Source organism: Microcaecilia unicolor, chromosome 4 (assembly GCF_901765095.1).
Source record: "Microcaecilia unicolor chromosome 4, aMicUni1.1, whole genome shotgun sequence".
NCBI classification, from domain to species: Eukaryota; Metazoa; Chordata; class Amphibia; order Gymnophiona; family Siphonopidae; genus Microcaecilia; species Microcaecilia unicolor.
In genome coordinates, this window is record NC_044034.1 from 242,929,993 (window position 1) to 243,002,081 (window position 72,089).

General features: G+C 42.6%; 1 long non-coding RNA gene across 1 annotated transcript; it reads right to left on the minus strand.

Annotated features, from left to right (window-relative positions):
- Nucleotides 1-28,380: 28,380 nt before the first annotated feature.
- Nucleotides 28,381-46,643, minus strand: LOC115468412. Its single transcript, XR_003941862.1, has 3 exons — nt 46,629-46,643; nt 44,871-44,873; nt 28,381-28,465 (listed from the first exon to the last, which is right to left on the minus strand). It is a non-coding gene; the product is annotated as an uncharacterized LOC115468412 (long non-coding RNA).
- Nucleotides 46,644-72,089: the final 25,446 nt, after the last annotated feature.

The following is a 72,089-nucleotide window of genomic DNA, read 5'->3' on the forward strand; positions in this document are numbered from 1 at the left end:
TAATTTCAGATTTGGCATGCGCCCATAACGCCTGGATGAATTATTTATTTCCTCTCACGCATGCCATTTCTGGTGGTAATCGGCACTTGGTGTGCGCTGACCAGTCACCGCGCGTGTAGCGCGTGAGCCCTTGCTGCTAGATCAATGGGTGGCATTAAGGGCTCAAGCCGGTTTTTGGTGCGTGCTGGTTTTAGTTTTACTGCAGGCCCTTTTCCTGTCCCATTAAAAAAAAAAAAGACCTGTTTTGCAGACGCGATAAAAACTGGCCTGGCACATGCCCAATACATGCGCCTACACTACCGCAGGCCACTTTTTACCGCAGCTTAGTAAAAGGGCCTCTGTGTATGTTCTTAGTACATAAGTAATGCCATACTGGGAAAAGACCAAGGGTCCATCGAGCCCAGCATCCTGTCCACGACAGCGGCCAATCCAGGCCAAGGGCACCTGGCAAGCTTCCCAAACGTACAAACATTCTATACATGTTATTCCTGGAATTGTGCATTTTTCCCAAGTCCATTTAGTAGCGGTTTATGGACTTGTCCTTTAGGAAACCGTCCAACCCCTTTTTAAACTCTGCTAAGCTAACCGCCTTCACCACTTTCTCCGGCAACGAATTCCAGAGTTTAATTATACGTTGGGTGAAGAAACATTTTCTCCGATTTGTTTTAAAATTACTACACTGTAGTTTCATCGCATGCCCCCTAGTCCTAGTATTTTTGGAAAGCGTGAACAGACGCATCACATCCACCTGTTCCACTCCACTCATTATTTTATATACCTCTATCATGTCTCCTCTCAGCCGTCTCTTCTCCAAGCTGAATAGCCCTAGCCTCCTTAATCTTTCTTCATAGGGAAGTCGTCCCATCCCCGCTATCATTTTAGTCGCCCTTCTCTGCACCTTTTCCAATTCCACTATATCTTTCTTGAGATGCGGCGACCAGAATTGAACACAATACTCAAGGTGCGGTCGCACCATGGAGCGATACAACGGCATTATAACATCCTCACACCTGTTTTCCATACCTTTCCTAATAATACCCAACATTCTATTCGCTTTCCTAGCCGCAGCAGCACACTGAGCAGAAGGTTTCAGTGTATTATCGACGACGACACCCAGATCCCTTTCTTGGTCCGTAACTCCTAACGTGGAACCTTGCATGACGTAGCTATAATTCGGGTTCTTTTTTCCCACATGCATCACCTTGCACTTGCTCACATTAAACATCATCTGCCATTTAGCCGCCCAGTCTCCCAGTCTCGTAAGGTCCTCCTGTAATTTTTCACAATCCTGTCGCGATTTAACAACTTTGAATAACTTTGTGTCATCAGCAAATTTAATTACCTCGCTAGTTACTCCCATCTTTAAATCATTTATAAATATATTAAAAAGCAGCGGTCCTAGCACAGACCCCTGAGGAACCCCACTAACTACCCTTCTCCATTGTGAATACTGCCCATTTAACCCCACTCTCCGTTTCCTATCCTTCAACCAGTTTTTAATCCACAATAGGACATTTTCTCCTATCCCACGACCCTCCAATTTCCTCTGTAGCCTTTCATGAGGTACCTTGTCAAACACCTTTTGGAAATCCAGATACACAATATCAACCGGTTCCCCTTTGTCCACATGTTTGTTTACTCCTTCAAAGAACTGAAGTAAATTGGTCAGGCAAGATTTCCCCACACAAAAGCCGTGCTGACTCGGTCTCAGTAATCCGTGTCCTCGGATGTGCTCTGTAATTTTGTTTTTAATAATAGCCTCTACCATTTTCCCCGGCACTGACGTCAGACTCACCGGTCTATAATTTCCCGGATCTCCCCTGGAGCCTTTTTTAAAAATCGGTGTTACATTGGCCACCCTCCAATCTTCCGGTACCACGCTCGATTTTAAGGATAAGTTGATTCCATATAGAATTGCTCCTACATGGCCTGGTTACTAAAGTGTTTTACATTTTTGCACATACTAAGATTGAACTGCATGATTTAATGCAAAGCCTGTGTCAGATAATTTCTTTCCTGTGCATTAATCCTCGGCTTCTATATATGGCACCCAGATTTACGTGCCCAAGATGTGCATGCCATTTGAGTAACGGGTTCTTAACTATCAATAATTGGGTGCTATCAATTAAAATTTGCACACGTGTCTGGCTGAGTGCTATTCCATAAGACATGGCGCCTAATTCTACTAGCATATAAAGCAAAAAAGGGCATGACCATTGGCATATCAGATCCCAGAAAGCACAAGGCAAGCGGTTTACAAGATCCAGAACAGCAGAAAAGAAAAGCAGGCCCTCATGGTGAAATAAAACAAAATTTATTCAGTGCAGATACATAAATTCAGCATGCAATTTTCCTCTAACCACCCAACATGGCAATGTTTTGCCCTCTCAAGAGCTGCGATAGGGGCTTAACATGAAACCATCAGGAACAGTCCAATGTTTTCCCTGTCTGGGTAGTGCAGTGCAGCACAAAGAATAGGGCTCACAAACAGTGAGCTGTCTTGTCCAAGCAGCTGCAGCCTGACACACAGACTGCTACAAATGTCGGGCGGTTACAGGAAAATTGTAAAGTTGTATGCTGATTTTATGTATCTGCATTGGTGTATCAGGACATTCCGAAAAGTTGTGTGCATGGTTATAGAATATGGTCTGTCACAAAATGCCTAGCCACCTGCCTGGGGTTACCCCGTGGCCACTTAGAGGGTCTATCCCCAGCACAGCTCAGGTCCGCCTGCACCTACTGCTTGTGCTCTACACTAGCACCCTCCTCCCACCGACTGGGTCACAACCACCTCTGGGCAAGTCTCCCGCTCTCAAATTATCCCCACTGATTTCTAGATTACTGGGGCCACACTCCGTGTTCCCAGAAAGCACTCATAGACACAACACACAAAACATCAGTACAGACAAACAGGGCAAACAGGGCAAACAAACAATTATGTTTATTCTCTTAAAAATAGTGAACAGTGGAACAAAATAGTGCAAATAGGAAAACAATAATAGGTAACTGAAATATGGATCAATTATAACACTAACTAAACATTTAAATACTAACTAAACAGTACCTGGGATGATCAGAACATATAAATCACCAAGCCTCAGCAAAGAGATCTGTGTCTCTTTCTTCCTGGCTAAGACTGAAGCGACAGTCACCACTACTGGGTAATTTTCAAAAGTCCAGGCCAATTAGAGCCCAGAACAGTCTAGTTTCAAATAAACACTGGTTCCATCACTACAGACACTTCCTATTATTTGTGTGCCAAATAAAGAAAGACAAGTCAGTCCTCTGCAACAGTTTTAAGCATAAACATGCACCATCTGCTGGCCAAACAGGAGAAATGCACTTCAGAACATAATGCAGGAAAATATCCAATATAGTTTACATGCTTAAAACACATTGTTTCTTCACACGGTCTCAATGCACCTAACTTGGACGCCCAGCATTTATACCAGATTTTAGCAGGCATAAGTCTGGCGGCTAAAGTTGGGAAATGGTGCATGCCCTTTACAGAGTTATGCTTAGCTGCAATTATTTTCAGTAACCAATTTTGAGCACCCTTTACTGAATCTGGTCCTAAATTTACTTGCAGTTATCACCCACACTAACTACATGTGACAGTATGTTGTAAGTATCATGCGCTAAATGTTAACTGAGTAGTGGAATTTAGTAAACAGAATCCTAAATTTACTGGAGAAAAACAAACAAAAGAGATCTTATTTTTGAAATGATTAGTCTAAACTCTAACATTAAGAACGGTATTCTGAGTTTCAGGTAGAAAGTTAAATTTAGACTTTTACCCTCTAATTCTATAAAGGGCGCTTTGAGATGTGTATGTCCAAATTGCATGTGCATCTTAATTGAATAATTAGCCAATTAGTGCCAATAATTGACTTTAACAAGCTTTTTGGCACTAATTGAAATCAATTAAAATGTATGCACATAAACTTTGGCACATGATCTGCACCTAATTTTTATGCACATCCTGAAAGGGGGTGTAAAAATGGGAGGGTAATGGGTGGTTCAGGGCAGCTCATGGGTGTACCTTTTGGTTATGCAATTACAGAATAAGGGGACTCTGTACCTACATTTAGGTACCACGTTTTTGTTGGTGCAAATAGATGTGCCTAAATTTAAGCACGACCCCTGGGACTTAAGCACTATTCTATAAACCATGCCTAACTTTGGGCGTGGCTTATAGAATAGCACTCAGCGGGGTTTTTCAGCACCATTTATAGAATCTACCCCTTCCTCTATAGCTTTACATATACTTATGCTCATATGCTGTATGTTGCTCACCCCTATATCTGATTGGCACAGATCGCTTGGTCTAACTTTGAGCATAGGTCATAGTGGAGATCTAGAGGGAAGGACTGTAACCCTTTTTCTGTGACTCCATCCACTGATGATGTGAACCCATTTGGGATCTTCACCTATAGGCTGGGAACCACTGCTCTCTCTCTCTCTCTCTCTCTCTCTCTCTACATATATCTATATCTATTCAGGGTCGGTTTTAGATATGGTGGGGCCCAGTGCAGAAATTAAGGAAGAGGCACCTGATTCCCCTCTCTTCCCCCTTCCTCTCCCCCCAATTTCCCCACCTGTATTGCTACTATGCAGTCCAGGCATTTCTTACCCTTCTCCCAACCATGGTCTGTCTCCCTCCCTTCCCCTCACCTTGAGGTCTTATTTAAAAATGTATTTCCCTTTGAAGAAGGGCCCTGGCACAGCAACCATCCTCACAAGCTTTGGGGCAGCCGGAGACAGCTGCCCCGCCATCCAACGCGCCCCCGCCATCCAACGCTGGCCCTGTATCAATCTATCTATCTATATTGACAGAAAGAGAAAGAGAGAGAGAAATTTAGAACAATTTTCACATTGCCTGCATACTTGCAAAGTATACAGCTACTTTTACCACACATATTTCTTGGTTTATTTTCAAAACACAAACTACACTGGAAATTTCTTTTAGAAAATTCGTTTTTAATCTGTGATTTGTGTGGGTGGCCAAGAGGGATAATATAGGAAACACAAGAAGGAAATTTTGTTGCAACATAACAATGCTAGGCCTCACACAGCACGAAACACCACAGAGGCAATTGTGAAGATGAGTCACAGTCTTATCCCATCCGCCATACAGCCTGACTATGTAGAAAAGTAAATACATGTAATAAAGAGCCAGTTTCAAGCAATCATTTCCTTTTTTATTCATTACACAATTTTCTTTTAGATAAAAGTTATGGAAATAGAAGCATAACTTTTGTTAACCCTTGAATCTTTCTCTCTCTCTCTCTTTGTATATATATATATATATATATATATATATATCTTCTCAAGGGACATTCCCTCCTCTGTGGGATGTGTTTACTTTACTGCTTTTTTCCAGTCAGGCAGTGGTTGAAACCTCTGACATTTACATCATGAGAGGACAGTAACTTAAATCTTGATAACACTAGACATAAACTAACTAGGCCCAAAGGTTGAGCTCTAAGCAAACATCCTCAGAACCAACACAAAATCTACCATACATATACACCACACACAACCCAGAGGTTCTTTTAGCTTATGTAAAAATAGACAGAACCACTGCAACCATCCCAGTAGGAGATGCTGTAGCAAAACAGTATAATCAGCCATGCTACACTAAGGTGCTGTTTTACTAAGTGCAGTAAGTTTTTGCATTTCCCATGTTACATCAGCACAAATGATCATGCAGAAAGTGCAAAGACTGTGAAGTAACTGTTGGGGGGAGGGGGGGGTGGTATATCCAGCATTTCCTCTGCAGTTACCACACAGAAAAGTTCCTTACTGCATATTATAAGCATTAGTAGTTTGTGATGTGTGAATTAGTGTATACTATCATGCCAGCACAGTAAATTACTGCACTCATGGAGCAACAATTAGCACATGCCAGTTCATGCTTAATGCACTTTAGTAAAGGATCCTGTGAAGAAGTCTATAGGATGCAGCCACTTACCCTTTAGGACCAGGGTTGCCAGGTGGAAAATATTTTTCCAGCCTAAAGGAGCCCAAAATCCAGCCCAAAACCCGCCCAAACTCAAACCCCGCCCCTGACACCCCCGCCCCCGCGTCATCACCCCGCCCCCGCCGTCATCAACCCCGCCCCCGCCGTCATTGGCCCCGCCTTCCCCGTCACTAACCCCGCCTTCCCCGTCACTAACCCCGCCTCCCACGTCACTAACCCCGCCTCCCACGTCACTAACCCCGCCCAAAAACGTCACTAACCCCGCCCAAAAACGTCACTAACCCCGCCCACCGCGGCCGAAAAAGCCACCTAAAAAAACCGCCCGAAGCACAAAAACCAGCCCAAAAAACCGCAACCCGCCGCGGGCAAAAATTTCCCGCGGCGGGTCGCGGAAAACCGCCCAATTGGGCGGTAAAACCGCCCACCTGGCAACACTGTTTAGGACACTCCCTCACAGTCAGAATCACCTTAAAATTCATAGTCCCACCCATGGAGGAAGTGACAGGAGGGGGTGGAGCCAGGAGGGTATATTCCAGGAAGTATAAATGCTCAGGGAACAGCTAGGTTAAGGAGGCCCAGAGGGAAGTAACACAGGGCCACTGCATATGCCTCCACCATGTGTCTGTGAACTGCAACCACAATGGCCAGGTAGGCCATGTTTAACTTGAAGAACTGCATTCTTGACTCAGCTGGAGGCAGGTAGGTGAATACTGTTGATTAGAGGCCATGGTGCATTCTGTGATCTGCAAGAGCAGCACCACAGTAGGACTTTGCTGCACAGGTCTAGTTTAGCATATTTTCTCCCTTGCCTGTGCTGCTAAAAGGATGCCTCATTTTTAATAAAGTATGTTTTCTGATCCCCTGAACTTGCTGTGTGCCTCTGCTTTGTCTGGGCTCTGGGTACGCCCTCGCTCAAGTTAACACATATTGTGGCAGTGGTGGGATAGGAGCTTGCCCTGCTAGAAGAAGTTGGAATTCTTAGCCTCCTGGGCTCTGGGCCTGGTAGGACTACCACACACAAAAACAAGATAAAGGGGAAAGCCCTGCCCAAGATAGGGACTAGAAGAGGTATAGCAAGTGCCGAACAGGCAGGCTTTATTTTCTGGTTTGTTCATCTCGCATCATACTTGCCAAGGCTGCACAGAAAACATGAAAAGACTGCACCAGACCCTGGTTGAGGGGTAGCAACAACAACAGCAGCAACAGGCTGCTGCTGAAGACTACTGTGCAGAGGCAACGCAAGCAACAACAGGCTAGTGTGGGTGTAGGGAGGGGGCTGGAAAAATATGGATGGTATGTGGGTGCAGGTTGTGAGGGCTGGAAAAAGATGGATGGTGTGTGTGTGTATGCAGGGAGAGGGGCTGAAAAAAAGGTGAATGGCATATGGGTGCAGGGAAGGAGGCTGATAAAAAGGTTGATGGCGCGTGGGTACAGGGACAGGGTTGGAAAAAAGGTGGATGGAATATGGGTGCACACTTTAATAAAAGGCCTCTTAGTGCACCTGAATATAACTCACCTTAAGCTAATACTGAAAAAGTGTGTGCTAAATCTAAATAAAAAATAAAATAAAATATTCATGCATCTATAGTTATAGCTGTAGCTATCTATAGACATACACAGATAGAGATATATATATAAAAAGTCAAAAACACAAAGGGCTAGATTCTATATTCAGCGCCAAAACATGGGCAATGAAAAAGAGCTATTCTATAAGCCACGCTTAAAGTTAGACAAGGTTTATAGAATAATACTTAAGCCAAGGAATCAAGCCTAACTTTAGGCCTGGCAAGTTGCACCAAACTGAAACGTGGTGCAAATGTATGCACCTAAATTAGGCATGTATTTCCCCTTATTCTATAACAATGCACATAAATGCTAGGAACACCCCCATTCTACCCATGTCCCTCACATTTCTGCACCCCCTTTTTTGATCATGCGTAAAATCCAATTAAATTTAATTTGTTCCAATAACTGCTTGTCAAAAGGCCAATTATTGTCACTAATTGGCTTGTTATTCAACTAAATTGTGCACGTATTATTCTTAGAAGCTAATTCCATTTCTTTTCTTCTAATAACGATAAAGGTTGATTCTCTTCTCTTTCTCTCTCCTAACACACACACATACATAACACCTTTCCCTTTTATTTGCGAGCACTGGAGCAATATGAAGACATTCAGCTTCTCAGTGTTCTCCTTGTGCTCTATTTCACAGCTGACATGGACCAAGGGAAGGAAGTAACAAATGGGAAGGTCTGACTAGAAGGAGGATGAACCGGAAAATTCATACAGAAGTCAGGAGCTTCCTTCTTTGTCATTCTCTTGGGGATGTTTCACTGTAGCTCAAGCAACCACAGAATATTTGGATGCTAGCATATACTCCTACTGTCCATCAAGAAACTGTTAATAATATCCAAGGCAATCAACTGGACATGCTTTCTGCTTGACCAAGCAGAAAACTGAGTGGTGATCTTTAGATTCAATAACTTACTACTCCTCATAAAAAAAACATAATAATAATGATTTTCCCTCAGTCCCTGAAAATTTCCCCATACTAGAGTATCAAGAAAAACCTATTATCAAAAAAAATAAATATTTGAACAGACTTTTAAATACTTGAAAGATTAATGAACAAACAAATCCCTTTGAAATATGAGGAAACTATAAATCTAGAGAACATGAAATTTTAGATGCAAGGACGTAAACATAAAAGCTATTTCGAGAAATAGTTTTTCAAAGAAATAGTGGTGAGTGCCAGGCATGTGATGGAATTAAAAGAAAATGTAGGATAAAGACAGGAGATCCCTCTATATCAATGATTTTTAAGCTTTTTCTTCTCGTGGCACGCTTAAGGTGCAAAAATTGTCAGGGCACATCATCAGTTTTTTTAAGGATTTCATTTAAGAAACGAGTATTAAGATTGTGTTTAAAGTTCAATAGTTAAATTTTGTCAACATTGTATTATTTTTATAGCCACAAATGCATTCAAAAACAATAATTTAAAGCAAATATCTCCACCCACCCATCACCCTCATCCTTAAAAATAAATCAGTGGGAAATCTGTGTATGGTATTTTTTCTAGTCCCTCTGTACACACACACCATCCATTTTTCCATCCCCCTCTCTGCACCCAAATAACATCCATATTTTTGTAGCCCTCCTCTCTGCACCCACATTCTATCCACCTTTTTATCCATCTCCTCTTTCTGAACCCACACTCCATCCTTTTTTCCATCCCCTCTCCCTGCACCCACACCCCATCAACCTTTCCAGCTCCCTACCTGCACCCACATTCCTGCCCTCCTCCCTGCACCCACACACCATCCATATTTTTTATCCCTCATCCTTGTATCCACACTCCCTCCCCCTCCATGCACCCATATTACCTTTCTTTAAGCCCCATCTCTGTGTCCACACTCCCTCCACATTTTTTACAGCCTCCCTCCCTGCACCCACATGACATCCACCTTTTTCCCAGCCCCTCTCCCTTCATACACACACACCATCCATCTTTTCCAGACCTCCCTCCCTGCACCCACATACCATCTATATTTTTTCCAGCCTCCCTCCCTACAACCACACACACCCAAGCCCCCTCCCTGTACTCACACTCCAGTCCCTCTCACTGCACCCACACTTAGGGGGTCAAAAGTGTGGGCGCAGTGTGAAGGACCCCCTATCAGTCCTCATCTGAGACTCATAACATCAAACACTTACCGCTTTGGAGACAAACTGAACTGCCACTGTGCAAGTCCTGAGTCCTCCCTTCAGTAATTCAGTGCTACACTCGCTCAGCCTGGGTTGATGCAGCAAGGATCACAATGACACATGCACGGTCCAGCTGCATGTGGAAGTCACCATATGTATGCACCAGTAGATCAGGTGAGCTCTGACACTGCTGGCCCATGCGTTTGTCAGTGTGAGCCTTGCGGCATCATCCCAGGCAGAGAACAGGTGCGGCTGCACTGAATTATTGGAGAGAAGAGGAGGGAGTGCTTGGACATCTTGGAGGACCCTGGGTATGTAGGTGGTCACTGCAAGGCTTGAATACTCCCATGGGAGGTGGAATAAGAAGCGCTGCTGAACCCAGGCCAAATTTGAGAGTAGCGTGACGAGCACCGTTTCTGTACTATGGAGAGGGCGGAAGCCTGACTGCAATTCATGGAAGATGTGGAGTACCTGAAAAAGTTCCACATCTTCCATGAATTGCAGTCAGGCTTCCGCCCTCTCCATAGTACAGAAACGGTGCTCGTCACGCTACTCTCAAACTTTATGCGGGAGATAGCTGTTGGGAAAAGCATTCTATTGCTGCAGTTTGACATGTCAAGTGCCTTTGACATGGTGAACCACACTATTCTACTGCATCTCCTTGATTATTTCGGGACCAGTGGTAATGTACTGAATTGGTTGAAGGGCTTCCTGACCACCAGAACCTACCGAGTCATCTCTGGAGGCAGTTTATCACCTTCTTGGCCAGCTGTCTGTGGCATACCGCAGGGTTCGCCACTTTCTCCTACACTGTTTAACTTGATGCTCATTCCTCTAGCTGCAGCCCTTTCTAAACTTGGTCTCCAACCGTTCATTTATGCGGATGACATCACCATCTACATTCCTTTCAAAAAAGACTTAGCTGAAATAGCTGCCAACATCAGTATTGGGTTACAGACTGTACGTGCCTGGGCGAATTCCTTTAAATTGAAGCTCAACACAGAGAAAACTCATTGCCTTCTACTCACATCACCTTACAACAAGTACTATCCTACCACCTTAACTGCACCTGGGCTTGACCTGCCAATCTCTGCGTCTCTGAAAATTCTAGGAGTAATACTTGACAGAAATCTAACTCTAGTTGATCACACTAATGCAGCCGTGAAAAAAGCATTCTTCTCTCTTTGGAAACTGAAGCGTATAAAACCTTTCTTCCCTAGAGAAGTGTTTTGCAATTTAGTGAGGTCTCTTGTTTTGAGTCATCTTATTACTGCAATGGTATCTATGCAGGGCGCATGGCACTGCTTCTTAAAAAATTATAGACTGCCCAAAATACCGCTGCAAGATTGATCTACGGTAAATTGAAGTTCGTCAGCTCCAGGCCACTACAAGAAAAACTGCACTGGCTACCTGTCAAGGAACATATAACATTCAAAATTTGTGCCCTGGTGCACAAAATCCTTCACGGCGAAGCTCCAGCTTATATGGATAATCTTATCATCTTGCCACCAAGGAACTTGAGCAAAAATTCCCGATCCTATTTATGTCTCCACTACCCCTCGTGCAATGGCCTCAAGTATAAAACCAGCCACGCATCTACCTTTCCCTACATCAGTGCACGTTTGTGGAATGGTTTGCCCAACTCAGTAAAAGCTACCTCTGAACAACAGGCTTTCAGAATCTCCCTGAAGACCGCTTTATTCAGGACAGCTTACCCTGCAGCTCAGCACTGCCTTAATGTTTTCTGACCCATTATGTTGTGCGACCATACTGCATTCCTTACCTCCTCTCTCACTTCTCTCCCTCTGTCTCTCCCCACCAACTACCTCGCCCTTACTGTGTCTGTTTATTACTAGATTGATGTGTCCTTTTATACTGCTGTTAGCCTTTTTGAACTAATGTAAGCCACATCGAGCCTGCCCATGGGTGGAAAGTGTGGGATATAAATGCCTAAATAAATAAATAAATTGTCACCGAGAACTAGCTGCAACTTCTTGAGGGTGAAAAATAGCTCCAGAACCATGAAAGGGCAGGCCAGAGGAGATCCCCATGGGATCCCTTCTCAACTGCGGCACACTTGGGGAGCTGCTGTGGCACACTGGTTGAAAAACGCTGTTCTATAGAGAAACAGGATGGAATCAAAGAAAAACTTGAAATGACTTTCACAGATCAAAAAATGGCACAGATGGATATAAACGGCACAGAACAGCAGATGTAACCCTTAACAAAGGTATAAATGGGTGTGGCCTTCACAAAACAGCAGATGCAACTCTAGGTACCTTACTTCACAGACTAAATAGACCATGCTGATCTTTATCTGCCATCCTATATTAAATCTCTGCATTACAAATTATTGATGCTTCTCTTTTATCTGCTGAACAGTTCAAGATATCTTGAACAGTTGTGAAATTATCCACAGAGCCCTGGTACTTTGGGTCACAGCATGCTATATGAGGTCTGAAAAATAATAGATTTTTGCATTAAACAAGATATCTTGATCTTTTTAATTAATTTTAGATCATGCAGCTAACTGAAACTTAATTATCTGCCAAGTAACCGTTTCTCCATGACCTCAAAATAACATTCCGTGTTTTCAAGAACAGCAGTCTGATTGAAAAACTGACAAATTTCTCAAAACTTCTGTTATTAACAAAGTGATGCTAGTATGTTATAAGCATTACTAAGTTATAAACATGCCATTTCATGCACCATGATCTCATGCTTGACCAATTTGACTGCATTTCAGCCCTGATTTGAGTGCCTAAATTTGGGCATGCTCCTGAGATACATGATTCAATTAATCGGCTAACGAGCTGTTAATCATCAATAATTGGTTGTTAACAACTATTTATTGAAGTTAATTGGCACCCATTAGAATTTGCAAATGCATCTGTCTGTGTGCTGTTCTATGAGCCAGTTCACCTACCTCTCATAGTGTGTACCTTAAAAGGGGGTGTGATCATGGGTGTGTCAGGGGTGTTCCAAAAAGTTGCACGTGTAGTTATAGAATACAGGCGTAAGTCTGGCACTTAACATTTGGGCAAGGAATCATCACTAAATGCAATTCTATAAAGGGCATACACCCTTTATAGAATCATGGACAGAAATATCGTGGTCAGATCACTACAAACTAAACTTAGCCCTACACTGGCGGAAAAAAGGTCCACAATGAACACAAGAACACACACCCTACAGCACAAGAGGTCAAGTAGATGCAAAAACATTCTGGCAACTGATGTATAACAACGAATGAACAGCACAAACGTACTCCATAGACTACCTCACAGATTGGGATAAAAGATGCAATAGAATACTAGATGAAATAGCACCCTTACAAACAAGAACCTCACATAAGCACAACTCGATACCATGGTTCAACGAGGAACTGAAAAAACTTAAAACACAATTCAGGAAACTCGAACGAGCGTGGAGAAAAAAAGACGACCATACACACAACGCCTGGAAATAAATACAAAGAAAATACAAATACTCAATAAGACAGACCAAAAGACTATACTATAAAACAAAAATAGGGACTGATTACAAAGACACGAAAAAACTATATCAACTCGTGTACAAACTACTGGATATCAACTTGGTCACTACAACAAACACAGACATCCCATCTGCAGACGAACTGGCCAAGTACTTTAACGAAAAAATCATAAACCTTCGCAACACACTACCTCAAAACAACACTGATTGGACCCAACCTCTAGTGTATACCCGGCTGATCAAATCTGGTCAAACTTTGCCCTCCTGACCGTCGAAACAGTAACTCAGGCGATCAACAAGTTCTCCAACACCTACTGTAAACTATATACCTGTCCTAACTACCTAATGAAATCCGCCCCTGATCGATTCATAGCAGACCTTATATCCCACCTAAACTACATGCTCCAACAAGGCCGCTTCCCCAAGGAATATAGTAATATCTTACTCACCCCGCTACCAAAAGATCCCAAGAAAAAAACAAATGAAATTACAAACTATCGCCCAGTAGCGTCTATCCCGTTGGTAGTAAAACTGATGGGAAGCATGATAACTAAACAACTTACAGATTACATTCCACCCCCTTCACAGTACTAATCACTCTCATAGCCAAATTCAAACTAGAAATTGCAACAGGCAAAAACATCCTCCTCCTACAATAGTCTACTTTAATCACATCATTGGAGGGGATTGTCTGTCTGTGCCCTCCCCCAAACCTCTTGCCCTGAGCCACTCCTTCCCATCCCTCCCCACTCCTCTGCATCTGTCTCCCAGTACAAGTGAGTCTGGTTCTGTTTAAGTGGATAGTGTTAAATATCATAGTGCTGTCTACTTAAACAAAAACTGCACTGCAAAATGTCTCAAGAACCATTTTATTTATTTATTTAGATTTTGCTCACACCTTTTTCAGTAGTAGCTCAAGGTGAGTTACATTCAGGTACTCTGGATATTTCTCTGTCCCAGGAGGGCTCACAATCTAAGTTTGTACCTGAGGCAATGGAGGGTTAAGTGACCTGCCCAAGATCACAATGAGCAGCAGTGGGATTTGAACCGGCCACCTCTGGATTGCAAGTCTGGTGCTCTAACCATCTTCTACTGACAGACCAATGTGTGCTGTTTGATGTCTTATTCATCATGGACACTCCTGAATGAAAGGGAAAGGAAGTGATTTGGGATTTCATTCTTGCCCTTTTTTTCAGTTGTAGTGCAAGGCAAATTACATTCAGGTAGTGTAGGTACAGAATGGATATCTGTTCGTCTTACTGCAGGCTTATTATGGCATGAAGATGGAATAAAAATATAAGGATATTCAGCTGTAAGCAGTGTTTTGCTGGCATTTTGCCCAGATATTCTATGCTGGCCATGTCCAGGCACTGGCATTGAATATCCAGGTTTATGCACCTGACTGTCCTTTATCTGGTTATGTGCGATGATATTCAGCAGTCAAAACCACCTAAGTGAAACCAGAAAAGGGGTCCTTTTACTAAGGAATGCGGTAATGTCGCTGCACTAACTGGTTAGCCCAAGAACACCCACTCTCCATGCCAGACATGATCTCCCCCCCACAAAAAAACCTGTAAAATATATATTTTTTAGTGCATGGTTACCATGTACTGATTTGACAGTTAGTGCAGGTATGTCATTTTAAGCTGCTTTAGGCATGCGTTAGGGCCTAAAGCAGCTTAGCAAAAGGGCCCTTCTGTTATGACATTGCAAACTCTTTCTTAAATACCTCCAACCAAAAAAAAAAAAAGTAAGCCATTAAACTCCTGTTTTGTAAGTGTGCTTTATTACTCATAGGAATCCCAATTAACATGACGGAGAAAGGGACAATCTGTCCAGATGAGGGAGTTCCACTTGACACAGTATGGCTGCTCTCTAGGCAGAGTAAATCTCCTAAATGACTATTAAGCAGCAAATGGACCATTTTAAAATGTCAGTTATACCAGCTGAATAAAATCAAATTAATTAAGTTAAAATTAACATACTTTATGGATTGAACAAAAGACACATTTTATTGCCTGGACTCTGCCTCATTTTATAGAAGCCACCTGTAAATCATCTGGTTCAGACAATAATTCACATGATGCAAAAAATAAAATGAGAAAATATAATACATGAATGAATTGCAGCATATTCAAACTAATGCTTTTCACAGCATAGACTTTAGAAACGGAGCTAATCATGCATATATACAGTGTGATTCTTTAGACGTCAATGGAAGGGAAGGCATGTTAGGGACATATTTGGGGGTGTTAATTTTTATTATATGTGGATTAAGTATGTTCTAAGGGCCATACACATTCAAGCCACAATAATTAAGGGGTCCTTTTACTAAAGGGCTGCTGCGTGGCAATGGGCTTGCCGCACAGTAAATTGGAGCTAACGCCTGCCTAACATGAACGCCAGCAGTAGTTCCGCCTCCAGAGTGCACCATTTCCAGCGGGCCTGAATATTTTTTTCTTATTTTTACCGTCAGGTTAGCACAGGACTCCTTACCACCTCCTTAATGCGGGGTCTACTTACCACACAACAATTCCTTTTTTGGGATTTTTACCTATTGCGGTAAAAGGGGCCTCAGCACATGGCAAATCCATGTGTCAATGCTACTGCAGGGCCTCTTTTTATCACAGCTTAGTGAAAGGACCCCTAAATGTTGGAATTTACAATTGCTATAATACCTATGAAGATGTATTTTACAAGCTCATGCTTTGTGAGGTGATTCTTGTGGGAGAATTGCTTGTGATTGGTGTTCGCTGATTTTATTTTATTTTTGTTACATTTGTACCCCACGTTTTCCCACTCATGCAGGCTCAATGCGGCGGGCAATGGAGGGTTAAGTGACTTGCCCAGAATCACAAGGAGCTGCCTGTGCCAGGAATCAAACTCAGTTCCTCAGTTCCCCAGGACCAAAGTCCACCACTCTAACCACTAGGCCACTCCATTTTACATTATTAAGGCTTTTATATACCTTAAATATCACCCAAAAAGGAAAACAAAGAGGTCTACAATAAAACATTCATATACTCAATCATATACAATCTACATTTCAACATTGTTAGTAGCATCCAAACCCCTCTCTAGTCCTGACTGCTTCTCTCCCATCGTATCTCTGCAGGCTTCCATACATCACTGTCCTCTCACTTGGAGCAAGTAGGTCTTTACAGGCTTTTACCCTAAAATTAGGTAAAACAATGATGACCTTAAGATAAAAGAAGACTGAAACTACTGGTTAGACATGTCGTAAAACATTCAAATAGCACCACAATGTGGGATTCATAGATCACAAATAAATCAGAAACAAAATAAGCCATAATAAATGAGCAATTCAATGGCTTATGAGGAAGCAGACAAGTCTTGGAGATAAATATCTACAGGGGACCATAATTTTCTATTGCTAAAAATTGTTCCATATTTCTCAGCAATAGCCAACTCATATTTTTTGACACTGTATCACAAGTGAACATTTTAGTAATCTTGCAGATTTCCAATTAGAAAGAATTAATTTTTGCATAATTGTGATAGCGTCAAAAAGTCTTTTGTGAGTTTCTAGTGGATAAACCTGTGGAGACGAGACTTGAAAATTACAATAAAGGATAAGATATCACATTCCAGATGAATTATGTTTTGAAGTACGCTCCAGACATCTTTCCAAAAGCTTGAAACTAAAGAGCATTCATATATCGTATGAAGAAGTATACTGATTTTGTCTTGCAATTCCTACACTTATTAACCTGTGCCAGGCCTGCTATAAAGAGTTTATTTAGAGCCCAAAAGAGTCTTGTGACATAAAAAATATACCGACTGCAAGGTCGATCCAGACGCTAATGGTCTCATAGATAATCTCCAAAAGTTAAACCATTTCTTCTCTGGACGTTTATGACCGGGATTTGCCTCCCAAATTCTATGGAGTCCTGAAGCACTCTGTACTGATGAGGTGAGCAGTGATTTGTTAATAGCAGAGGCTGTATAACCAGAAGCTATTAAAGATGCCGCAGTGTGAAAAATGGTTGGAGAATCATTAGTTAACTGGGAAAGCAAATGTTTGTTTGACAAGCAATGTTTTAGTTGAAGCCATTTATAAGCAGTCCTATCTAATAATCGATAACGGTCTTGTAGCACAGAAAAAGGCAAAATGGAGTGATCATTTAGTAAAATGTCTTTCACAGTCCAAATTCCTTTATCTATCCATTCCTTCCAAAAGACAGGCATCTTGTTGGTTCTAATATGAGGATTATACCACAAAGAAGAATAGATAGTAGTACTAGCAGGATGTTCAAGCAAACGGTCAAACTCTACCAAATATTTCATTGTTGTCACAAGAATTGGGTACAATTTGCTAGCAGGGAAAGAGGAGGCAGTTAGTAAGGATTTAGGATAAAAAGCATGTGTAAAAAAGCTTGTTCAAGATCCATCAAAAGAGGCTTATAGGAATTTTCAGGCACAAACCAAATGCATGCTTGTTGCAATATAAAGGCCTTATGATAGGAAATAAAGGGCCCCCGTTTACAAAGCGGCGGGAAGCCCATTGCAGGCTTACCGCTTGCTATAAAGGAAGTACCAATGGACTACCACAAGAGCCCAGTGGAAGTTTCCATCCCCAACGCACTGTCATATCAGGCGCTACAAAAATATTTTTATTATTGTAGCGTCGGTGTGTACCCGGCAGAAATTGGGCAGTGCTGCGCTTTGGGGTTGGCGCAGAGTTAGCAGAGGAGCCCTCACCACCACCTCAATGGGTGGCAGTAAGGGCTCCCCCTGAAATGGTCATGTGGCAAGTGCTTCACTTGCTGCATGGCCATTTTCTGAAGAATAGAAAGACCTACCTTTTACCTACAGCAGTAAAAGGGGGCTGCAGTAAAAGGGGGCATCAACACTAGCACAGGCCCCCGTTTGCCGCAGCTGGGTAAAAGGGGCCCAAAGTCAGGAAACAAAACACCTCCGCTTGCACTATTATTTTTTTGAGTTTTTTTAAGAGAAATTCTAGGTTGTTTATGTTTCCAGAGAAAAGAAGAAAGAACTTTATCCAGTTGTGAATAAAAGGAAGGAAAAAATACAGGGATCATACACATAACAAAATTAACTTTAGGAGTAACCATCATTTTAATAGCTTCAAGTTTCTCCCACCAAGAAAGTTGGAGAAGATGCCATGTGTGCAGAAGGGATTTAACAAAATGAAGCACTAAATCACTATTATGCGTAATAGTATCCTCCAAGGATGTAAATAAATCAATGCCCAAAATACCTTATTTTAGAATTGGAACAAACTACGTCAAAGGATTTAGATATATCTGAGTGAGCATACTGATTTAAGGGAAGAATTTCAGTTTTTTGTTGGTTAATTTTATAGCCTGAAAAAAAGTTGAGAAAGTATCAGTTTCTATTGATAACCTCAGTCAAATGAAAAAGAGCAGGAATAGAGGTATCCGGATTGGATAGATGCAGAAGAACATCATTGGTGTAGGCCATGATTTCAATATCTATGTTGCTATGAGTAATATCTGGGATATGTGGGTGAAGTCAGCAGCATGGAGAGGCTCTAATGCTAAATTAAACAGATAAGAGGAAAGGAGGAAGTTTTGTCTGGTTTCTCCCTTCAGAAGTATGTAATCTGACAGGATATTTCTAATCAAGATCCTAGCTGTTGGGTTGGCATAAAGCACTCTAGCCCTTTGAATAAAAGAACACATGTCTGTAAACCAGCTCAGTACCGAAAACAGTCTCACTCCACCCTGTTGAAAGCCTTCTCCGCATCAAGGGACAGGGCAATGACAGGATGGAGTCAGGATTTAGCAACATAGGAAAGGGGAAAAATATTTGAGTACTGTCTGTGATGAGACGATTGGGCATAAATCCTACTTGATTGGGATGAATAACATTCCCTATTATTTTTTTTAATCTAATCGCCAGAATCTTTGCATATATTTTATAATCCACATTAAGGGGAGATATAGGATGGTAATTTTGCACCAGAAGAGTGTCTTTATTTGGTTTTGGAATAACTGTTATGATAGCTTCAGAAAAACGATTACAATTAATATTATCTGGTGTTAAGTAGTTGAAAAGATTAATTAAAAAATGAATAAGCTCTGTTTTAAAGAGCTTACAGTGGTGGAAATAAGTATTTGATCCCTTGCTGATTTTGTAAGTTTGCCCACTGACAAAGACATGAGCAGCCCATAATTGAAGGGTAGGTTATTGGTAACAGTGAGAGATAGCACATCACAAATTAAATCCGGAAAATCACATTGTGGAAAGTATATGAATTTATTTGCATTCTGCAGAGGGAAATAAGTATTTGATCCCCCACCAACCAGTAAGAGATCTGGCCCCTACAGACCAGGTAGATGCTCCAAATCAACTCGTTACCTGCATGACAGACAGCTGTCGGCAATGGTCACCTGTATGAAAGACACCTGTCCACAGACTCAGTGAATCAGTCAGACTCTAACCTCTACAAAATGGCCAAGAGCAAGGAGCTGTCTAAGGATGTCAGGGACAAGATCATACACCTGCACAAGGCTGGAATGGGCTACAAAACCATCAGTAAGACGCTGGGCGAGAAGGAGACAACTGTTGGTGCCATAGTAAGAAAATGGAAGAAGTACAAAATGACTGTCAATCGACAAAGATCTGGGGCTCCACGCAAAATCTCACCTCGTGGGGTATCCTTGATCATGAGGAAGGTTAGAAATCAGCCTACAACTACAAGGGGGGAACTTGTCAATGATCTCAAGGCAGCTGGGACCACTGTCACCACGAAAACCATTGGTAACACATTACGACATAACGGATTGCAATCCTGCAGTGCCCGCAAGGTCCCCCTGCTCCGGAAGGCACATGTGACGGCCCGTCTGAAGTTTGCCAGTGAACACCTGGATGATGCCGAGAGTGATTGGGAGAAGGTGCTGTGGTCAAATGAGACAAAAATTGAGCTCTTTGGCATGAACTCAACTCGCCGTGTTTGGAGGAAGAGAAATGCTGCCTATGACCCAAATGTTATGTTTTGGGGGTGTTTCTCTGCTAAGGGCACAGGACTACTTCACCGCATCAATGGGAGAATGGATGGGGCCATGTACCGTACAATTCTGAGTGACAACCTCCTTCCCTCCGCCAGGGCCTTAAAAATGGGTCGTGGCTGGGTCTTCCAGCACGACAATGACCCAAAACATACAGCCAAGGCAACAAAGGAGTGGCTCAGGAAGAAGCACATTAGGGTCATGGAGTGGCCTAGCCAGTCACCAGACCTTAATCCCATTGAAAACTTATGGAGGGAGCTGAAGCTGCGAGTTGCCAAGCGACAGCCCAGAACTCTTAATGATTTAGAGATGATCTGCAAAGAGGAGTGGACCAAAATTCCTCCTGACATGTGTGCAAACCTCATCATCAACTACAGAAGACGTCTGACCGCTGTGCTTGCCAACAAGGGTTTTGCCACCAAGTATTAGGTCTTGTTTGCCAGAGGGATTAAATACTTATTTCCCTCTGCAGAATGCAAATAAATTCATATACTTTCCACAATGTGATTTTCCGGATTTAATTTGTGATGTGCTATCTCTCACTGTTACCAATAACCTACCCTTCAATTATGGGCTGCTCATGTCTTTGTCAGTGGGCAAACTTACAAAATCAGCAAGGGATCAAATACTTATTTCCACCACTGTATAAAATTCTATTGGTATGCCATTGGGCCCAGGAGTTTTACCAGACTAGGTCTCCTTAATAGCATCAGGAATCTCTTTTTCTACAATATCCCTCTTGAGAATGTTTTGATCAGATATCGACCATTTAGGGCCCTGAACGAGGATGCAAATTTATCAATGTTGCTATTAACATTAATAGTTTCTGACTGATACAATTGAGTATAAAAGGTATGAAATCAGTGTGCAACATCCTTCAAAGAAGAAGAGTTTTTATTATTTGACATTTTAATAACTGGGATTTGAACCTTTGCTCTCCTCTGTTTCAAATAATTGGCCAGAATTCTACTGCTTTTGTTACTTTCAGAATAATGCCTGGAATTGCATTCAAAAGTTTCCTGGCCTGCTTTAACACTAAGGAGTTTGTTCAGTTCCAACTTAGATTGATACAGTTTACGAAGTGAAAGGTAATTAGATGTACTTAGATAATCACTCTCACTATCTTTTATTTGCTTCTCCAGATGAAAAATTTGAGCATTAGTTTCTATAGATTTATGAGCATTCAAAGATATTAATTCTCCTCTGAGAGTGGCTTTATAAGCCTCCCAAGTCATCATCAGATTACTGTCTGTAGAAGTATTTAATTTAAAAAAATCTAAGGTAAAATGTTGGATAGGAGAGCTAACTTTCCGTCATGTAGAAGAGAACAAGGAAGGTGCCACAAAGGGGATTTCACAGGAGGAGTAGCCTTCCAACTTAAAGTAATGGAAACGGAGTGTGATCCGAAATAACTATAGGGGATATGATCGTATGATGCACAGCATCCAGTAATGATGGAGAAATTAAGAAATAGTCTAGAAAAACTATTATGAGAAGAAAAGAAAGTGTATTCTCTACTGTAATCTCCAAGGATCTATTAATGGAATTGAGAAATAGGAGATTGCGACGTTGTGGATGATTTGGCTGGTATCAGTTTAGTTTCAGAATGTCTGTCTAAATACAAATCTAGGGGCCCTTTTACCAAGCCGCATAGGTGCCTACATGTGCCCAAACTGCGCCAAACTGGACTTACCGCCCGGTTACCGCGTGGCCCTTGCGGTAATTTCAATTTTGGCGCGCATCTGCTACGTGCGTCTGAAAAATATATTTTTATTTTCTGGTGCAAAGCAGCAATGCGCGTCAAGTGGCATTTGATGCATGTAGATCATTACCGGCCGGTTACCGTGTGAGATCTTACCACTAGGTCAATGGCTTGCGGTAAGGTCTCAGACCCAAAATGGACGCTCAGCAATTTTCATTTTGCCGCATGTCCATTTTCGTTAAAAAAAGGCATTTTTTTGTAGGTACACTAAAAAATAATTCTTTGCGTGCCCAAAACACGCGTCTACACTACTGCAGGCCATTTTTCAGCGCACCTTAGTAAAAGGACCCCCTAGTGGCAAATTAAAAGTTTGTAGTTTCTGACAAAGTGATAGGAAAAATTTAGAAGTATCTGCTGTAGGAGCATATATGTTAAACCAACAACATTGGCTCATTATAAAGGCCTTTTTTGCAGGTGTACTGAAAAATGGACGTGGGTGCGTCCAATACACGTGTCTGCTCCAGTACAGGCCATTTTTCAGTTCACCTTAGTAAAATGACCCCTTTGTATAGAAACTTTCGAAACTAACCACCTATCACAAGGATATGCCTCCTGGTCTAATATTTGTGTTTGCAAATCTTTGTTAAATAAAACAGAGACTCCATTATTTCTGCTGTCTGATTGAGAGTCCTATGAAGCAGCAATCCAATTACAGCCTTTAAGAAAAGTTTTGGTACAAGGCAAATGTGTTTCTTGCAGTAAATTATTGAAGGCTTTAGTTTCTTTAATAAATAAGAGGGTTTTTTAAAAAATGTTTAATGGGGTGGCGAAATAACTTGTGTACCTCCATGTAACTCACATTGAACACAGATTTGGAAAGGCAAATAATTAATCTAAAAATGTAACTATCTAGATGTATTTACACATACTAATACACACAGTTCTAAGATAGTTCAAAATTAAGACTGCCCCCAAAGTTTTCCTCCTGGAACTGGTTAACTTGGCAGCTCCAAGACAGGCTACGGAGTGGGCAACACAGGAGCCTTCTACAGGCTAGAGGCAACTAATGTGATTGTCTGGACAAGAAAGCATAACAGAGTGGGGAGTCCTAACCCTGTCCTGGAGGCACAGCTAGCCTCTGAATGTCCTAAAAAGGCAATATGGTATGTACTAGAAGCTCTGCCACAGTCCAAGGTACTGCAGTGCCTCCAAGGTACTCTAAGGCTGAAGCGTCAGAAGCCATACCAAGCCAAGACAGCCAAGGTACACATTTAAACTTACCCCCTCATTCTATAACTTGGCATCTACATTTAAATATCAGGTGCACACATAAATTATAGAATATTAACCCACAACCTGTCTGTTACAATTATATGCATAAGTACTAGTATTCTATAACTTTATCAGGAACTCGCTTAATGCAAAAATGCAAAGGGGTGTTCACAGAGGAGCCCATGGGTGGATCATGGGTAAGTCTAACATTTATACACCTAACTTACAGAATACTGTAAGTTATGCGCTAAAATGTGATATTTACACATGACCATTTTTGTCTGCTATTGCCACGGCGTAAGTAGACACACCTTTAAATGGAGGTGTATAGATGTTGACCTATGCTAGTATTCTACAGTGTAATCTGGATGCCCAGATGCTGCCATTGAATTAATGCTCAGGTGCCAAATTTGTGCTGCTTAGTTATAGAATTGCTCCCTTAAAGCTTTGATATGCAGTGTGGCAAGTACCGGGTGCTCTGCATGAGACATGGACACCTGAGTGAATGGGTAATGTTAGGTTCTTGCACTAGCCTTGCCTTGACCTTTCCTTTCATGTGCCTACAGTTTTCTTGAGGCCTTCTGCATCTCAAATATTGTGGTAACCTGCATTTACCTTGTGATAGGTGGCCAACCATATTTTAGTCTGAAGTTAGCACTAACTTTGTCTGCAAACTCCCAAAAAGAGTTCCCTAATGCTTACTGATCTCACAGATTATTTAGTCCACCTCACCAAGGGCAAAATTTAGAAGTGTGAAGCCAGAACATTTTTATTTTGTATCACATTGTGTTGGATTTCTTGGGCATTTTTTTATACAGGAGCAATGTTGTTAAGAAGGTCCACTCTTTCGGAAAGAGCACACTCTCTTTCTGAAATATTGCACACTCTTTGCAAATACTGCATACTCTGTAAGCAGAGTGCACTCTCTTTCAAAAGAATGCATTCTTTTTCGAAAGAGCGCCTACTTGTGATGGCAAGTGAAAAAATGCAAAGTTCTGTATATTTCTGCTCCTTTTCATCTGACAACAACATGAAACATTTCTCATGTTGTTTAAAATGAATGCATATCCCTAGCAAAGTTTGTTTTCTTATTCAGAACATTTTTTAGAAGCCTCTGTGAGGATATTTCTATAAGGGAGCACATGCTTGAAGCAGTAACGTGTGCAGTCATTTTGGGGTATTTAAGTCATTTGCACACAGATATGGCCACATAGGCCTGTAATTGCTCTCTTATAGAATAATGACTAATGGAAAAGTACATTGCTGGTGAATGTGCATAGGGATGAAGTTTGGACAGAGCACACAAGTATGTACATAGATTATGACATACTATACAAGTGGAGTTAAGACATACTATACAAGTGGAGTTAAGATGGTGGTGGGATGCTGAAGTTGTGCTAAGAATGCTCTCTTTTACCTCTGTGAACTTTTCCCTTATGGTTCCGGAAAGAAGAGATAAGGCTTGGATGACTTCTGTGGTGAACCCAGTGCCGGTGAGCTCCCAGCTCCATGTTACCAGCTATACGTGGAGGGGCATAATCGAACGCGAACGCCTATCTCCATGGGCGTCTATGTCCGAAAACGGGTACGTAAAGAGGAGGGACAGACCGTATTTTCGAAAAAAAATGGACGTCTTTTTTTTGTTTCGAAAATACGTTTGTACGGACCAAATGCTATGGATTTGTTTGTTTCTGAGCTGGGTGGTTTTTTTTTTTTTTAGCAATAATGGAAACTAAAACCAGACAGCTCAAAAATGTCCCAATCTGAGCCATTTGGTCGTGGGAGGGGCCAGGATTCGTAGTACACTGGCCCCCCTGACATGCCAGGACACCAACTGGACACCCTAGAGGTCAGTGCGGTGGACTTCAGAAACAGCTCCCACATGCATAGCTCCCTTACCACGGGTGCTGAGCCCCCAACCCCCTCCCACAAAACCCACTACCCACAAATGTACAACACTACCATAGCTCTTAGGGGTGAAGGAGGTACCTACATGTGGGTACAGTGGGTTTTGGAGGCCTCCCATTTACCAGCACAAGTGTTACAGGTAGGGGGGATGGGCCTGGGTCCGCCTGCCTGAAGTGCACTGCGGTACCCACTAAAAGTGCTCCAGGGACCTGCATACTCGCAGGCCTCTAGGACTTGTTGCTGCTGTAGAACCTTGGCACACCAGTTGACACCTGAAGACTAATGTCTCCGAAAATGTCCTTTATTGGAATAAGCATGTTTACTCACAGTTAACTACAGATCAGAGGTTGTGCCCCACCGATAAAGAGTCTCCCTGGTACTGAGATTAGCAGTAGGTCAGAGCTGGCAGAATGCTGTACAATGCCTCTTTCAGCAACATTCAAGGGAAGAACTAAGTTCTGTAACGTGGCTAACACATGAAAGGGATCTAAAACTGGCTTACAAAAATGGCCACTACCTCATGGACTACCGGAAACAAAACAGGGCACACTCTGACCCAGTAAGCAGAGGGAAAAGCACCATGGGAGTAGAGCCTACCAACTACCAACATCGTGAGCATTTGCCACAAGCTAGTGGAATCATGGAGCCCAATACCCTACACCCACCACAATGCATTGCTGATGTGACTCTGCAGTGCGCATAACAGAAAAGGTGTCAAACTCACCCGAGAGCCACATCAGAACCAGGAAAAGGCTGTCAGAGGATAGAACACATTCTGCTGTCATGGAGGTGGGTTCGGCTTTTGAGGCTGGCATACAGTTTGTAAAGTGGGTTTTTTTTGGTGGGAGGGGGTTACTGACCACTGGAGGAGTATAGGAAGGTGATCCCCGATTCCCTCCGGTGGTCATCTGGTCAGTTGGGGCACTTTTTTGGGACTTGGACCTGAAAAAAAAGGGTCCAAATAAAGCGGACCAAATTCTCATCAAAAACGCCCTTCTTGTTTCAATTATCAGCTAAAGACGCCCATCTCTCCTCGGCCGATAACCACGCCCCAGTCCCACCTTCACCACGCCTCTGACAAGTCCCCGTCCACTTTGTTCATTCCTGCGATGGAGTGCAGTTGAAGACAACCAAAATCGGCTTTCGATTATACCGATTTGTTCGCCCACGGGAGAAAGACGCCCATCTCCTGATTTGGGTCGAAATATGGGCGTCTTTCTCTTTCGAAAATAAGCTGGATAGTGTCTTTCTGGCATGAGTGTCTTTCTGCAGCCACATCCATGGGTGGAGAACCACAGCCTCATGGAGGTGAGGTATCCCTTTCCCCATCCTAAGCCAAGTATCCCAGAAGCAGTCTTTCTTTCGGTGTCTTTTGGAGCAGACACAGTGAGAAATGCTTCAGTGGAGGAAATAACAGCTACAATCCCAATGGCTCTGTGTGAAGCTGTTCACCAAGCAGAACTGGAGATGGGGAATGTTCAACAGCGACTGGCATGAGAAAACAGATCCTTGGCTTTGACTGAAGGATATGTAATGGGGAGAGACACTGAAGCTAAGTAATTTGACCTCTACGCCTACTTTTGAAATTTTGTTATATTCTATATGGGTGATGCTAGTTAAACTAGGCTCTGCTATTATGAAATGTTCTTCTCACATTGACTCCCAGGTTCAGAATATTGGTGTATTGTCTCAGACGCATTATAATCTTGGCAAAAAACATCAGAGTAAGATCTCTTCTGTTGAGAAAAAGGTCCTAGAGCATTAATTAAAGATAAAAAGGCTATTCAGAGGAAAATTGAGCAAATGGAAAATCCTGCAAGACGTCTTAATTTGTGTGTACTGAATTTTCATAAGGTGGGCTTATCTTCGATGTTGTCTCCTTTTATTAAAGTTTACTTTTAACCTGTCCAAAATGGTCTAATACAAGGAAGATCTGATAATCTGAATATCTCTGATATACTGGAAACATTTGTCGAAGAGATTCACGGATGGGCTACCTTGTTAGTGTTGTCTTTGCGCAAGATTTAAATATGCTAATGCAATTATAGTTTAGGAAATTTGGCACACAGAATTTGGATATATCCAGATGTTGCTCGGCCAACACAAGAAAGACAAATTGTTTTTATCTTTGCACCAAGAAACTTTGGAGCTTGGAGCAAGTTTTTTTTTCCTTTGTTACCCTTGTAACTGTTTAATTATCAGGGTGCTTAATATCTATTCCTTTTTCCAGATCAGTTGTCCTGCTTTTTAAATAGCATGAAAGTGCCTGATTTACCAGCTCCCACATAAAGTCTAGCTTAAAGATGAAGTAATGGCCAGAAACTTATCTCACTAATTATCTCATTTACTTTTTATGTTAACTCCACTTAGTGTAACCAACCCCCCCTAATGCTCATGGTCTAAAGTGGGAAGAAAGGAGTCATTTTTTTTCATGGACTTCCTCTTTCACACAACACTTCTGTAGCAAGTGGCTACTTGAGTTTGTGGCTTAATTTCTAAAATAAAAAAAATATTTAAAAAAAGATTATAAAATACTATAATTTATGCACATACTTGACAAATAGTGGTGCAAAGCATTTACAATGTACCTGCCACTTACACCTACTCATCTTTATAAATTAGGCTCAACATAAGGGCCTTAAAAGGCACTTTAACTTAGTGCTTATAAATGTATAAGCAGCATCTACAACATAAATGTTTATGAAATTGCTATTTACATGTGAAGTGCTGCTATTTATAAATATAAGTGCCAAAACATTGAACATAACATTTTGGGATGTTAGGGTATATAAAATGGCTCTGATATTTATGGCACTGTAACAGATTTTATGTATAAGTGTTGATTTCAGATGCATGGATCTTTGTGGATGTTGGATTGTTGCTTCCTAATTGTCCCAAGGCCTTTGCAGAGTCTCTTGGCTGGTTCTTCCTAATTCTCTGGCATATAAGAGGAACAACTTTTCTGCTTTCCCCTTTTCAAGAAGAATTTGAAGGTATTTTCCCCCCCTATTTTAAAAAAAAATATTTACCTCAAAAAGACTCATTGAAAAGGAAATGATGCATTAAATCTTACTTATCAGGTCAAAAAGAAATTAAGTTTTTTTTACTAAGCTGAGGTAGGCACCCTGTCAAAAGAAACTGGTCAAAAGAAACCAGACAAAAAAGTTCCAAACAAAAAAAGTTCCCGACATAAAAGTCCCTGACAAAATAGACTCCTGACAAAAGGGCCTGATGAAATAGATTTACTGAGAAAGTCCACGGCTTGTCACTTGAAAGTCTTGGCACCTGCCTAGGCTTGACTTCACTATCCACACTTGGTATCTAGTGAGAATCATAAATCTGCTTGACAAGATAATCCAGTTTGATTAAGGAGGTTTCCCTGCCCTGTTTTGTGTAGAGTCTATTATGTCTTGGGGTTTTCTTTGGGAGTTTTTTTTTGTCATGGTCTGTTTTGGTTTTAGTCTGTTTTGTTGGTTTTTTTTGTCATGGTCTATTATGTCGGGGTGCCGCCGTGGTAGCATTCTTAGCTTGCGGTAGAAATCAGCTGGTGGTAAATGCCGAGATGTCTATAGGAATATAATGGGTGTCTTGGCGTTTACTGCCAGCTGATTTCTACCGTGAGCTAGAAACTCTACCGCGGCTTAGTAAAAGCCCCCTAAGAAAATAAAGATGTCTTGCTATTAGCCCACACTGGGGGAGAATCAAAAGGGGGAAAAACAGAGGAAGCTGGATTAAAGAAAGAGATTAATTGAAAAAAAACAAACAGAAAAGCAGTCATGCTAATACTAATTACAAAAGAACAGCTTTAAACCTAAAAGCAAAACCATGGAATGTCCTCAAGTAGACCCTTATTCTCCAGAAAGAAATGAAGTTGGGAAAGTTAATAAAAAACATAGGAATGATTCTAAAAAACTAAAACATTTATATTGGCATCGCAAATTAAATTTAGCTCCAATGTCAAATTCTGCCAGCATGACAAAAGCTTTTTTCTTCCAGATTGGGTTGATTTGGAAACATCAGAAAATATTGATATTTTCACACCAAGACATTCACAAGGAAACTGATGAAAAAACAAATGAAGAACAGCTTCCTTGTCTTGTAGGAATACAAATGAGATAAGAAGAGTTGCTGTAGCAGTAACTTCATCCATAGAACTTTCCAGTATATGAGTCACATCAAGGCTATCTGATGAAAAGTCTGCCATTGGCTGAGAACCACTAGGTTACATAGATTCTAGAGACTGTTTAGTCATGGAAGATGGTAAGAAATAGATCTTTTGTAATTGTAGTAGAGCCTCTGTTGAATATTGCAGAGACTCTTTCAGAAATCTATAAAACAAATCCTTAGGAAACAGTTAATGTTTGTGGAAAGTTCAAGATCCTTAAATTAAATGATCTGATATAATTTTCAAAATCTTCAGCCTTCCAATGTAAGATCATCTTATCTTGTAATAGTACTGATTGAGATTGATTAAATCACTAACTCTTTTATCACAGTCATCTATTTTCTTTTCCAAATTTTGCAAACTATTTATATTGCCCTAAGTGGTTGGTGTTAAAGTAGAGAAAACTTTATATGGTGTTTCTAGGGCATTCCATATTGCCTGGAGGGTTATCCCCAGAGGTCTAACCAGCGGGGCTATGCAACATGTAGAACCCATATCTACTGCTTCCTCCATGCCTCCCATCGGCACTATTCAGGCACTACCACTGCTATTGCAATGCTAAGTTGAACTGTCGGCAACCACTCCCACCTTCTGGTAATTGTCACATCGGAGATCCTGAACCAAACTGGGGCTGAGCAGATGTCATTTGTCTCTGGGTTGGTAGAGCTGCTGAGCAACAGGGTTCAGCAAGACTTCACCCTTGGGTTCTGGGCTCTCCTCATACCCAGAACAGCCGAAACGCCTGGAGCATTAGCCTGCAAGAATGCTGGTTTGAGACTGCCCAGAGTAAGGTAGGCTGTACAGTCTAGGTGGGTGCCCAACATCCCCCTTTTCTTTTTGGCATAACAATGAGCTGGAAAGAGCAGCCCAATAAGAAAAAAAATACTTGAGGAAAGAGAGAGCTCAGCAGACCCATCTTACTGCTATGATACTATCTTGATTCCCCCCAGACAGACATCTGAAGGTATTCTTAGTGTTTTCTAGAATGTGCTCTTTTGTGGGATGGAGAAAGTAAGATACATGGGGTAGAAGCAGAACCAAATATGAAAACATTGTCTTTCCACAGTGTCCCTGCTCCATCCATCAGGTGCAAATGCGTGTGTGTATTCTAAGCACGTACTTGAATATTTTAAAAAATATGGGTGTATCTCTAAGGATGGCCCTACCATTAGGCCACCTGAGGTGCAGGCCTCAGGTGGCACTCTTCTAAAGGTGGCATCACCTCACACCCTTATTTCCCCAACCCCTTTCCACCAATTTATCTTTTCTTTCTAATTTTTCCAAAGGCGGTGGCAGTGATTCCCTTAAGCTGCCCTTCTGTCTATTGCGGCCCAGCTCCAAGGAAACAGAAAGTTACATCAGAGAGGCGGGCTGCAGTAGAGCAAAGGGGCTGAGATTGGCAGCAGGGTAGCCTCTGGGAATCGCTGCCGCCTTTGTAAAAATGAGAAAGAAAAGGTAAATTGGTGGAAGGTGACTGAGGAAGGGAGGAAGGGGGAGATGGCAGACCATGGTGGGGGATGGTAGTGGTAGTGGCAACAGCTCTTTCCTCACCTTGGGGGGGGGGGGGCGGGATGGCAGTGACTCATTTCTCACCTCAGGGGGGGCAGCAGCAATAGCGGTGGCTCATTCCAAACCTCAGACAGCAAACTGTCTTGGGCCACTCCTGTGTATGTCACAAACCTGCCCCTGCTGAGCAAAACTACACTTCAGGAAAGTTTAAACATGTCACATATAAAAATACACACCCTCTATTTCTATAAAGATGGGCACCTAACTACATTCAGCATGCAAAGTTTCATGCGTAATTTATAGAATAAAAACAGTTCTATGCACAACTTAATTAGATCATCGGCTATTAATTGGCGTTAACAGCCAATTATTGGCTATAACTGATGTTAATAGCTCTAATTAGCATTTACATGCATAACTGCCCTTAGTTGTTATTCTATAAGTTGAGATTTCAAAACCCAGAGCACAGGACTTCAAAGGGGGCATGGACATGGGAGGGGCATGGCTGGGTCAGGCAGTTAGGGACGACCACTTACACCAGCCTTTGAGCTGGTGTAATTGCTCACGCCTGACATTAAGCATACAGATGCAGACTTAAGCTAGTATTTTATAATAGCAATTTTGCATGAAAATTCCATTGTAGAATTCGCACTCAGCCTGCATCAACCTAGCATCTAAATTTTGGTGCTTATTTATTGGAGTGGATGAGTGGCCTAGTAGTTAGTGCTATGGGGTTTGAGCCTGGCAACCTGGCTTCAATTCCTACCACAACTCCTTGTGACGTTGGGCAAGTCACTTAACCCTCCATTGCCCTGGGTATAAAAATTTAGATTGTGAGCCATCAAGGGACAGAGAAACTACCTGCATATACCCTGAGATTCTTTACATGGTGCCTTAATTTCCACACAGAAATCAAAGCATATTCTATAATGCACATAACTTTATTGTTTAACTAGCTAATCAGCACTGTTAAGTGGATGTCAACAAGCAATTATCAGCACTAACTGGCATTAATTAAGATTTACCTGCACAACTTGCTAAGCATATTGTTTAACGTGGTGCGCATAAATTCTACGTCGCACAGTTGAAAGGTCAGCCTGGTTATGGGTGTGGAATGGGCGGGTGGTGGGTGTTTCTAAAATCTATGCACATTGTTATAGAATACACCTGCTCTGTGCCTAATTTAAGCGTTGGGATTTACACCAGATTTTAGTTGGCATAGAGGGGCATAATCGAACGGCGCTGGCCATCTCTGGTGCCGTAAGTGGGCGGAGACAACCGTATTTTCAAAAAAGATGGCCGGCCATCTTTTTCTTCGCTAATACGGTTGGGCCCGTCGAAATGTCAGAGTTCGCCAGGTTTGAGATGGCCGGCATCGGTTTTCGGCCATAATGGAAAATAATGTCGGCGATCTCAAACCCGGCGAAATCCAAGGCATTTGGTTGTGTGAGGAGCCAGCATTTATAGTGCACTGGCCCCCCTCACCAACCGGGCACCCTAGGGGGCACTTCTAAAAATTAAAAAAAATAAAAATAGCTCCCAGGTGCATAGCTCACCTAAATCCCCCCCAAAACCCACTCCCCACAACTCTACACCATTACCATAGCCCTAAGGGGTGAAGGGGGGCACCTACATGTGGGTACAGTGGGTTTTGGAGGGCTCCCATTTACCACCACAAGTGGAACAGGTAGGGGGGGATGGGCCTGGGTCCACCTGTCTGAAGTGCACTGCACTGCACCCACTAAAAGCTGCTCCAGGGACTTGCATACTGCTGTCATGGAGCTGGGTATGACATTTGAGACTGGCATAGAGGCTGGCAAAAAAGTTTCTTTTTGTGTGGGAGGGGGTTGGTGACCACTGGGGGAGTAAGGGGAGGTGATCCCCGATTCCCTCCAGTGGTCATTTGGTCAGTTGGGGCTCCTTTTTGAAGCTTGGTCGTGAAAAAAAAGGCAAAATGCTCATCAAGCCTGGCTTTTTTTTCCATTATCAGGCGAAGCCGGCCATCTTGTGAGCACGCCCCCATCCTGCCTTCACTACCCTACCGACACGCCCCCTTGATGTTTTGCCGGCTCCGCGACGGAAAGCAACTGAACCCGGCCAAAATCGGCTTTCGATTATACCGATTTCGCTGGGTTCAGGAGATCGCCGGCCATCTCCCGATTTGTGTCGGAAGATGGCCGGCGATCGCTTTCGAAAATGAGCTGGATAATTGACCACAACTACATTAAGTCATGCAGAGCAACATTTGGCATATTCTACAACCTGCTCCTAAATTAAAGCGTACTTTAAAGAATCCTCTTTGATTTCCACAAGGAAATCATAAGGTGTACAGCACTGCGTATGTCTAGTAGTGCTATAGAAATAATAATTAGTAGTAGTAGTAGTAGAATTTGCCCTACAATGTCTTGTCACCTACACAATGGACTAATTTAATAACAGATCTTTTCTGCTAATTTAATAAAACATCTTTTACACACTGAAAAACCTTTATAAAATTACTCCCTTAGTCCCTTCTTATGTTGACCAGTGGAGAGGACTGACTTTATTATCAATTTATTATGTATTAATATTTTTATGTGTATTGCATGGGTGAAGTTGTGATGTATCTATGCATTTTATAAAATATGCAAGTACAATTACACATTTATACCTTAGAGCTACCTTTCTTTCACAAAAATGAGAGCACCACTGGGGGGGGGGGGGAGGGGTGAGGAGAGCTCCATGGCTCGAGTGGGGTATATTCTATTGTGGGCAGTTATGATTGTCACCTCATTAGTTTTTGTAAGTTTTCCAAAATGTTTTAATATTCTGTATTCTCTTGTAATGTTGACTGGTACTTTCCAATTTCTAGGGCAGCATTGTATAAATATATCATAGCAGAATCTTATCCAGCTGTAGAAAATATCCTGTTCTTTGTTTAGGCCACAAACTTTGCAAAGGCACTTGAAGTCAATGCCAGTGAGTGAGCCTTGAACCTCACCTTTCCCTTTCTATACATCATAGATATGGAAGGTGGTAGGGATGGGCTGTTATTGGCAATCTTTTACAAGAATAATACTTCACTAAGATTAGCCTACCATTGTGGTAGTAACCTAAAGGAATATTTGAGCTCCACTGTTTGGAAACAAAACTAGTCATGAAATATTAGGACATGCCCCTTGTTCTAATACGTCAAAAACATCAGATCATCATTGTCTATATTTACTAATCCACTAGATGGTAAGAACTGTGAATTGAAATATAATACTACCTGTGAATCAGATTTTGTTGTATATTGCATTAAGTGTCTGTGACCCAAATTATACATTGGACAAACAACGAGAAAATTAAGGACACACATGACTGAACATTGCAGTGCACTTAAGTAGCAGAAATGAGAGGCACCACTGGTACAGCATTGTTTGATCCATAATCATTCCTTTTTCAATTTATGCTGTTTTGCGATTGATCACATACCAGCAAGCTAAAGGGGCAGTGATAGACAAAGACAATTGCAGCAGAGAGAACAGGTATGGATTTATAAATTGAATACCACGCGACCAGATTTAAATTCATCCACAGATTGGTTTTATTACTTTTGACTAATGAGCAGAGGTAGATTAAGACTATAATGAGCTGTCAACCTGCACGAATGTGACTGAGGGATAGGAACCAATCACAGTACAGGTAACATCTGATTGGCTGAAGTTAAGTATACACATAGATAAGAAAACGCCAGGCCGCCATTTTTATGCATTCACTGAAACAGGAACAATGCGGTGTGGTGTGAGTATATTGATTAAATAAAAATGTTTGGTTTATTTATTAGTGAAAATTGTTTTAATGTGTTTTACTTTTTGATTATGTGCCTGGTTTCCCTGATGCAGCAGTGAATTCACTGTGAAACGCTGGTTACCATCAGACTGACTTACGAGAGAATGCACACACCCGTTTTGAACACGGAAGTTACATTTTCAATTTTGATTATGAAGAATTCTGTTTGAATAGTTTTGAAGATTGAAATTAAAAATACAGAAGGTATTTATGTTGATGATTGATTGCAGTATGAGCAGTGTTTTAAAAGTGCTGTTTGAGCTTCTGAGGCTTTTCCTTCTGTTTTTATAATCCTAGCATTAAGCTAAAAATATAGTTTTCTATGAACATAGTCATAATGAAGTGTCATTCTTCTGAAAAATTGTTGAACTTCAACCTTCATTTATATTGGGCTATTATTTGCAATGACATGGGAAATCCCATGCAGTGGCACAGGCACAGGGGGAGTCTTGGCAATCTGCTCCCCCCCTCCTACTTGAGAGTTGCAGGGGGACAGAAATCTTACCCATCCCCGCCCGTCCCCACTGGAATCTTACCCATCCCCACCCATCCCCGCAAAAGTTTAACCCATCCCAACCGATCCCCACCCATCCCCGTAAGAATTTAATGGTACATAAAAGAAAATTCCAGTCAGCTCCCTCATTCTCTCTCTGGATTTGAGCCACAGCACTGTAGGCAAGGAAGGAACGGAAGTTGGAACACTCTGGTGCACACATGTAAGACTTGTCTCCGATTCACTTGCACTGTGTGCTGAGAGGTCGCCACATGCACGTGCCAGTAGGTCAGGTGACATCTGATTCTCGTGCCTGTGTCAGAGCTGAGGTCTGTGCACCAGCCTGGTAGCAAAGAGGATTAATAGTAACATAGTAAGTGACAGCAAATAGACCTGAACAGTCCATCCACTCTGCCAATAGTCACACTCATGATCAATTCATCATTAAATCAACGAGTGTGATATTATATACTTGATTATGGTCTTTCTTTCGTGTTTCTGGAACAAAGACCACAGAAGTCTATCTGGCCCTATCCTTATGTTCCAACTACTGGAGTTGCCGTTGAAGCTCACTCCAGTCTATTCGTCTTCTCATTTGTGGGACACAGACCGTAAAAGTCTGTCCAGCACTGTCCTCATGTTCCAGCCACTGAAGTTGCTGTCTAAGCCCTTTCCAGCCCATCCTAAACCAGATTGCCATGTATGAGCCACAGACCATACAAGTCTGTCAGGTATCAGCCCTAGTTCAACACAGCCAGAGTCGCCATCTAAGCATCACTTGACACATCCACACACATGCAGCCATTTAAGGTTAGGTTTTATATAACTTCCATTTTCTAATTAGAGATCCTCTGTGTTCATCCCACGCCTTTTTGAATTCCGTCATCATTTGTGACTCTACCACCTCCTTAATGGAAGACTTTCCACATTTGTGCTGTTAAAGCAAGGAAAAGGAAGAGGAGGAGAAGACAGCACTCAAAGAAATTGGTATTCGGTAGATGAGAGGCTGGTGGAGGTGCAGCTTACACTTCTACGAGAAGACCGCAGAACCGCTTCCATCCCCACGGGAACCCCGCAGGAACTGCCTCCGTCCCCGCGGGAATCCCGCGGGTTCCATGGGATTCCCGCGAATCCCGTTCCCATGCAGCTCTCTAGCTCAGACCCTCTTCACACCTGTAGCATCAGATAAATGCCTGGCAGTAAAGAAAATTGCTGTCACACCACTCCCTTCCTCTTTATGCTGCTGCAATAAGGAGCAAGTTTCAGTTGCCAATGCTGGGATTCCACATGCATGCTCAGTTCATGCAAGAACTGAGCATGCACGAGGAGTCCCTGTGTCAGAGGCTGAAGGCAGTCCACTGGCTTACTCTATACTGCAGTGCCATGAGGAGGAGGGGAGTGGCTTAGCAACAAATTTCTTTGGCTGGCAGGGCTTCAGCATCCCCGCCAGCAAAGGTAGTATTTTTAATGCAGGGGTGGGGGAAGAATGCACTGTCCCCCCAGTCCAAACTTCAGCCCCCCCTCAAATCAGAGGGCTGGCTACGCCCCTGATCCCATATGGTTGAACATCGTTAACACCTGAAAATGAGCAGAAAAAAACATTTTTCAGTTGACGAAAATAGTGCATACTCTTTTGAAAGAAGACACACTATTTGATAAAAAGGATACACTCTTGCTAAACCATTGCTCATGTGTGAACACTGTGCATGCACACGTTATCAGGAAAGGAGTGTGCCCTTTTTCCAAATAGTGTGCCCTCTTTCAAAAGAGGCCACAGTTATTGATTTTGTTCCTGAGATGAAAAAACTGGCCAATGAAAACCATCAAAATGAACATTCCTGGAAATGACACAGGAAACAGCATGAAATGAACATATTCTGGTGCCCATGCCTAGAAGCTGATGGCATCTTACAGTCTAACAGATTTATTTAGGCATCTGCTTTCAAAGACAAGAGATGTTTTTGCTACCATAGACTAACAGCTATACACATTGACAACCTTCCCCTCTTCAAACCTCTGGAAGTTTCATCACAGATGATGGACAGCAATATGGTGTTGATAAAGCCAAGCTTTATTTACTTCTGTACAGTTCATTGGCATGCTGAAGGGTTGGTGAGCCCTTGGCCTGCAGTCAGATTTGTGCCGCCCACCCAATCCAGAGGTCAGGCAGGCTATGATTGTTGGCATGCGAGCCATGCTCCACCTAGGATGGACTGGAACTGAGACATGCTGGTACTAGAGACTGAAGGGAGTGGGAGTGAAGCCTGGAAGGCGTACCGAAGCTGGAGACAAGAGGGAGCTGAAACTGGAGACTAGGAAGCATATAGGAGCTGGAGGCTGGAAATAACTGGAACTGAACACTGACTGAAGCTGGAAGCTGGGGGAAGCTTGAACTGAAGAACTGCTGAAGCTGGAGGCTGGAAGGAGCTGGAACTGGAGACGTAATCAAGCTGGAATTGGAGGAAGCTGGAACTGAAAACCTGCTGAAATTGGAGGCTGGAAGAAGCTGGAACTGGAGACATACTGAAGCTGGAAGTTGTAGGAAGCTGAAGCTGAAACTGAAGACCTCTGAAATTGGAGGCTGGAAGGAGCTGGAACTGGAGACCTACTGAAGCTGGAAGTTGTAGGAAGCTGAAACTGGAGACCTGCTGAAACTGGAGGCTGAAATGAGCTGGAACTGGAGACATACTGAGGTTGGAAGTTGGAGGAAGCTGGAATTGAAGCAGAGGGTGGCGCTGCAACTAGCTGCTAGAAGTTCTAGATGACCAATTCCAAAGGCAAAGAGGAAGCATCCTATAAGGGCCCCTACACCCAACCTCATCAGGGGAGCTAATGGATATTGCTGCCCCTGGCCCTTTAAAGAATGACTGTGCATTGCGTGTGCCTAGTAGCACTGGTGATGGCAGGCAAGGGAGGAAGACAACCAAGAAACAACAGTATGATTGGGCCTTAGTGCCGGGGGAGCAGTTGGAGACCTCAGGACATCGCCCCGACACCAAGGTGAGTCGGGATGTGGGAGGGCATGGCTACGACCATGATATTCATTCAATGACAGAGTAAATTGGATGGGTTTTGTTGACACATTTGTATCAGTTTTCCCACAGTGCCTTGCTCTTTGCACATGAAAAGAGGCTCCAAACTAGCTGGATACAAAGATCATGTTGTTTCTTGAACTGTCTAACTCATAAGGGTTTTTTTCCCCCATCATAAACACCCAAAAGCCTCAAGAAAAATGCCCAAAATTATAAATTATGGAAGGTCTGCTATACCAAATCTCTGTCCAATCTGAACTCTCAACTATTCAGGTCAATATTCAAAAGAACTTATACATTTACCCCCGATTCTATAAAGGTTACCCAAAATTGTGCATGCAAATTTAGGCATGGTTCCGATTTAAGCGCACAATTTAATTGAATAATGAGCCAATTAGTGCCAATAATTGGCACTGATTAGATTTAATTGGGTGTTACCTGCATAAAGTTAGGTGCAAGATTCACGCCTTAAATTTAATTGCGGCCTGAAAAAGAGGGTGCAGAAAGGGGATGGTCATAGGCATTTTGGGGTGGAATGGGGGTGTGGTTTTGAGCTGCATGCGTGATTAAAAAATAAAGCTGCTCTGCCTATAAATTGAGGCATGGGCATTTGCACCACATTTTCATTGGTTCAAATGGTGGTGCCTAAATTTACATGTGACAATAATGCTTAAGTGTTATTCTATAAACCGCGCTGAACTTTAGGCACGGCTTATAGAATATCGCTGAAGTGGGGGTTTTTCAGCACTGATTTTTTTTTAATGCGCCATTTACCAAATCTAGCCCTTAGCGGCAGCTGTTTAATGCATTATTGCCCTAGCCATGAATTTTCAAATGCACTTTGCAGATAAAGATTGAAAACAATTTAGTATCAGGATGGTACAAAATATGGCGGATACAAATCTGCAATGACAAAATAGTAACGAAAGAGGAAAAAAACAAGGGTAGAAAGACAAAGAAGTGAAGTTCTCACATTTTAATGTGAGAACGATTAGAACAAACTATTAATGTTAATTCGTGAGGAAACTTTAAAATCAGCATGACATATGATCAATGCTTTCTGCTTTACTCAAATTTAAATCAAGATCACTATCAACTAATTCATTTTTTGTAAGTATTCGCACCATGCTACACGTCCCCCCACCCCCCCATTACAAAGCACACAAACAATAATCAAGGATCCAGCTTTACTGACCATCTCAACAACATGCTCAAAAAATATGAAGCACTGCAACTATAAACTTTCCTCATTTCCCAATTCATTCCCACTTATAGAGACTCTTAATACCTCATAACCAACTTGATACATTTGCCATTTGGTGACAACCTAGCTGCAGTGGGGTACTAAGTACTTTGTGAATCATTCCCTTTCCTATTTACCTCACCTGACCGCTGACCCCGGCTGTGAATGGTTGCAGTAGTTGCTCCTTGTCCTCCTGATACCTGCCTGGCCCACCCACCGTGACCTGGTCTACTGTGAGTGTGTCTCTCCTCTCCTCTGCCTCCACTAGTGTGATGCGGCGCGCGGCCTGCCCACCCCTGCAATGCGATGTAACTTCCTTCCTCAAGGGTGGCCCGCACGGCAGAGTTCCAGCCTGAGTTGAGACGGACCGGAGGAGAGTAAAGAGTTGCTTGGTTGGTGGTCATGTATGTTTTTTACTCAGAGAATGCTGGTTTTTTAATATTTATTATCATTACACTTGTTTACTTACCCTTCCCCCCCTTTCCCTCATCCTCTTTTCCCTCATTTCCCTCTTCACCTTTTCCCTTTTCCCTTATTTTCCTCCTTCCCCCTCCACCCCTTTCCTCTCTCCACCATTCCCAGTCCCACCATTTTATGTGCATAACCTCGTAACTCAGTAGGCAGGGCGGCAGGAAGGAGAAGAGGGCAGGGGAGAGGAGAATCGCTGAACATGGATGGGATGGGAGGGCAGGGCTGGGCAAGGCAAAGGAGAATCGCTGTTCATGGAATCTTATCAATGGGGTGGAGCTAGGGTGGGGAGGGGCTAGGATGGGCCCCCGTCAAATTGGTCTGCACAGGGCCCCCCACTTGTTAAGACCGGCCCTGCCCTTAACTCCTACTAAAGCTGTGACAACAGCTCCCCACCACAGCACTGCCATCCCATTGCCACAGGAGGAACGGGGTGGCTAACTGCCCAAGCAGCCATTTGCTGACTCTCTGAACTCAACAAAGTTTTCTGTTCCCTCCTCCAATCCATGCTTATTTCTCCAGATAAAAATTGGCCAGCAAGGGTTTCATCCCCTTATGAACCTTGCTCCTGTTCTTTCACCACTCCTTGATATCATGGCAAAGGAGAAGGGGGAAAACAATCCACAGCCTCTGCTACTTTAAAGTGCTCCCCTCCAATGCTTGGAAAGGGTGGGAAGGGGGGCTTTAAACAAATGAAATGGAAAGTGGACATTAATGCAGGTTACCTCCAATACTTTCTTGAATTGTGCTGTAACTGCTCCTCAGTGCAAATTATTCTAGCTATTTCCATCCTCTTATCACTAGGATCCTCTGTGTCTGCCCCACACTTTTTTGAATTCCATTAACAGTTTAGTCTCCACTCCCTCCCCCAGAAAAAATTCCAGGCATTCACCTTTCCATGAAAATCTATGTTCTGATGTTGTTCCCGATTCTTCCCCCTTGGAGCTTCATATTGTGACCCCCAGTTCTAGAACTTTCTTTCCACTGAAAAAGGTTTGCTTCTTGTGTATTATTAAAACCTTCTAGATTTCCTTTAAAAAAAATGAGAAACTACTTGTAGGTGGAATCCACAAGCAGTTTCCTGAAAGAAGCCTTCAATAATCTTGTACAACTTAAAATACTGTTTCGATTAATCTGATTTACAGTAATATAAGAGTGAGTGTTGCATCTTAAGAAGCCTCTCTTAATTTGTTTTCCTGCCCATTGCCAGATGTTTCAATATTCTACAAGGGATAAGAGAAAATGATTTACAGTATTCCAGCGAAGGACTGATCTGTGATTATCTCAGGTTATAAATGTTAGTTAATGAAGTATGCAGAATGTTCCAGGTATATGAGATCGTCAACCTCAAACTTCACTTGAAAAATTAATTAACTATGCTTCTGTGTCTACAACAGTCACAGGTACAACGAAGGTTTAATATTCTCCACCTATCCTTCAGCTGCATCATTAGGCAATTTTTTTCCTCTGTAATTAAAGACAATAATGCTTTTTCACTAGTAATATTTCAGTTTAAATTACATTCAATAGCTCAGAACAAAGTTGTGTCGAAACAAGTATGAGATATTCACAGAAAAGTACCTTATGAAAATGGGGTTATATTCAGGAAGCCTGGAATCCAGAAAGTGATATTAGTTGCCAGCAATTTGAGATGTTAGAACAATTCAAGGATGAACCTGTACCAGGCACATTTTGGTTTTGGTGAATTTTAATAGAACTTTCAGATTTTCTCTAGATCTCACAGGGGAAATTAATCAGAATTTGCTAGCAGATTTAAGGCTCCTTTTACAAAGCCATGCTAACGATTCCAGCAGGGCAAATGCAATTTTCTTTAAAATTACAAAACATTTTTTGAAAAAAATTAGCTTCATAAAAGTTTGTTGAACCCATTTTGATGGAATTCTGATCTTTATTCAGGTTTACTAAATGTTCCTACATATATGTTTTTTAGAAGTTGGCACCTCTACCTTAAATGTTTCTGATCATGTATACAAAAATGGTACCTGTCAGGCTCGCCCAGTGGAAATGTGAGCCCTTGTGCCCGATGGAAGAGGATTCCTCACTGGGCTGTCGGCCAACCCAGAGTTCCCCCTGTGCCCCCCTCTGTTCCCCAGGGGTTAAGCCCCCAGGTGCGGGAAGCAAACAGCAGAGAGAACTGAGTCCAGAACAAAGTCCACAGGGCACGGCCAAGCAATGGGCAAAAGCAGGACCAGGAGCAAACAGTGGTCCATGCCAGGCAGCAAGCAGTAGCAGATCCAGGAACAGGCAAAGATCAATACCAGGCAGCAAACAGTAGCAAGTCCAGAATCAGGCAGGGGTCAATACCGGGCAGCAAATAGTAGCAAATCCAGAATCAGGCAGAGGTCAATACCAGGCAGCAAACAGTAGCAAGTCCAGGATCAGGCAGAGGTCAATACCAGGCAGCAAACAGTAGCAAGTCCAGAATCAAGCAGAGTTCAATACCAGGCAGGCAAATAGTAGCAAAACCAGAAGCACTGCAACTACCCAGGAAACTGAATAGAAGCTGAAGCATGGAAGGACTGGAGGCAGGGCTTTAAATAGGATAGGAATTAAGCCCAAACATGTACAGCTGTCTTCAAGATGGCTGCCCCCACCAGAGACACCCTCAAGCCCCCACCAGAGACGCCCTCAAGTCCAAATATGGGCTTCCTTCCTGAGGCTGTCCAGCTCCAAGATGGCCGCCCCATCCTAAGGTGCCCACCTCTGAGATGGCCGCCCTATCCTGAAGATGCCCAAATCCAAGATGGCCGCCATATCCTCAGATGCCCATACCTTGCGTAAACAGGGAACATGACAGTACCTAACACTATTTAAGCCACAATTTAACATATAAAACAAAAGAAAAAAGTTACTATGACAAAATGACAAAAATAATTAAAGATACTTTCTTTTAAATATGCAGATCACTAAGGGGCCCTTTTACTAAGCCACAGTAAAATCTGGAATTAGCACATGCTAACGCAGGACTTTCCCATGTGCTAAGCCCAGATTTGCTGTGATGGTATAGTAAGAATTTTTTTTTAATTGGTGTATATATGGTTTCAGTCTTGTCAGAGTCACGATAAGAGGGATGTGAGCTCTTGGACCATAGCGAGATTGGCTCCTCATACAATGCAGGTGTAGCGCAGGTCCTCGCTGATGGCTGCTGATGCAGACACTTAACATCTATATTTATATCTTGCTTTGTGCATTTTGCCCCTCACTCAGAACACCAGTCAGACCATTGACCAGACTATTTTATTTTATTTATTTAAATTCTTATATACTATCTACTTGTTAATAAAAACAATCAATATGGTTCACAAATCCATACTAAAACATATATAACATTCATACTGCTATCAACCAAAATAAAAATGAAATAAATATAATATTAGACAAAATTTTAAAAAAACTAAAATAAAATTAACCAACTATCAACCACAGCAGTACTAGGACCATGATTTCACAGATTACATTTTAACCCCTATGGGAACTCACATATAAAAATACTGACACTGCACATTAGATCATCAGTGTTAAATCCTAAACCTATATTCTGCATCTTCTCCCCCAACAATGAGTAGAAAGGAGAACTCCCAATAGAACTCACCACACAAAAGTATATCTGATTCTGGTGTCATCTCAGCTGCGGATAATATTGGAGGGGTGGGGAAGAAGAACCGAGAGAGGTCTTGACTGCTGACTCATATGTTTTTGGGCTGGCTCCTAGATTTAATAAAAAATTGCCTGCACTAAGGGGCCATTTCAGCAAAAAAAGAACATCCCATCCCTCCTTGAATTGTTCATCTGATGTTCCCTGAATGACTCTGATGAACCTCCAGCACTTACCAGCACTTACCTCCTGGGCAGTGTGGGCGGAGGGGGAGCAGCAGTGATACCTATATGCTCCTGTCTTGTTGGTGCTGAGGATCAAAATGGTGCCTCTGACCCTAATAATGATCTTGCAGTACTACCACTCAAGATGAAGCTGCCGAATAAGGAGTATGTGCTTCATATTTCATCTTTTTGTTCCTACATAGAGCAGTACTATTTATTTATTTTTAGTACATTTATACCCCACATTAGCCCACAAGAGTGGGCTCAATGTGGCTTACACTATTACAAATGGTTACAATTCAGGGAGGGTACAGATACAAGGAAGCCAAAGGAAGGGGTAACAGCATGTGGTTAAGACAGGGGTGCATGTCGAGGTAGGTGCAGTCGGGGGACTGGTTGGCACGGCTGATGTGAGGAAGGCTAGGATTTAGTATTGACAATGGGATAAGCATTATTGAATAAACATGTCTTTAAGGATGACTTGAAGAGCTGGTGGTCATCTATCTCCTTCAGCTGCCGTGGTAGATCATTCCAAGATTTCGGGCTGACGTATGAGACAGTTGATGCGAAAAGTAATTTATATTTAACATTCTTGCAACTTGGAAAGTGTAAGTTGAGGAAGGATCAAGCAGTCACTGATGCATTTCTAGAAGGTAGATGAATCAAATCTAGCATATAGGCAGGGGCTTCCCCATAGATTATCTTGTGAGTCAACGTGCAGATTTTGTAAATAATAAGGTCTTTAATGGGAAGCTAGTGTAGAGTAAAACTATGTCTGTTCTTGTCCAATTTCTTGAAACCAGTAGCGTTCCTAGGGGGGCTGACACCTGGGGCGGATCGCCGATGTGCCCCGCCCCCCGGGTGCAGCTCCCCCCCAGATGCAGCGCGATCCCCCTCCCCGGCGAAAGGACACCCCCCCGCGAAAGAACCCCCCGCCCGGGTGCATGCCACTGGGGGGGGTGCCGAACGCGCCTGTCCGTCGTTCGTTCCATGCTCCCTCTGCCCTGGAACAGGAATTAACCTGTTCCGGGGCAGAGGGAGCATGGAACGAACGACAGACAGGTGCGCGCGCCACCCCCCCCCCCAGTTGCGTGCACCCGGGGCGGACCGCCCCCCCCCCCCCCCCCAGTGCTTGAAACCTTTCCTGTTCCAAGCAATAACGTGAACAGAGCAGTAAGGGATGGAGTTCAGTGCTCTCTTAGCTCATTTATTATTGTGAAATGTACCCTCTCAGATCCAATAAGAATTGCCAAGCCCTTGAGTGGATATATGGAAAATATTTATAGGGGTAAATAATCAGCCATTGGCAGTGAGCATTTTGCTGACTTCTGCTGGCGCTATTCTAGGATATTCAATGTTTGGCCATGTCTGGGCTTCAGCATTCAATATCCGGTTTATGCAGTACCAGTTAACACATGGAAGCGTATTTTCAAAGCACTTACATGGAGGGACGTCTAAGTCCAACTTTGGATGTTTTGCTAAAAATGTACAAAATTCAAGTGGGGAATATAACCATTTTCAAAACAGAAAAATGACTATATTTTTTTAATGTTATTTGCTAGATGTTTTTGTGCTTTGTATGTTTATCTTTTTGGTCCATTTTTGAAAAAAAAAAAAAAACCCATCCAAGTGAAAATCGCACAAAATCAAGCCATTGGGGTGTAGGAGGAGCCAGCATTCTTGGTATACTGGTCACACAGACATCCCAGGAAAGCAATGGGGTACCCTAGTGGGGCACTTCAGTGGACTTTAAATAAATGCTCCCAGGTACACATCTCACTGCTGCTTCCTTATCTTGTCTGCTGAGCGCCCCAAAACCCACTACTCCAACTGTACACCACTACAATAACATTTATGGGTGAAGGGAGCACCTATATGTGGGTACAGTGGGTTTCTGGTGAGTTTTGGAGGGCTCACGGTTTCCACCACAAGTGGGACATGAAGGGGAGGTATACGCCTGGATCCACCTGTCTGCTGTGCACTGCACCCACCACTAGACTACTCCACGGACCTGCATGCTGCTCTAATGGACCCGAGTATAACATCTGAGGCTGGCATAAAGACTAGTAAGTAATGTTTTTAATTGCATTTTTGAGGGGTGGGAGGTGGTCAGTGACCATTGGGGGAGTAAGGAGAGGTCATCTCTGATTCCCTCCAGTGGTCATCTGGCCATTTAGGGCACCTTTTTTTTTTTTACCTAATTCGTTATAAAAAAAAAAGGTCAAGCTCAAAATGTCTAGTTGTAGTATTGGACGGTTTTCTTTTGTTCCATTATAGCTGAAAAAGATTCAAGTGTTAGAAACATCCAGACAAAGCAAAACAGCGAAAGTAGAGGCTGACAAATGTGCAAACCAATAGGGAGATAATATCAAGAAACAGTTTATTCAAAATATTCATATCAAGGACCCAACACGGTCCATGTTTCGACACCAAAGTGCCTGCCTCAGGGGTCACAAATAACTTTCTCTGAGAAGAAGCTGATTGGCTTGAATAAATCCTTTATGTATGCACATGGTTATAAAAACAAGTTAATCCACAGAGAGAACAAACAGCCAACAGATTTCCTATCAGAAGGTGTTGCTTGCTGATCGGTTGGCTGTTTCTTTGTTCTCTCTGTGGATTAACTTGTTTTTATAACCACATGTACACATAAAGGATTTATTCAAGCCAATCAGCTTCTTCTCAGAGAAAGTTGTTTGTGACCCCTGAGGCAGGCACTTTGGTGTCGAAACATGGACCGTGTTGGGTCCTTGATATGAATATTTTGAATAAACTGTTTCTTGATATTATCTCCCTACTGGTTTGCTCATTTGTCAGCCTCTACTTTCGCTGTTTTGCTTTGATTCTCCATGGAGGCTCCTCCTGTTTTCTTGGAGAAACATCCAGGCCCCACCCTTAACACGCCTCTGACATGCCCCATTGTGATTTGAGCACACTTCTGATGGACTTCAAAGAAAATCTCTAAAAGTTGGTTTTGAAAATACTAATTTGGACGTTTTTGTGAGAAACACTTCCAAATGCAGCTTTGTGCCACTTTTTTCTCTTTTGAAAATGAGTCCATAATAACCTATGGAACTTTGTAAGTCTAAGTGCTTTGAAAATGAGCCCCATGGTCAGTTAAGTCCATATTCAGAACTTAACCTGCCATGGGTTGCTGCATAAAGATAGGACTGTGTTTTATGTGGTTACCTTGGCCAGCTAAGTGCTGAATAACATCACTTGACTAGCCAAATGCCGAATCTGCCCCTGGAATGACCCCAAAATAGCTGGCATTCACGTAGGCGCTAACCACTAATTTTCAGCAACAATAACTGGTTAAATACCACTGAAAATTAGTGGATAGCCCCAAACAAGGAAATTAACCAGTCAGTGGTCTTTTCTGACCAGTTAAATTGTTTTGAATATCGACCAGATAATGTTTTGGTACCTTTATTCATTCATTCATTCTTGTATCCTACTATTATCCAAAAACAAGTTTTGGTTCAAAGTGGCTTACAATTTTGCAGTTAGGCAAAGTTACAGTGATGTAATACAGTTACAAGTGGTGTGGAGATATCGGAATCATGTATAGTTAGCCATAGAATTTCTTGAAAATGTAGGTCTTCAGTTATTTTCTGAACAGAAGATAGTTTGTAATGTTTCTTGTGAGCTTGGGTATTGAATTCCACCATTTGGATCCCAGATAACTAAATCCAGCCATGTAGATGTAGGTTATGTTTCTGCAGTTTATGTCATGAAAGGAAAACAATATTTATGTTGATACTCCAATTTACCTGAGATCTTGTTAGCATCAATTTAGAGATAAGTGGGAAGAATGGGCAAACATAAAACCTTCCCCTGAGAAGTATAACACAAGAATATTTGAAAATAGGGCACTTTTTCCAGTTTTATTAAGAAAAATTGTTTACTAAAAATACTGCATTTTGACAAACAGAAACACAGTTTTTAAACAGATTCTTAAAAAAAATATTAGGAATAAAAATATGAACAGAACATTAAAAGTTCTCTGCTGGGATCAGTGCTTAAACTGTGGTTGCACCCTTTCAAGCTTTTAGCCTTTATTGAACATGTTGTTAAATGCCGAGATAAATATTTCAACAGAAGTGGGTGGTATTTTTTTTTTTTTTTTAGCCAAAGGAAGGGATACATGTTTTTTTTTTCTTCCCCAAATTGAATGTATGTTTAATACACTGGGTATTAGGAATGTGAATAGCAAACATTTTGGTTCAGTTTTTTTTTGGAGTCCAAATTAGTGGGTCATTCACATTCAATAAAGTAAAAAGTGCAAAACAATTTTACTATCTAACAGTGAGGTTATTCACCTATTTTGAAAATCAAATTTGCAGGCAGTTATCTGTCACAAAGGCAGCATAACACCAAGACATCAACCTCCCTGCTTACTAAGCTGCGATAGGGGCTGCCATGCGGCAATGCTGGCATTAGAATACTGCCAGCTGCTAGCGCGGCTTAGTAAACAGGGGGCAAAAGTGGCACAAACATACCATGTCACCGAAAGATTAGCAAAGAGCACTAACAGTGGTAAGGCATAAGAACAGGGACAAAGAGGCACCAACATAAGACCATAAGAATAGCCATACTGGGGCAGATGGATGGTCTGTCTAGCCCAGTGTCCTGCTTCCTGCAGTGGCCAATCCAGGTCACAAGTAGCAAGATTCCATGCTACCAAACTCAGGGACAAGCAGTGGCTTCCCCATGTCTGTCTCAATTGCAGAATATGGACTTTTCCTCCAGAAACTTGTCCAAACCTTTTTTAAACTCAGATACGCTAACTGCTGTTACCACATCCTCTGGTAACAAGTTCCAGAGCTTAACTATTCTTTGAGTGGGCTTTTTACAAAGGTGCGCTAACAATTTTAGCATACGCTAAAAATGTTGCTGTGCCTTTTTAAAAGACTCCCTGAGTGAAACAATATTTCCTCCTATTTGTTTTAAAAGTATTATTATGTAACTTCATTGAGTGTGCCCATAAGTACTTTTTGAAAGAATAAACAATTGAGTCACATTTACCCATTCCACACCACTCAGGATTTTTTGACCTCTATCATATGCCCCCCCAAGCTGAAAAGCACTAACGTCTTAAGCCTTTCCTCATACGAGATGAATTCCATCCTCTTAATCATTTTGGTCGCTTTTGACTGAAAGACCAGAAAGCAGTGGGAGAGGAATAACGCAAGAGCTGAGAAAGTAGAGTAGGTGACGTGGAGGGGCATTTTCGAACGGGGACGACCATCTCTAAGGGCGCCCAACTCTAAGGACGGTGCTGCGAAGGGGCGGGGTAACGCGTATTATCGAAACAAGATGGACGTCCATCTTTCGTTTCGATAATACGGTCAGGGACGCCCAAATCTTGACAATTAGGTCAACCTTAGAGATGGTCGTTCTCGGTTTTCGGCGATAATGGAAACCAAATACTTCTATCTTAAAAACGTCCAAATCCAACCCCTTTGCTCGTGGGAGGAACCAGCATTTGTAGTGCACTGGTCCCCCTCACATGCCAGGACACCAACCGGGCACCCTAGGGGGTACTGCAGTGGACTTCACAAATTGCCCCCAGGTGCATAGCTCCCTTACCTTGGGTGCTGAAGCCCCCCAAACCCCCCCCCCCAGGTCCGCCTGTCTGAAGTACACTGCACCCACTACAACTGCTCCAGGGACCTGCATACTGCTGCGATTGTATGGCATTTGGCATTTCAGGCTGGCAAAAAAGTATTTTTAAACTTGTTTTTTATGGTGGGAGGGGGTTAGTGACCACTGGGGGAGTAAGGGGAGGTCATCCCCGATTCCCTCCGGTGGTCATCTGGTCAGTTCGGGCAAATTTTTGAGCCTTGGTCATAAAAAGAATGGACCAAGTAAAGCCGGCCGTGTGCTCATCAGGGACGCCCTTCTTTTTTCTATTATCGGCTGAGATGACCATCTCCTAATCACGCCCCAGTCCCGCCTTCGCTACCCTGCTGACACATCCCCATGAACTTTGGTCATCCCCGCGACGGAAAGCAGTCGAGGGTGTCAAAAATTCAGCTTTCCATTATGCCGATTTGGACGACCTTGCCCCTGTTAGTCAGCTATGTTTTAGCTGGCTCAAAAAAAAAAAGGATATTCAATGCTGAAGCCCAGACAGGGACTGGCATTAAATATTTGGGAAGAACAGTGGAGGTGAGCAGCAAAATGTTCACTAGAACTGGCTGAATAGAGGGGAGAGGACTATTTATAATGTGTACTAAATGGTCTTAGAATGCCCACTAAGGAGACAAGTTATCCATGTGAACTACCGATAGATGTGTTATTTTACTGTTATGATGGGTTATCAGTAACTAGGTCTTGTTGCATAAAAAATTATTTATTTATTTATGACATTTATATCCCGCATTATTCCAAACAAGTTTGGGCTCAATGTGGCTAACAATAAATATTAGCAAAAAGTACAATACAATTAGTATTAGTATAGATAGTAATAATACAATACACAAACTTGTAAAAATAGCACAACTAAGCGGTAAAATAAAAAGTCTTAACGGTAGCCCACGCTGATAACTACATCCCTAAGCATTATTTAGTACATGGGCCTCAAAATAAAGGCACAAGCCTAATGTTCCGAAGCTGGGAAGCCAGACCTCAGGCTGCAGCTTCAAAGATTAAAACCTGACACACAGAGGCCAGAGCAAATATTGAGGATCCCAGTTCCTACTGACTCTGTTTTAACGTTAAGCTGTAACTATAGGAAGGGATTTTTGTTATTGTATGCACTTACTCATTAAACCTGAGAGAAAAATACAAAAACAGAGAGAGAGGGAGACTGTAAGAAAGAGAGAGGTACTCGCTTGGGTAACTTTTGATTGCCTTTTTTTTTTTTGCCAAACCTGCAGGGAAAAGACTTTTTTGTATTGTGAATAATTTGTCAGATATCTATAAAGTGCTATGAAGGGAAGCATAGTTGAGGGCAGACTGCAGTACATTAAAGTTGCAGACACTGTTTTTATCAGAGCTTTATTCTACCCCAGTCAGATGCCCAGTCAACCTGCCAATATGGCATAAACACACTTCAGGATGAACAGTTTTGCAAAAGAAACTCAACAAGTTTAAATATTTAGTAAGATTATTACCCATGAAGGAATGCATTCCATTTAAATGTAACAGTCTTCAATCTGTTCAATAAGGTGTCCACAAAAAATGTTACTTTTTAATACCACAATACATATTTTAGGTATCCCCATGTGAACACACTTTCTCCAATCTTAAAGGGAAAGTGTAAATAGGGAATTTTAAAACCTCCTAAAGATAAATGTTGCTATCCAAATGTTATCTCTTGCCTTCAGTTTACCTATGCTGACATTGAAATTCAAAGTGATTTAACTGGCAGGAGAAGCTCCTAACCATTTAAGGGGTCCTTTAACTAAGATGCGCCAAAAAATGGCCTGCGCTGGTGTAGACACATGTATTGGACGCACGCAGGTTCATTTTTCAGTGCACCTGTAAAAAAGGCCTTTTTTTGGCCGAAAATGAATGTGCAGCAAAATAAAAATTGGCGTGTGTCCATTTTGGGCCTGAGACCTTACCGCCACCCATTGACCTAGCAGTAAAGTCTCACATGTTGACCAGGCGGTAATGGTCTATGCGCATACAATGCTGATTACTGCCCAGTTAGCGCCATGCGCCGGACATTTTCCAGCGCGCCTAGTGGACACGCATAAAAAATGAAAATACTGCCCGTGCCTCGCAGTAGCCGGGTGGTAGTTAAAAACTGACATGCATTGGACGTGCGTACACAGCTTATTAAAAGGGCCCCTAAATCGTGGGTGGCCAGCCTAGGAGTCAATATTCAGTGACATAACTAGACAGTGCCACTTTGACCTCCTTGTCATTCTTCATTTAGTGCTCGGATAATCCGCAGGTGGAGTTGAGATAAAGCTAGGGGTTATGCAGACACCAGTGATATTCAGTGCCATGTTTGCATAGATAATGGAGCATATAGGACTGTATAAAAAGCAGTCCTAATTATGCCCGATTGTGTACACATACAATACTGAATATCGGCTGTTCCCAAATAGCTTCCAGGCTTTATTTTTATTTATTTATTTATTTAAAAAATTAATGTACTGCATAATCCCAATGTTCTCAGCGGTTTACAATTGAAATGTACCTAAAATCAACAAAAATAACCATATACAAGCACAAAAACAATCTGAATCCTAAGAAGCAGGCTTTCCATGTGGTAAAACTCCCAATATCAATCAGCTAAAACTATCATCTGCGCCATATACTATAGTAAAAAGATGCATTTTCAATTCTCATTTAAACTTTGCAACCTATTGAATCTTTTTAATCCTCAAAAAGTAGATCATTCCACAGTCCCTGGACCAACTACATAAAAAATAGTTTTTCTATAGTCATTTAACTTTATCCCCCTGAATGATGGTACTTCCAAATATTCCTGTTGGGCTGATCTCGGATTTCTTGCACGTTGGTATACCTGCAGTTTTGTTGAAAACTGTCCCCTCATAGCTTTAAACACGAGCAATAGGATTTTAAACAATCCTAGCCTCTATGAGTAGCCAATGTAGTGACTTCAAGACCGGCGTAATGTGTTCGTACCTCCCAATACCCCACTGAACTCTGGCTACTGCATTTTGAGTTACTTGCAAGGCATGCAACTGAGATTTAGTAATACCCAGAAGCAAGTCATTGCAGTAATGAAAGTATGGAGTTACAAAACTTTGCACAACCATTCTAAGGTTCTGAGGTATAAGTATTTTTTTCGAATGTCTAACAAGACACAACTTTAAAAATACATCCCAAACAATTTTCTGTATATGCCAAAAATCTGGGTATTCAGTGTCAGTGCCCATATAGGGCTCTGCGCTGAATATCTAGGTCTTCTTTAGCTGGCGGCAGCTGGTAGTTAAAGAAACACTGGCACCGGCTGAATAATCCAAATCCAGTCGACAGCTGCTTCCTGAGTTCACGATGCCTGTACACTGCACATGCTCAGTTTTCACACATGCACAGAGTTCCGGCAGCAGCGATGGAGGAAGCAACTGCCGAATGCCAAGCTGTGCACAGACGTTTCTGGGCACCTTCGGGGAGATCTTCAGCAGTCGGGCCTTGGGGATCCATGCTACCTAAGGTACTTTGGGCCCCTTTTACTAAGCCGCGTAGGTGCTTATGCGTACCCAACATGCGCCAAAATGGAGTTACCAACCAACTACCGCGTGGCTTTTGTGGTAATTTCATTTTTGGTGCGTGTCCGCTATGTGCGTCTGAAAAATATTTTGTATTTTCTGGCGCACGTAGCAGGCGCGCGCCAAGTGGCATCTGATGCACGTAGGTCATTACCGCCCAAATTCTTTACTGCTAGGTCTATGGCTGGCGGTAAGATCTCAGACCCAAAATGGATGTGCGACAATTTAGATTTTCCGCACGTCCATTTTTTGGAAAAAAAAGAACGCTTTTTACAGGTGTGCTGAAAAATGATTCTGCACGCACCCAAAACCCGCGCCTATACTACCGCAAGCCATTTTTCAGCGCGCCTTTGTAAAAGGACCCCTGATAGTTTCTTTTAAAAGTTGAGTGTGTCAAACAACTATGCTTAAAGGTTTGACTAATCCAAGGGGAACGATAGAACTTGTAGAAAATCTGGCTACAGCAGCAAATTTGAGGTTTTTTTTTTAATTTTCCCTATTCTACATATATAACACCTCAGGATATGAGCAGAAAATGTCTTATGGAAGTCCTGCAGATTCCAGTGAATAACTTACCACCTTGTACAAAAACATATTATTTACTAGTGAAAACAGAATGGGCTTCCTCTCATTAGCATCTGTGTTTTAGTGAAAACATTACAGTTTAAAAATGACACTTGGGAAGAAAGTTTATGTGTATAAGGCCTTTGGTTACTTGTATCTCCATAAGTGAGTTACACTCACACATCTCTATTGGTATAATATTAGGAAGGCACTGACCAACGGTGCCCTTACTGATGTGCTCTATTATTTCAATTTTTGTCTGATGAGAAGAAGCACTCCTATTACAAAAATACAGTACATATACATTTTCACAGTGCAGAAAGAAATCCATGCATTCTGTAATATTTTAATAAGTGTTTTCTCTCATCTCTTTTCAGATCTCCAAATAAAGCTGTGTTTAAATGTCATTAGCTGCTTCTTCAGTATTGATACTATCAGCTATCCATCTTCCTCCTTCCTTCAAAGAAATTAGTTCTTCACTTCTCAACAAATGGTTGAAGTAATGCCAACCCTAAAAGTAGCAATTACATTAAAATCAAGTCGAAGCCACTTTCTTTGTTTTTTTAAAATCTCTAACAGCTTGTAAGTATGATTAATCAAATCCTGCTGATTCCTCACTACACATACATCTGTAATTGCCAAGAACAAATTACAGCATTTTCATATGGAAGAAACCTGCTATTTCAATTGAAGATAAATACTGTATTTTATCAGGCTGTTCTGCGCTGTAAAATGCAAGTGAGAATTGTCAGCGGAATCTTTCACACCAGGCATCTGCATGACCTGTTTATTGGTAATGACTAGGAATCACATCTCAGTGTGTCGTAACATGTCAGACAGCACAAGCAGTCTAAACAACTCTGGAAAGCAGTTGTCAAAATTAAATTAGGATGGCAGAGAATTGGCTTTGTGGAACCTTATTCCTTAAACTGAGTTAAGGATGACCTGATAACCCATTTAAGCTCCAGACTTATGTGATTCCAGTTTGAGTTACTAATCTTTGCAGCGGTATTATTGTAATGTGCATTACCAACAACTAGGTCCCATAGGACAAAATGACACCTATGGTAAAGTAACATGTGTTAATTGTGTTAATGCATGCTCAAGCAATAGGGAATTTTAATAACTAGCTGTATGCGTGAATTAAAGTCACTACAATATTGAAAAATAAATATTGTATTTCCTTATAGTATTGATGTGAAATATTTGTGTAACATGAATTAATCTACTCAGTAATGTAAAAGGTATTCGCAATGTTCACGGCACGGAAAGCCTAGCTGGACTGAGCTGTGTTTTTTTGAAGCTTGGCTAAAATTGAACTGTTTTTTTTGTGAAACCAGGGCTGAATTGCGCCTGGGGTTTTTTTTTCTTTTCCCTGCTACTCTCCAGGGGACCGGGAGAGAAAGCAGCGGTTGAAGCCTGCCCGGTGTAGCATTATTTGTTGTTTTGGAGAAGCACTTGAGAGAAGGAGGGACGTTCCGCCTATTCTATAAAAAGCTTCATTATATTTGTTTTGAGGAAAAGGGGAGCCATACCGGAGTGTGTTTTTTTTTGATTTGGCTTTTTCTTGGAAGAGCTGCAACCCAGGAGAAAAGAGGATCCACTTTACAATCTATAACATGCTGTTGAACATCAGTACATAAATGGGCTTTCTCCTTCCAATGGATACCCTTCACTATTCTGGATTTATGTTCATTCAGTCAGAGTTTCACCTGATGAGAGGTCCTGCCTACATATATCAGAGCATAAAGGCATTTTATAAAATAGATAACATAGACAGAATCACAAGTTGTAACAAACTTAGAATCATATCTTCTACCTGTTGGGTGAATCCAACTTGGTCCAGTCATAGAACTTGTGCACCATTGACAATGGTCACAAGTGAAATGTCAGTCCAATATTTCCCCAACCATGGCTCCTCTACATCTCCTAGTAATATATTCACCAACTATCCTACCTCTTTGAAAGGGGAAAAAAACCCAGGTTATTCTGGAAAGATACCAAACAAGTCCATCATATGCTAGTGTTTAGTGTTTGCACACTGTCTGAGTGATGGCTGCAGGTAAATGGGTAAAAGATAAAACAAAGGCAAGAATTTCCCCTTGCTCCCTCACTTGATATTGAAAAAGCAACTCTCGTTGAGCATATCTTGCTCTCAAATAAGCTTTCTTTACTACTGAAGTAGGGAAGCCTCACTAGTAAAACCTCTCTTTAAGAATGGTCGCTTGGGTTCTAAATTCCTCCAATATAGTATAAATTCTCCTAAGACGTTATGTGGCTCATTTTCAAAGCACTCAGATTTACAAAGTTCCATAGGTTACTATGAGGCTCATTTTCAACACACTTAGACTTAAAAAGTTCCGTGGAGGGGCATAATCGAAAGGGACGCCCAAGTTTTGCTGAGAATGTCCTCGCAAAACGTCCCGATGGAGGGGCGGGGAAACCCATATTATCAAAACAAGATGGACGTCCATCTTTCATTTCGATAATGCGGTCGGGGACGCCCAAATCTTAACATTTAGGTCGTCCTAAGAGATGGTCGTTCCTAGACTTGGTCATTTCTGATTTTAGGCGATAATGGAAACCAAGGACACCCATCTCAGAAACGACCAAATGCAAGCCCTTTTGTGGTGGGAGGAGCCAGCATTCGTAGTGCACTGGTCCCTCTGACATGCCAGGACACCAACCGGGCATCCTAGGGGGCACTGCAGTGGACTTCATAAATTGCTCCCTGGTACATAGCTCCCTTACCTTGTGTGCTGAGCCCCCCACAAAACCCACTCCCCACAACTGTACACCACTACCATAGCCCTTACGGGTGAAGGGGGCACCTAGATGTGGGTACAGTGGGTTTCTGGTGGGTTTTGGAGGGCTCACATTTATCACCACAAGTGTAACAGGTAGGGGGGATGGGCCTGGGTCCGCCTGCCTGAAGTGCACTGCACCCACTAAAACTGCTCCAAGGACCTGCATACTGTTGTGATGGACCTGAGTACGACATTTGAGGCTGGCACAAAATATTTTTAAAGATTTTTTTTGAGGGTGGAAGGGGGTTAGTGACCACTGGGGGAGTAGGGGGAGGTCATCCCCGATTCTCTCCGGTGGTCATCTGGTCAGTTCGGGCACCTTTTTGTGCCTTGGTCGTAAGAAAAACAGGACCAGGTAAAGTCGTCCAAGTGCTCGTCAGGGACGCCCTTTTTATTTCCATTATGGGTCAAAGACGTCCATGTGTTAGGCGCGCCCAAGTCCTGCCTTCGCTACGCCTCCGACATGCCCCCGGGAACTTTGCCGGTCCCTGCGACAGAAAGCAGTTGGGGACGTCCAAAACCAGCTTTCGATTATACCGATTTGGACAGCTCTGTGAGAAGGACGCCCATCTTCCAATTTGTATCGAAAGATGGGCGTCCTTCTCTTTGGAAAATAAGCCTGATAGTAACCTATTGAACTTTGTAAATCTAAGTTCTTTGAAAATACACCTCCATATGATTTTGTAAGTCTAAGTACTTTGAAAATATGCCTCTATATAACTCATACAATGTCCATGTGATTTGATGTATGTGGGTTGGACCTCTCGTCAGGTGAAAGTCCATCTGAGTGAACATAGATCCAGAATAGTGAAAGGTATAGAATCAGCACCACGTCATTCATTCGAAGGAGAAAGCCCATTTAAGTACTGACATTCAATGACAAATTATAGATACGGTTCAGACTTAGTGGGAGGGAGGCAATTTTGAATGTCATCTGAACTATAAAGAGCTGTGATGGATCTATACTCTTGACTCACCTAATGGTCCTATTGAAAAGCTTGAATGGATGATGCTATTGTGATGTCATTGGGAACTGATCAGCTGATTTGTATAAATATGGCAGTGAAAGAACACCAGTTTGCTTGAAAGGACTCTTTACAATGTGATAAGGCATGAGTTTTTATGGTATAGAAGTTTTTTTGAAATGTTAAGGAGTGTTGGGTCATTACAATTTCATTTTCTTTTTAGGTACCTCTACCTTGACGCAGTTCAATCGAAACATGATCGTGTCGGGAGATTACCCACACTTGGAATCTATTTATTAAGCTAAGTACAATTTTTTCTAAATATCAAAATTGGATAAAAAAGCAATAAATAAACCTGTATGGAAAATGGATCAATGAAGAAGTGGGTGTTAAGCTAGTAGAAATTGATTTGCTGAGCTCACTGTCTGAGGATCCACTTATATTAGAATTACTTGCGTGGGTTCTATATTTGCTTGTATAGATTAGAAGTGCATGGTTCCCACTAGTGTTTATTGGATACCTCTGGCTTATCTTCTGCCCTAATAAAATAGTCACTCACATTATGACTCACAATCTAGGGGCCCTTTTACCAAACTGCAGGAAAAAGGGCCCTGCACTGGCGGGGGGGGACCATTTTTCCCATGCGCTAGGGCCCTTATTACTGCAGCAGGTAAAAAGGTCCTCAGCACACATTGCAATGCGGTACGAGAACTGTTACTGCATGGCCATGCAATAGGGAGCCCTTACCTCTACCCACTGAGGTGGCGATAAGGGCTCCTGCGCTAACCTGGCAGTAACTGGGCAACGTGCGGTGATGCCCGATTACCGCTGGGTTACCACCGCGCAAGCCATTTCCGGGAGTTTTCTTTTTCCTCCGGAAATGGCGCATGCTTGGGGCGGGACTACCACCGGTGGCTGTGTTGGGCCAGCAGTAGTCCCGAAAGAGGGAGCCATATTGGGTTTACTGTTACTCTGTAAAAGGGCCCCTAGGTGTCCTGCTATAAATTTAACCTCCATGGGGTAGATTCAGTAAATAACACCCAAAGTTATTAGTTCTAAAAAAGTTGCTAAAAATTGCACATACTGTACACCCAATTTGTGCACGTAATGTAATCAAATATTGAGCTAATTAGTGCAGATAGTTGGCTTTTTAACAAGCAATTATTTGGCACTAATTAGATTTAATTGAAATGTACGCATGGAACTTTAGGTGCGAGTCAAATAAGGGGAGTGGAAATGGGAGGGTCATTGGTGGATCAGGTGCATTCCTTTAAGCTGTGCACATGGTTAGAGAATAAAGGCATCTGCACCTAAATTTACATGTGGGTATTTCTACCACGTTTTAGTTTAGGCACGATTCCCGGGCATAAGCGCTATTCTACAAACCATGTCTTCACACCTAATTTCTGTTGATGTAAACCTTCGTACTCATCCCAGAATGCCCTTTATAGAAGACTGTTTAGCACTGATTTTTTTTTTTCTGGCGCCAAATTTTGAACGCCTTTTACTGAATTCAGCCCTAAGTGCTCCCACATTAACCCCATGTTATCCACCAGCTGGATAAAGCTGGAACACCCACTATCTGCCCATGACCAATTAGAAATACATCCGAATCAACATGATCTTATCTAAATCTGCACTACCCAAGCTGCAAAGGACTTAAATACAAAACAACTTACGCATCTAGTTTTTCCTACATAAGCACACAACTGTGGAACGCATTACCAAAAGCCTTGAAACCGACGTATGGCCACCTAAACTTCCGGAAATCACTAAAAACCAACCTGTTTAAAAAGGGATACCCTACCAATCCAACTTAAATGCCTGATCTCTGCAACACAACCAAACTAAAGCACGTAATGGACATAACACAACTCTTCCATTCTCCGATTCCCTAATGTGGCTGTGCCACATGAACTTGATCTTACCACAACATCACCCTGTATTTGTTCACACCGGAGCCTGCAAAGGCCTCTCCAGTATTATGTAAGCCACATTGAGCCTACAAATAGGTGGGAAAATGTGGGATACAAATGTAACAAATAAAAATAAAATAAATGTCAATTTTAAGAATGTTTTGTAGAACAGCGTTTTTTAGGCGCCAATTGTTTCGGCACCATATATAGAATTTACCCCTAAGTGCAAATTCTATAAAGGCAGTTCTATGCAGAATTGTCTTTATAGAATACTAGCTTAAATTATTTTTGTATCTAACTTCAGACGTGAGCATTTACACCTGTCAGAAGCTGGTATAAATGCTTGCATCTTGTTAGGCACAGAAATGGAAGTATTCTATTACTCTGTGCCTAAATCCTGGGAATTCCCATGACCAGCCCAGGCCCCTCCCTTGGTCACGCCCCCTTTGGAGTTGTGCATCATATGAATTAAACCGCGCAAGTTATAAACTAGGGGTTCACAGCAGATATGTGCAAAACCAGTAATTAGTGCCAATCAACACTTCTTAAGGGCAATTATTGACTGTTATCACCAATTTAGTCAATTACTTTATGTGCATATCTAAGATCCTTGCCCAAAATTGTGCACCATCTTTGAGTGACCTATACAGAATTTGGGGGCACTTGTATCATTTTGCATTGTTTATTCGTGTAGATGATGTAAATTGAAATATACAAATCTAAGGAAACATGATCCCCCTTCTCCCACTAAAGCAAAGACATTTTGCCTAGAAAGCACAGTATTTATACAATGCTTAACACCATCTGTTTTTTCTGGGCTCTATGTGTACTGCTGATCTGAATCATTCTGTAGCCATTTCAATTTTGCATATCAAATGTCACAGTATTTACAACTTCACTTTGAAGTCTTACAAAAAGCAGACAAAACAAGAGAACCTTGCCAGAGGAACTCAGATATTTTGGTTTCTCATTGACTAAACACTAAAACCATTCATAGTAACATAGTAAATGATGACAGATAAAGACCTGTACGGTTCATCTAGTCTGCCGAACAAGATAAACTCATTTTACATGGTATGTGATACTTTATATGTATACCCGAGTTTGATTTGTCCTTGCCTTTCTCAGGGCACAGACCGTAGAAGTCTGCCCAGTACTGTTCTTGTACTAAGTTCTGAAGCTAACATCGAAGCCCTTAAAATTTACACTCCAGCCCATCCCTATCTATTCAGTCACGATCAGGGCATAGACCGTAGAAGTCTGCCCAGCTCCCGTTTTGTTTCCAATTACTGGTGCCACCACCCAATCTCCGCTAAGATTCCACGGAACCATTCATTCTAAACAGGATTCCTTTGTGTTTATCCCATGCATGTTTGAATTCCATTATCATTTTCATCTCCACCACCTCCCGTGAGAGGGCATTCAACATATCCACCACCCTCTCCGTGAAAAAATACTTCCTGACATTAGTCCTGAGTCTGCCCCCCTTCAACCTCAATTCATGACCTCTAGTTCTACCGCCTTCCTGCCTCTGGAAAAGGTTCGTTTGCGGATTTATACCTTTCAAATATTTGAACGTCTGTATCATATCACCCCTGTTTCTCCTTTCCTCCAAGGTATACATGTTCAGGTCAGCAAGTCTCTCCTCGTACGGTTTGCAACACAAATCCCATACCATTTTTGTATGGGATTTCATCAGACCAAAAGTATAAAAAGGCCATCTATATAACTGACAAGCCACTAATGAGGCATGTGGGAATGAACAAATCCTGATTTTATAAGTAGATACTTCATAAAAGGTTAATCAAAATCTTGAGCAATGCAGAAACATCTGTATCAGCACTGTCTTATGGCTGGTAGAACATCTGTAAGGAGGAAAAGATTGTTCCTTTGAGACAAACCTTAGCTTTAAAAGTGAAAGATTTGCAGCAGTTTATTGCTGTTGTCAGGTAGAGTTCCATTCAGTCAATTCTAAGGCGAAATGCCACTTTCAGAAGCAAGAAAGTTAGCTTTTACCTAAAGCTGAAAAAGTGTTATAGGAATGAAACAAAGCAACATCTTGTTTATTTTGTCTCGGACACTATTCATAAAGCTGAATTACATCAAAGCTATAAGCGCACTTTAGTGCAAAGAGAGTTCCAATGGAATTCAACAAAGTCCAGCTGTAGAGAATCCTGTGTTTCTTCAGGTTGTGACCAAGTTACCCCTGTTTCTGGGGACAGACTTCTTGGTCAGTCCTAGTTTTGAACTTACATTCAATAGCAGTGAGGTATTTGCAGTCTTTGGGATCCCGTGGAGGGGCATAATCGAATGCGAACGCCCATCTCCATGGGCGTCTATGTCCAAGAACGAGTATGTGAAGGGGTGAGACAGACCGTATTTTTGAAAAAAATGGGCGTCCATCTTTCGTTTAGAAAATACAGTTTGTACGGATTAAAATGCCATGGATTTAGTCGTTTGTGAGCTGGGCATTTGTTTGTTTTAGCGATAATGGAAAATAAAAACGCCCAGCTCAGAAACGTCCTAATCCAAGCCATTTGGTCGTGGGAGGGGCCAGGATTCATAGTACATTCGCCCCCTGACATGCCAGGACACCAACTGGACACCCTAGAGGTCAGTGCGGTGGACTTCCGAAAACGCTCCCACATGCATAGCTCCCTTACCATGGGTGCTGAGCCCCCAACCCCCCCCCAAAACCCACTACCCACAAATGTACAACACTACCATAGCTCTTAGGGGTGAATGGAGCACCTACATGTGGGTACAGTGGGTTTTGGAGGCCTCCCATTTACCAGCACAAGTGTTACAGGTAGGTGGGATGGGCCTGGGTCCGACTGCCTGATGTGCACTGCGGTACCCACTAAACGTGCTCCAGGGACCTGCATACACGCAGGCCTCTAGGACTTGTTGCTGCTGTAGAACCTTGGCACACCAGTTGACACCTGAAGACTAATCTCTTTGTAAAAGTCCTTTATTTGAATAAGCACGTTTACTCACAGTTAACTGCAGATCACAGGTTGTGCCCCACTGGCAAAGAGTCTTCCTGGTACTGAGATTAGCAGTAGGTCAGAGCTGGCAGAATGCTGTACAATGCCCTCTTTCAGCAACATTCAAGGGAAGAACTAAGTGCTGTAACGTGGCTAACACATGAAAGGGATCTAAAACTGTGTTACAAAAATGGCCACTACCTCATGGACTACCGGAAACAAAACAGGGCACACTCTGACCCAGTAAGCAGGGGGAAAAGCACCATGGGAGTAGAGCCTACCAACCACCAACATCGTGAGCAGTTAACACAAGCTAGTGGAATCATGGAGCCCAATACCCTACACCCACCACAATGCATTGCTGATGTGACTCTGCAGTGCGCATAACAGAAAAGGCGTCACACTCACCTGAGAGCCACATCAGAACCAGGGAAAGGCTGTCAGAGGATAGAACACATTCTGCTGTCATGGAGGTGGGTATAGCACTTGAGGCTGGCATACAGGCTGGAAAACAAAGTTTTTAAAGTGGGTTTTTTTGGTGGGAGGGGGTTAGTGACCACTGGGGGAGTCAGGGGAGGTGATCCCCGATTCCCTCTGGTGGTCATCTGGTCAGTTGGGGCACTTTTTTGGGACTTGGACTTGTAAAAAAAAGGGTCCAAATAAATCGAACCAAATTCTCGTCAAAAATGCCCTTCTTGTTTCGATTATCAGCTAAAGACGCCCATCTCTCCTCGGCCGATAACCACTACTACTACTACTACTTCTACTACTACTATTTAACATTTCTAAAGCGCTACCAGGGTTACGCAGCGCTGTACAATCTAACAAAGAAGGACAGTCCCTGCTCAAAGGAGCTTACAATCTAAAGGACAAAAAAGCGCAGTCAATCAAATTGGGGGCAGTCTAGATTTCCTGGATAGAGGTACAATGGTTAGGTGCCAAAAGCGACATTGAAGAGGTGGGCTTTGAGCAAGGATTTGAAGATGGGCAGGGAGGGAGCTTGGCGTATGGGCTCAGGGAGTTTATTCCAAGCATAGGGTGAGGCAAGGCAGAAAGGGCAGAGCCTGGAGTTGGCGGTGGTGGAGAAGGGTACTGAGAGGAGGGATTTGTCCTGTGAGCGGAGGATACGGGTAGGAGCGTAAGGGGAGATGAGGGTAGAGAGGTAGTGAGGGGCTGCAGATTGAGTGCATTTGTAGGTTAGTAGGAGAAGCTTGAACTGTATGCGGTACCTGATCGGAAGCCAGTGAAGTGACTTGAGGAGAGGGGTGATATGAGCATATCAGTCTAGGCGGAAGATAAGACGGGCAGCAGAGTTCTGAATGGATTGAAGGGGGGATAGATGGTTAAGTGGGAGGCCAGTGAGGAGTAGGTTGCAGTAGTCAAGGTGAGAGGTGATGAGAGAGTGGATGAGAGTTCGGGTGGTGTGCTCGGAGAGGAAGGGGCGAATTTTGCTGATGTTATAGAGAAAGAAGCGACATGTCTTAGCTATCTGCTGGATATGGGCAGAGAAGGAGAGGGAGGAGTCGAAGATGACTCCGAGGTTGCGGGCAGATGAGACGGGGAGAATGAGGGTGTTGTCGACTGAAATAGAGAGCGGAGGGAGAGGAGAAGTTGGTTTGGGTGGAAAGACAATGAGCTCAGTCTTGGCCATGTTCAGTTTCAGGTGGCGGTTGGACATCCAGGCAGCAATGTCGGATAAGCAGGCCGATACTTTGGCCTGGGTTTTCGCAGTGATGTCTGGTGTGGAGAGGTAAAGCTGGGTATCATCAGCATAAAGATGGTATTGGAAACCATGAGATGAGATCAGCGAGCCCAGGGAAGAGGTGTAGATTGAAAAAAGAAGGGGTCCAAGGACCGATCCCTGAGGAACTCCAACAGAGAGTGGGATGGGGTGGAGGAAGATCCATGAGAATGTACTCTAAAGGTACAGTGGGAGAGATAAGAGGAGAACCAGGACAGGACAGAGCCCTGGAACCCAAATGAGGATAGTGCAGCAAGAAGTAAATTATGATTGACAGTGTCAAAAGTGGCGGACAGGTCAAGGAGGATGAGGATGGAGTAGTGACCTTTGGATTTGGCAAGGAACAGGTCATTATAGACTTTAGTGAGTGCCATTTCTGTCGAGTGTAGAGGGCGAAAACCGGATTGAAGTGGATCGAGGATGGCATGAGAGGAGAGAAAATCAAGGCAGCGGCTGTGAACGGCGCGTTCAAGTATCTTGGAGAAGAAGGGTAGGAGGGAGATGGGGCGGTAGTTGGAAGGACAGGTAGGGTCTAGTGATGGTTTTTTGAGAAGTGGTGTGACTACAGCATGCTTGAAGGTGTCAGGGACAGTTGCAGTGGAGAGAGAGAGAGGTTGAGGATATGACAGATGGGGGGGGGGGGTGACAGTAGGAGAGATGGTGTTTAGTAAGTTGGTGGGGATGGGATCAAAGGAACAGGTGGTGCATTTCGAGGAGGAAAGAAGGTGGGCAGTTTCCTCCTCGGTGATATCAGGAAAAGAGGAGAAGGAGGCCGGGTTGGTTGGTTGGGTTAAAGGGTGAAGAGAAGGAGGTGGATTGGTAGTGAATTTGAGGTTGATCTTCTGCACCTTGTCACGGAAGTAGTCAGCTAGTGATTGAGGAGAGAGTGAGGGGGTGGGTGGGAGCAGAGGGCACTTTGAGGAGGGAGTTAAGGGTGGCGAAGAGACGACGAGGGTTGGAGCTGAGAGAATTAGTCAATTGGGTGTAATAGTCCTGTTTGGCAAGGAATAGGGAGGACTGGAAGGAGGATAGCATGATTTTGTAATGAATGAAGTCGGTATGGGTGCGAGATTTCCTCCAGAGGCCCCAGTCCCGCCTTCGCCACACCTCCACCACGCCACCGTCAACTTTGTTCGTTCCTGCGATGGAATGCAGTTGAAGACGACCAAAATCGGCTTTCGATTATACCGATTTGGTCGCATACGGGAGAAAGACGCCCATCTCCCGATTTGGGTCGAAATATGGACGTCTTTCTCTTTCGAAAATAAGCTGGATAGTGTATCTGGATAGGATTGTTAGAAATCTACAGCTAGCCTAAAATCTCCTCCCTGAGCTGGGTAACTTCTCTGAAAAGAATGGTAGTGACAGTCCAGGATAAACAAACTGTGATCCAGGGGCATAGCTACACACCTAGTTTTGGGTGGATCTGAGCTTAAAGTTGGTGGGCATGACGACCCCCCCTGCCACGCCCGGCATCTCTCTCTCCCCGCAAGTGATTTGGGGGGGGGGGGGGGTCACTTAACTCCAATCCCCATTTAGATCTCTGCTAGCAGCAAGAAGCAACTCATTCCCCTTGCTCACGCCAGCTCCGAGCCTTCCCTCTGATATAACTGCCTGGTCCTGTGAACATGTGTTGCTGCTCGCTGCCAGCAAATAACAAAAGGATTTAAAGGTACTGAGGGAGCGGGGGAGTGGAGTTAAGTGACCCCCTACCCCGATCTCCTGGAGGAAGAGATGATGGGATTCTCAGCTGGTAAGGCTTGGGGATCCCCGACAGCCACATTGCTGATGTGCCACTGCTGGGTGGACTGAGTCCAAAGTGGATGGGCCTGTACCTACCTGTGCCCACCCATGGTTATGCCACTGCTGTGATCAGCAGTTGTGTGAGAAACGCTGTTAGAGTGTTTTGAATTCTCAATTATGGTTTGTGACAAAACAGTGAGTTTCTGAGCCTGAAAACTATATTAATTCATGAAGTGTATTTCTCTAATTGGTCAGCAGATGGCGTTTGTTTTGAGTTTTAAAACTGTTGCAGAAAGACTTTCTCTCTTCTAGTTTCAGCTTACAAAAAGGCAATCTGCAGTACTATTGGACAGCTACTTTCAAAATTTGATGCCTTGGGCTCTGATTGACCCTAGATTTCAAATCTAGCCTGAAGGTATTGGACTTTCCCCAGTCTCAGCCAGGGAGCGGAGAGGGAAAGATCTCTTCAATGAGGCCCTGTGAGCAGCTACATTTTATAACCTGTGAGTAGCTTATTTCCTGAACTCCCCAAGAAGTACTCAGGTAGTAAACAAATGTTTAGATAGTTTTATATTTAGTTACCTGTTATTGCTGCTGATTTCACATTTTCTGTTCACTGTTCAAGTTCTGTGACAATAAACATTATCAGTTTATTGATCTGCTGTCCTGGACTAAAAATCCTGGTTTGTATTTTTGGGTCTGTGTGTGCTTTCTGGGAACTGTGGGATCCCTGGAGTGTGGCCCCAGTGTCCTAGAAATCACCGAGGAATAGTCTGAGAATGGGAAACTAGCCCAAAGGCAAGTGGGACCCAGTCGCTGTGTGGAGGGTACTAGTATAGAGCATGCGCTCAAGTGCAGGCAAGACTGGGAAGACCCTTCAAGTGGGTGCTAGGAGTTTTGTGAAACAGTTTAATTCCATTACTAAAATAGCCTTGTTTTTGACCCTGATTTGCTTTATAATTACTTATATTTGCTATACTGCCATGCTTCAGTGGCGTAGGAAGGGGGGGCGGTGGGGCGGTCCGCCCCGGGTGCACACCGCTGGGGGGGTGTCGGCGCCTCGCTGGTTCCTTGCTCTCTCTGCCCCGGAACAGGTTACTTCCTGTTCCGGGGCAGAGAGAGCAAGGAACCAGCGAGGCGCCGACACCCCCCCAGCGGCGTGCACTCAGCGGATTGGTCCTCCCGCCCGCCCCTCACTGCCTTCCATGTATGTTCTCGCGGGCGCGGGGGGGGAGGGTGCATCGCGCTGCACCCGGGGGGGGGGGGGGGGTGCGCAGCGGCGAACTGCCCCCGGTGTCAGCTGCCCTTGCGACACCACTGTCATGCTTAACTTGCAGATCTAGGCAGTTTACAATGGTTAAAAAACATCAGAAAAGGAAAGGAACTACAATAAAATTTGATAGAAATTTGATAGAAAAGATTATCAGTCATATAAAAGGAACACACAAGCAAGGGTGAAAAGGCCAAAAAAATTAAAAGGAGTAGGGATGGAGATAGATGGAGAAAAGGGAAGGGACCAAGTTAAGTGGGTAGAAGAGTAGAGAAGATAGACAAAGGAAAGAAGGGGAAAATAGAATAGGGAACCAGAAGCGTCAAATCCTCAAGTGAAACCTATAGGGGATTAAAGGCTTGAATAAATAGCCAAGCCTTTAGACTTGCTTTGAAACTTTTAAATGAGGGATATGTAGAGGGAGTGGATTTCAGAAAGATGGAGCTGCAAAAAAGCAAGCAGTGTCTGGTGGACTCTGGGCGAATTTGGGAGCCGGTAAGACCAAGCAATAATCGTTTAAAGAGCAAAGCAGACAGGTTGATGAATACAGGATGGAAAGTGAAGAGAGATACTGTGGAAGGCCAAGTCTGTAAGCTTTAAATTTGAGGGTTAGGAGCTTAAAAATAATACATTGGTGAACAAGTAACTAGTGGTATTTCTGTTGTAATGGAGAAACGCGGTCTCGGCGTTGAGCTTGGCGTAGTAATCAGATGGCTTCATTTTGTAAGGACTGTAGTCTTTTGATGTTAGATCGGATGCAACCTAAATAGACTATCCAGCTTATTTTTGAAAGAGAAAGACGCCCATATTTCGACCCAAATCTGGAGATGGGTGCCTTTCTCTCATGGGTGCCCAAATCATTATAATCGAAAGCCGATTTTGGGCGCCTCCAACTACAGTCTGTCGCAGGAACGAACAAAGTTGACAGGGGCGTGTCGGAGGCATGGTGAAGGCGGGACTGGGGCATGTTTATCGGCCGAGGAGAGCTGGGCGCCCTCGGCCGATAATGGAAAAAAGAAGGGCGGCAGTAGCGAGAATTTGGGCCGCTTTTTTTGGACCCTTTTTTTTCACGAACAAGTCCCCAAAAAGTGCCCCAATTGCCCAGATGACCACCGGAGGGAATCGTGGATGACCTCTCCTAACTCCCCCAGTGGTCACTAACCCCCTCCCAACAAAAAAAAAGCCTCAAATGTCATACCCAGCTCCATCACAGCAGTATGCAGGTCCCTGGAGCAGTTATTAGTGGGTGCAGTGGACTTCAGGCAGGTGGACCCAGGACCATCCCCCCACAACCTGTTACACTTGTGCTGGTAAATGGGAGCCCTCCACACTGCCCCCAAAACCCACTGTACCCACTTCTAGGTGCCCCCCTTCACCCATGAGTGCAATGGTAATGGGGTAGAGTTGTGGGCAGTGGGTTTTGGGGGGGGATTTGGAGGGCTCAACACCCAAGGTAAGGGAGCTATGGACTTGGGAGGTATTTTAATTTTTTTTTTTACTTTTTAAAAGTGCCCCCTAGGGTGCCCGGTTGGTGTCTTGGCATGTGAGGGGGACCAGTGCACTACGAATCCTGGCCCCTCCCACGCCCAAATGCCTTGGAGTTGTTCGTTTTTGAGCTGGGCGACTTCGGTTTCCATTATCGCTGAAAAACGATACCGCCCAACTCAAATCCGCCCAAATCCGATGCATTTGCCTGGCACCAACTGTATTATCGAAACAAAAGATGGACGCCCATCTTTTTCGAAAATATGGTCTGTCCCGCCCCTTCAAGGACCCATCCTTGGAAATAGTCGCCCATGGAGATGGGCATCCGCGTTCGATTATGCCCCTCCATGGGGCTTATTTTCAAAAGAGAAAACCATCTCCAAAAAGTGTCATAAAGCACCATTTGGACAGATTTCTTCTCAAAATGTCCAACTCAGTATTTTCAAAACCTGTTTTGCAGTCTGTCTATGCATTTTGTCTGCAGTGTGTTCAAATCACAAAGGGGCATGTTAGGGGCATTTTGAAGGTAAAATTAGGGCAAGCTTAGGGCATACCTAACACTTGGATGTTTTACAGCCATAATGGAACAAACAAAAAAGTCTAGAGCAAAGATTTCAACTTTTTGGTCTAGACCTTTTCCCGAACGAATAAGGCACAAAAAGATGCCCTAAACGAACAGATGACCACTGGAAGGAATCAGGGATGAATTCTTTCACTTCCCCAATGATCACTGACCCCCTCCTTCCCCCCACAAATGCGAATAAAAATAGTACTCACCAGCATCTATGACAGCCTTAGATGTTATAGCCAGACACGTGGACCCAGGCCAATACCTCCTCCTACCTGTTACATTTGTGGTGGAAACTGTGAGCCATCCAAAACTCAATAAAAACCCATTTTCCCACATATAAGTGCTCCCTCCACCCAGAAGGGCTATTGTAATGGTGTACAATTGGGGGTAGTGGATTTTGGGTGGGTTTTGGAGGGCTCAGTAGACAAGATAAGGGAGAAATGGTGAGATGTGTTCCTGGCAGCATTTATTTGAAGTCCACAGCAGTGCTCAAAATCAAATAAAAAATGACTTTTGCAGTTTTGAAAATGGTCATGTTTTCTATTCGGATTTTGGATGTTTAGTGCAAAACATCCAAATTCTGACTTAGATGTCATATCGAAAAATGCCTCTCCATGTTACAATAATCTAATCTAGTAGTAGGCAAAGATAGCATCAAGGAATGGAAGATGTCAGTACTAAAATATCAATGAATCATGCAGAGTTGACGAAAGATGAAGAAACCCATTTTGCAAACACTCGCTATTTGGTAATAAAAAGTGAGATGTGTATAAAAAAGGACTCCCAGGTACCGAAATGAATCTACCAGCTGAATGAATGAGTAAAGAAATTTTAGGGGGGTGGATGGCCTACAGCAACAACATGTTAGCCAACATACCAGACTTTTTCTTTGTTTACAACCAGTTCGTGTTCAGCAAGCCAATCTGAGATACGTGTTAAACAATTCTGAAGAGGTCTGATAGAGAGGTTATAGGGGTTGATGGGAAAAAGTTACAAAATATTATCTGCATAGAAATGAAATGAAATGCCAGTGGACTGAATTAGAGTTGCAAGAGGACTAATAAGTAAGTTAAAAAGAAGGGATAAGAGAACGGAACCTTGAGGGACCCTGCAAGTCAATGGGCGGGAGGAAGCTCTAGATGAAGAGATGATTACTGTACAAGAAGGGTTATAGAGGAAGGGAGTGAACCAGGATATGACTGATCCTATGAGACCAAGTGAGCAAAAGTGAGATAACAGCAAAGTGTGGTACCCCTAACATAGCCTGAGGGTAAAATGTAGCCATGCTGATTTCATTTATTTTAAATTCATACTGACCTCCCCACCTGTTATTGTACTCGACAAGCAAGACTACTATGTCCATTTGACAAACTCCTTCATCTCTAATCCTTGCCATTTCTTTGCCACACAACCCTCTCCTCAAAGTGCCTCCACTTCCAAAATGCTCTCCCCTTCACTGTATCCCTTGATCATAGCTTATTCAGGCAAGGTTAATCTTGAGCTCTCCACCAGGTAACCTCCATCCCTTCTTCCCATTTTTCTTCTCGCTTCCTTCTATCAACTTCTTCCTTTTCTAAAATCACAAAGGATGAAACTGCACACCTTCTTTCCTCCTCCAAATGGACTACCTATTCCTGTTTCTTTTTCCATTCAGCTCATCAGTTCTTTTTCTCCTGTTACCATTCCTTACATATGACATATCCTTAATCTATCACATTCCGCTGCAATGATTCTACCGTTCCTCAAGAAACCTTCACTGAACCATAACTGCCATCATCCCATCTCACTCCTTTCTTTTGCATCTAAACTATTCAAGCATGCTGTTCACCTCCCCTATCTTGACCTTTTTTAATCTCAAGCCATTTTTGATGTATTGCAATCTGATTTTCACCCCTTAAGATGTATTGCTTACATGTCTGACTTGATTGACCTACCACCCAGGAATGCCAAAAGATCATCTCGCACATTCCTCAATCTTCACTTCCCAAATTGCAAAGGCCTAAAATATAAACTAATGCACACATCAACCTTTTCCTATATGAGTACGCAATTCTGGAACGCATTGCCACGTAACCTAAAAGCGACCTATGAACTGATCAACTTCCGAAAACTGCTGAAGATACATCTTTTCGACAAGACATACCACAATGACTAAAACATGAAAAACCCACTTATATCTAGTAAGCATTGTTAACATGCCCCATATCATATCTTCATCATACTTTCCATTACTCAATATACTTCTGTTACACTAATATTAACTCTCCTCTCATTTCCACTTTTCACTATATATTGTAAGCCACATTGAGCCTGCAAAGAGGTGGGATAATGTGGGATACAAATGCAATAAATAAATAAATAAATTGCAAAATTTTCCAGTGACATATTCGTAGTCATACTCCAGTGTCTTTACCAATCTTCATCATTCTTGGCCTATCCCTTATTTTTGACACTACTGATCACCACATACTCCTTGACACACTGCCCTCACTCGAATTTTGAGACCCTGTTCTGTCTTGGTTTTCTTGTTATCTACCCCATCTTATTTTTAGTGAATACACTGATAGAACCTTCTCCACCTCTATTCCACTATCAACTGAAGTACTTTAGATGTCTGTCTTCGGACATCTTCTTTTCTCTCTTTATGTGGTCCCCTGTTTTTTCACTTTGTGAAACAGGATCTTGTGTAAATCAGTAACAGAAACTCCTTTTTAAAGCATTTAAAATTGTATTTTTTAGACATCAAAATGTGAAAAATGTATATGGGTGTAAAGACGTTAACAAGGCACTTTACATCATGATGGATACTCTTTTTTTTAAAAACTTTCCATTATAAAATATGACTTTCACTATTGGAAAACAATGGATCATGTTAAAATGTGAAAAGAAAAGTAATGCTAAATTTAGTTTAGCCTGGAGAACGAGCTTTGCTTGAAGAGAAAATAAATTCAGGTTTATTAATATTTCATTCCAATATCACAAAAGAGAGAGACGAGAAGGAAGGGTGATTTTCATTTAATAATTTCTTCCTTTTAAATATGTTTCAGAATCTTCTTAGGTTCACTGCTTCTGTTATTTTAATAAGCAAATCAAACTCAAATAATTTTTGCAATATTAAAAAGTAATGAGGTCAGACTATGATATTTAGAAGTTACCAGAGACTGCCAAGATGATCTCTCTTAAATGACTAATATCCTAA